The sequence below is a fragment of the Papio anubis genome, chromosome 20, assembly GCF_008728515.1.
Source record: "Papio anubis isolate 15944 chromosome 20, Panubis1.0, whole genome shotgun sequence".
NCBI lineage: Eukaryota > Metazoa > Chordata > Mammalia > Primates > Cercopithecidae > Papio > Papio anubis.
In genome coordinates, this window is record NC_044995.1 from 2,474,763 (window position 1) to 2,532,157 (window position 57,395).

General features: G+C 50.5%; 1 protein-coding gene and 1 long non-coding RNA gene across 3 annotated transcripts; one reads left to right on the top strand and one right to left on the bottom strand.

The window, feature by feature from the left end:
- Positions 1-16,808: 16,808 nt before the first annotated feature.
- On the bottom strand, positions 16,809-31,151 carry LOC103880130. Its single transcript, XR_001897762.3, has 5 exons — positions 31,061-31,151; positions 30,860-30,931; positions 30,131-30,285; positions 20,045-20,171; positions 16,809-17,033 (listed from the first exon to the last, which is right to left on the bottom strand). It is a non-coding gene; the product is annotated as an uncharacterized LOC103880130 (long non-coding RNA).
- On the top strand, positions 17,870-56,904 carry NOVA2 (NOVA alternative splicing regulator 2). Of its 2 annotated transcripts, none has more exons than XM_031659143.1 (4): positions 17,870-18,522; positions 30,846-30,989; positions 38,395-38,561; positions 49,698-56,904. In XM_031659143.1, exons 1-4 carry the CDS (start codon positions 18,450-18,452, stop codon positions 50,778-50,780), a joined length of 1,467 nt encoding a protein of 488 aa, XP_031515003.1. In that variant the 5' UTR covers positions 17,870-18,449; the 3' UTR covers positions 50,781-56,904. The 2 variants fall into 2 exon arrangements, with proteins under 2 accessions (XP_031515003.1, XP_009193043.1); XM_009194779.4 differs by lacking the exon at positions 17,870-18,522 and adding an exon at positions 29,291-29,720.
- Positions 56,905-57,395: the final 491 nt, after the last annotated feature.

A 57,395-nucleotide genomic window follows, 5' to 3' on the forward strand; every position in this document is an offset into this window, starting at 1 on the left:
CACAACTATGTGACGTTTCCTACTTTTTCAGCTGCATGTTTCACAATATCCTTGTCTACAAAAAGAAAAGTAAGTTATCTTTCCTCTAGCGTGGTTGATGGAACTTTTTAAAAATTCATTATAATTTAGAACAAGTTTCAGCTTCACAAATCAGTATTGGTGATGTTATCTAAATCTTTTGCAAATCTAAAAAAACTTTTGACCTGGCGCGGTGGCTCACGCCTGTTATCCCAGCACTTTGGGATTTGCCGCGGCAGGTGAATCACGAGGTCAGGAGTTCAAGACCAGCCTGACCAACATGGTGAAACCCTGTCTCTACTAAAAATACAAAAAAATTAGGTGGGTGCAGTGGCAAACGCCTGTAATCCCAGCTACTCAGGAGACTGAGGCAGGAGAATCGCTTGAACTCGGGAGGCGGAGGTTGCAGTAAGCCAAGATCGTGCCACTGCACGCCAGCCTGGGCAACAGAGTGAGATGCCATCTCAAAAAAAAAAAGAAAAGAAAAGAAAAAGGAAAACTTTCATAAAGTTTCGTTCATATATTAACTATGTTTTGGAAAATGTTTCCACAGACTAACTTCTGCCTCAATCCTTTCAATTTTTTGTTTGTTGGTTTGTTGGTTGGTTTGTTGGTTTGTTTAGACAGGGTCTCACTTCATCGCCAGGCTGGAGAGCTGTGGGATGTTCATGGCTTACTGCAGCCTTGAACTCCTGAGCTGAAGTGATCCTCCTGCCTTACCCTCCCAGGTAGCTGGTACTACAGGCACACGCCATCAAGTCTGGCTAATTTTTTTTTTAATTTGTTTTTAGTAGAAATGGGGTTTCACTATGTTGCCCAGGTTGGTCTCGAACTCTTGAGCTCAAGCAATCCTCCCACCTCAGCCTCCCAAAATGCTGGGATTACAGGTGTGAGCCACCACGCACGCTTCCTTTCAATTCTTGACACTTCTGTTACACAGATGCTTCTGGAATGAGCAGCTAAAAGACACATTTATGCCATTAGTAGGCTGTGGCCTCCCATCTAGTGAGTTAGTACCTTACACAATGGAAGCATTCCGGGAAGCCATTTCTACACCGTGACAACTAATCAGGTGGTTTAAGTACCCAAGAAGTATCTATGACCCACATAAAAATATCCCTCTAAGCCCAATCTTAATGTATTCTCACTTCACCTTCCCCTCAGCTAAATCCCATAAATGCCTGCACTCCAGCCTGAGTGACAGAGCAAGACTCTGTCTCTAAGAAAATAATTAATAAATAAATAACATTTTTTTAAAAAAAAGGAACATGGATTAGAATCTCAAGGCTTTCCCTTACCGGCTGTGAGACCTCCCACAAGTCATGCCTCTTCTGGAAACTTCACTTTCTTCATCTGTAAGTGGAGTTCAATTCATTCCTTAACTTATTTCTTCACTCACTTGTCAGGCCATTTATTGGGCACCTGCTATGTTCCAGGCACTTTTCTGGGTGCTGGAGTAGAAACATCTGGTAACAAACAGGAAAAGATCATACCCTAGTGAAAGGAAGGCAGACAACAGCATATAGTAAAGAAATAGGCTGGGCGCGGTGGCTCACACCTGTAATCCCAACACTTTGGGAGGTCGAGGCAGGCGGATCAGCTGATGTCAGGAGTTCAAGACCAGCCTGGCCAACATGGCAAAACCCCATCTCTACTAAAACTACAAAACTTAGCTGGGCATGGCGGTGCATGCCTGTAATCCCAGCTACTTGGGAGGCTGAGGCAGGAGAATCGCTTGAACCCAGGAGGCAGAGGTTGCAGTGAGCCAAGATCAGGCCACTCCACTCCAGATTGGGCCACAGAGCGAGACTCCATCTCAAAAAAAGAAGAAAGAAAAAAAGGAATGTCCAGGTCTGGGGTGATAAGTGCTACATAGAAAATAAAGCAGAGTGAAGAGGCTGGAACCAGGGGTTGGAGGGGCAGGAAGGTATCTCAGAAAAGCTGACTTAGAGCAGATACCTGACGCAAGTGAATGAGCCACGAATTTTTTTATTCATCTATTTATTTTGGAGACGGAGTCTCACCCTGTCGCCCAGGCTGGAGTGCAGTGGCGCCCTGGCTCCCTGCACCCTCTGCCTCCCAAGGTCAAGCAATTCTCCTGCCTCAGCCTCCCGAGTAGCTGGGATTACAGGTGCCCACCATACAGCCCAGGTAATTTTTTTGTATTTTTAGTAGAGACAGGGTTTCACCATGTTGGCCAGGCTGGTCTTGAACTCCTGACCTCAAGTGGTTTGCCTACCTCGGCCTCCCAAAGTGCTGTGATTACAGGTGGGACCCCCCCAAAAGGGCCTTTTTTTTTTTTTTTTTTTTTTTTTAAATTTTTTGAGATGGAGTCTTGCTCTGCGGCCCAGACTCAAGGTGCAGTGGCGCAATCTCAGCTTACTGCAACCTCCACCTCCTGGGTTCAAGCAATTCTTCTGCCTCGGCCTCCCAAGTAGCTGGGACTACAGGCGCACACCACCATGCCTGGCTAATTTTTGTATTTTCAGTAGAGACGGGGTTTCACCATGTTGGCCAGGCTACTCTCGAACTCCTGAGCTCATGTGATCCACCTGCCTTGGGCTCCCAAAGTGATGGGATTACAGATGTGAGGCACCGCTCCTGGCCAAGCCACCCTTGAGGGTACCAAGATGGCGCGTTCCAAGAAGATGAGACAGTGAGTACAAAGGCCCTGCGGTGGGAGCATGCCTGGTGTTTCTAAGAAACAGCAAGGACGTCAATATTGAGCGCATGGAGTGTGATAGAAGATGATGTCTGGGAGGATGCCTGAGACCAGGTTATATAAGGCCTTGTAGGCCCTTGTGAGGCCTTTTGTTTTACTCTGAGTGAGGTGGGAGCCATTGAAGGTATTAGGCAGAGAGGACATAATTTTACTCATGTCTTTTTTTTTTTTTTTTTTGAGACAGGGTCTCACTTTGTCACCCAGGCTGGAGTGCAGTGGCTCCATATCAGCTCACTGAAGCCTCAGCCTCCCTGGTTCAAGCGATCCTCCTGCCTCAACCCCCCAAGTAGAGCAGGATTACAGGCATGTACCACCACACCTGGCTTACTTTTGTATTGTTAGTAGAGACGAGGTTTCGCCATGTTACCCAGGCTGGTCTGGAATGCCTGAGTTCAAGCAATTCACCCGCCTCTGCCTCCCAAAGTACTAGGATTACAGGGGTGAGCCCCACCGCCTGGCCTACTCATGTCTTAAATGATCATGATGGTGGCTGCATTAAGAATAGGCTGTTAGCTACTCGGGAGATTGAGGCAGGTGGATTGTTTGAGAACAGGAGTTCAACACTGCACTCCAGCCTGGGAAAGTGAGTGAGAATCGATCTCTAAAATTAAAATTTTAAATTAAAAAAACTTAGGCTGTTAAAATAATTTGGACATGGAAAACAGCCAGTTTCTCAGAAAGTTAAACAGAATGAATACATGACCCAGCAATTACACTCCTAGGTATATACCTGAGAATTAAAAACTGGTATTCAAATACTTGTACGTGGATGTTCATAACAGCGTTATTCACAATCGCTAAAAGGTGGAAACAACCCAAATGTCCATAAATTGATGAGCAGATAAGTCCGGGCGCGGTGGCACGCCTGTAATCCCAGCACTTTAGGAGGCCGGGGCGGGCTGATCACCTGAGGTCAGAAGTTCAAGACCAGCATGGCCAACATGGCAAAACCATGTTAGTCTCTACTAAAAATACAAAATTAGCCAGGCGTGGAGGTGCATGCCTGTAATCCCAGCTACTCAGGAGGCTGAGGCAGGAGAATTGCTTGAATCCGGGACGTGGAGGTTGCGGTGAGCCAAGATCGTGCTACTGCACTCCAGCCTGGGTGACAGAGCAAGACTCCATCTCAAAAACAAAAGAAAAAGAGAAAATAAATAAAGTGCTGATAGATGCTACAACATGGATAAAACCTTCAAAACATGATACTAAGTGAAAGAAGCCAAACACAAAAGGTCACATAGTGTATGATTCCATTTATATGAAGTGTCCAGAAGAGGCAAGTCCATAGAGACAGAAAATAGTGTTGTGGTGCCAGGGGCTGGGGGAAGAAGCGAATGGGTAAACACTGCTTAATGGGTGTGAGGTCTCCTTTGGGGGTGATGAAATGTTTTGGAACTAGATGGAGGTGATGATTGCACAACATTATGAATGTACTAAACGCCGCTGAATTGCTCACTTTAAAATGGTTAATTTTCTGTTAATGTGAATTTCACCTCAATAAAAAAAATTTAAGCAACAGATTAAAAAAATCATTAGAATGAGAGGTGATGGTGGCTTCCACGAGGGTGGTGACAGCGGAGGTGGTGAGAAGTGGTTAGAATCTATTCTGAAGGTAGAGCTGACAGAATTTGCTGATGGATTGAGTGTTGGGAGGAAGAGAAAGAGAAGAATCAAAAATGATTCTAAGTTTCCTGGAGTGCAATGGCGCGACCTCGGCTCACTGCAACCTCTGCCTCCCGGGTTCAAGTGATTCTCCTGCCTCAGCCTCCAGAGTAGCTGGGATTACAGGTGTCCGCCACCATGCCTGGCTAATTTTTTGCATTTTTAGTAGAGTCAGGGTTTCACCATGTTGGCCAGGCTTGTCTTGAACTCCTGACCTCAGGTGTTCCACCCACCTCAGCCTCCCAAAGTGCTGGAATTACAGGCGTGAGCCACCACGCCCAGCCAACTCTAAGGTTTTTGATCTGAAAAGATGCCAAGATGAGATTTCCATTTATTGAGATTAGATGAATTGCAGGTACGGGGCGACAGGAGGAGAATGTGAATCAGAAATTTGGTTTGGGACATGTTGAGGTACCCAGTAGACTTCCCAGTGGAAATGTTGAGAGTACGGGTGAACATGAGTCTGAGTTCAGGGATAAGATCCAACCTAGATTGATTAATTTGGGAGTCCATCACCAAAACAGTGAGTGAAGAGAGAAAGGAGAAGAGAATCAAGAACTGAGCCCTATGGCCATCCAATGTTTAAAGACTCCAAGGACGGGGAGGACTGCAGAGGAGGAGCCACTGGGCCAGAAGGGAAGTCTTGAGAGTGGAGTGTCCTGGAAGCTAAGGGAGAAAATAAACCAAGGAGGAAGGCATGACTGTCAATGAGGAGGGAGTTCAAGTAGTATGAGGACAGGCCACTGGACGACGGGACTGAGCCACATAGCGGTCATTGGTAACATCACCGAGAGCTGATTTGGAGCTGGGCATGGTGGTTTGCACCCACCATTCCAGCTATTTGAGAGGCTGAGGAGGGAGGATCACTTGAACCTAGGAGTTCAAGACCAGCCTGGGCAACATAGTGAGACCCTATCTCTACTAAAAATAAAAAATTAAAAAAATTAGCTGGGTGCGGTGGTGTGTGCCTGTAGTCCCAGCTACTCAGGAGGCTGCGGCAAGAGGATGTCTTGAACGGGGGAAACTGAGGCTGCAGTGAGCTATGATTATGCGTGCTGCTGCACTCCAGCCTGGGCAACAGAGCGAGACCTCATCTCGAAAAAAGAAATTTGCAGAGGCAATCAGAAAACATTCCCCAAGCCCTTCTGGATTGCCCTGCCTGAGTATCACAGGTGAGATGATACAGAACATTCGTGAAGCCCTGTGTGTTTTTCCTGCATAGGTTCATGGAGAGGCAGTGAGATGGTTAATTAGCCCCTCTGCCTGGATTTCAATCCTAGCTCTGCTTCTTGCAGTCAACTTCTTCATGTGTCAGTTTTCTCATCTATAAAATGGGGGTGATGGCAGCAGCAGGGACCTCCCAGAGCTTTTAGAGGAAATAAGTGAGTAAATACATACACAGCTTAGCACAGCACACACCGTGTAGTAAACACATAATAAACGGTGGCTATTATCATTCATTGAATCTTCTTAATAGTTTAGAAGGGATGTACTATTATGATTCCTTTTCTACTGTGTCAGCAATTAAAATATGAAAGTGTTTGGCCCAGGCATGGTGACTCAGGCCTGTAATCCCAGCTCTTTGGGTGGCTAAGGCAGGTGCATTGCATGAGCTCAGGAGTTTGAGACCAGCCTGGGCAACATGACAAAACCCCGACTCTACAAAAAATACAAAAATTAGCCGGGTGTGGTGGTGCATGCCTGTGCTCCCACCTACTCAGGAGGCTGAGATGGGAGGATTGCTTGAGACAAGGAGGTTGAAGCTGCTGTGAGCTGATATTGCACCACTGCACTCCAGCCTGGGCAACAGAGCAAGACCCTGTCTCCAAAATACTTATATATATATATATATATATATATATATATATATATATACACACACACACACACACACACACACACACACATATATAATATTGAAGGGTTCATGTTGATAGCCTTATACACACACACACACACACACGTCAGTTTGTGATAACTCTGGGTAGAGATGAAGACTGAGGAAACCCAGAGAAGCTAAGCTGATCTACATAAGAAAGTATTAAGGCTGGGTATGGTGGCTCAGGCTCAGGCCAGCACTTTGGGAGGCCGAGGCGTGTGGATCACTTGAGGTCAGGAGATCGAGATCAGCCTGGCCAACCTGGTGAAACCCCGTCTACTAAAAATACAAAAACATTAGCTGAGTATTGTTATCCCAGCTACTTGGGAGGCTGAGGTAGGGGAATCACTTGAACCCAGGAGGCAAAGGTTGCAGTGAGCTGAGATCGCACCACTGCACTCCAGCCAGAGTGACAGAGCGAGACTCTATCTCAAAAAAAGGAAAAAAAAAAAGTATCAAAGCAATACATTCATTCTCTGACATCCAACAGATTGGCAAAAATTAGACAATCTAAGAACACCAAGTTCTGAAGGAATATATGCAAGAATGGATCATTCACCACGGATGGTAGGAGGCCAAATAGGTGCATCCCTTCTGGTGAACAATCCAGCAATACTTTAAGAAATTAAATGTGAGGATGCCTGATGACCCAATTATCACGCTGTCCAACAGGACTGTAAATGAGGTTTGTATGAGGATGTCCATTGAAATGCAATTTAGGCAGCAAGGAGTTGGAGGGAACTAGATGTCCATCATTAGGGCTGGAGAAGTAGAATATGGAATACACAGTGGAATACTACACAGCAATGTAAAAGAGGGAGAAGCTAACATCAATGTATTGCTCAGTAAATGCCAGATGCTGAGTGCTTTAAGATACCAGTTGGGCCGGGCACAGTGGCTCACACCTGTAATCCCAGCACTTTGGGAGGCCAAGGTGGGCAGATCACAAGGTCAGGAGTTCGAGGCCAGCCTGGTCAATATGGTGAAACCCCATTTCTACTAAAAATTACAAAAATTAGCTGGGCATGGTGGCGCGTGCCTGTAATCCTAGCTACTTGGGATGCTGAGGCAGGAGAATTGCTTGAACCCGGGAAGCAGAGGTTGCAGTGAGCCAAGATCATGCCACTGCACTCCAGCCTGGGCAACAGAGCAAGACTCCATCTCAGAAAAAAAAAAAAAAAAGATATCAGCTTGCACTTTAGCAAGTCAAGTCAGGAGGATCGCTGGAGCCCAGGACCTTCCAGCATAAGGAGGTACCCTCTACTCAGTTCCTTGTTCCCGCCTTTGCAAAACTCACTGTTCTACTGTTTCCCAGTGGGTTTCAAGACCAAGTAAGTACCAGAGTTTGAAGCTGCAGTGAGCTATGATGGCACCACTGCATTCCAACCTGGGTAACAGAGCAAGATTCCATCTCTAAAAAACAACCCAAAAACCATCTTGCAACAATCCTATGAGAAAGTGACCATTATTTAACAACTTTCATCTTACAAATGGAGAAACTGAGACCCAGAGAGGTTAAGTAACTTGCCCAAGGTCGTTCATCCCATAAGCAGTGAGGATGGAACTTGAACCGGGGCAGCCTCTCCAGAGTCTGCAAGACTCACTCATCTCCAGCTAGAAATAAGCATATCCACACAGAGGGCTCTCAAAAAGAACAAAGAAAGAAAGAGAATGAGGTTTGTAGCTTAACGACGACTCTACAAATTTAAAACACACATACACAAAACTAACTGTAAGGATACACAGGGATCTTGATAAAAGAATAGAAGGATGGGAAGGCCAAAAATTAAGTACACAAGAGTGGGCGCCTGTAAGGGGACAGATGAAAGGGAGAAATTACTAAAATTAAATGTAACCGAAAATGATTGCATAGGATCAGCATAAGTCTACGCACTTGCGGTTCTAAACCAGGGAAGCACCAAGATCGCCAGGGAGGGAGAGGACCATGGGGTGGGGAGGTGTTACAGCTGAGGGAGGGGGACACGTGAGAAAGGGAGGCAGCTGGCGAAGCACTTAAAAAGACAGCCCCTGTAGCCAGGCTGCCAGGGTTCAAAGCCCAGCTCTGTTACAGTTCAACTTGGGGTTTTTGTTTGTTTGCTTGTTTGTTTTGTTTTGTTTTGTTTTTTTAAGACGGAGTCTCGCTCTGTCACCTAGGCTGGAGTGCAGTGGCATGATCTTGGCTCACTGCAACCTCCACTTCCTGGCTTCAAGCGATTCTCCTGCCTCAGCCTCCCAGGTAGCTGGGAATACAGGCACGTGCCACCTCGCCCAGTTAATTTTTGTACTTTTTGGTAGAAATGGGGTTTCATCATGTTGGCCAGGCTGGTCTCGAACTCCTGACCTTGTGATCCACCCGCCATAGCCTCCCAAACTGCTGGGATTACAGGTGTGAGCCACCACGGCCGACCCGTTCATACTATTTGTAGTCATAAGAGACACACAGAAAGTGCCTTCTTCTTCTACAACCTAAGCCAAGAAATAGAGCAATGTAAATTGCTCCTCAAGGTTCTTATGGAAATCACCCCCCCACACACACTTTTTTTTGAGACAGGCTCTTGTTTTGTCACCCAGGCTGGAGTGTGAGTGGTACCATTAAGGCTCACTGCAGCCTTGAGTTCCTGGGTTGAAATGATCCTCCCACCTCAGCCTCCCAAGTAGCTGGGACTACAGGTGCAAGATACTGTGCGAGGCTGAATTTTTTTTTTTTTTTTTTTTTTTTTTTTAAGAGATGGGCTTTCACTGTGTTGCCCAGGCTGGTCTTGAACTCCTGACCTCACAAAATCTTCCTGCCTCGGCCTCCCAACGTACTTGGATTACAGGCATGAGCCACTGTGCCTGGCCAGAAACCCCCATTTTATTTCTTTTAGATACAGCACAGTGTGTGATCTGACTCACCTTTGAAAAGGATGACTCTGGACCGGGCACGGTGGCTCATGCATGTAATCCCAGCACTTTGGGAGGCCAAGGCGGGTAGATCATTTGAGGTCAGGAGTTTGAGACCAGCCTGGTCAACATGGTGAAACCCCATCTCTACTAAACATACGAAAATTAGCCAGGTGTGGTGGCACATGCCTGTAATCCCAGCTACTCGGGAGGCTGAGGCAGAAGAATCGTTTGAACCCAGGAGGCTGAGGCTGCGGTGAGCTGAGATTGAGCCACTGCGCTCTGGCCTTGGCGAGAGAGGGAGACTCGGTCTCAAAAAAAAGATAACTGGTTTCTCGTGAAGGGTGGGCCGGTGTGGAAGTGGGTGGCTGAGAGAAGAGGCCCCTGGGAGAATCCAGGTGGGAGCTAATGGACCCCCACTCGGTGGTGCTGCTGGAGGTAGGGAGATGGGGTGAGATTTGGAACTCGAGGTAGAGCAGAAAGGGTTTGCTGATGGAGTGGATGTGGGTGTGAGGAAGAAAGGGGTGTCAAGGGCAACTGCAAGGTTTTGGCCTGAGCAACTGGGAGAGTTTGGAATTTCTCCCAGAGGCAGCAGGGACTCATAGGAAGATGTTGAGGCTGGGGCGGGGGAGGGGGCTCAGTCAGTTGCCAAAATCACCAAGGTGGCAGCCAGGACTGGGAACACAGGCCTGAGAAACAGGAGGCAGGGATAGATCTCTAGCCCTGGCTCAGCCCCCAACTCACTGTGGGCTTCTGGGCAAGCTAACGCTCCTCACTGGACTTCAATACTGCCTACTACAGTGAGGCTGTTAGGAAGAGAAAGCCTTCACTCAGATATCCTCAGGATCAGATAACCACACAATCAACACACAAGATTAAATCTCTTCTCCTTATCCTCCTCCCCAAAGCCCACCTGTGCACCACACTGGGTAGGGTACAGAGGTGCCCTGATCCAGGAACCTCGAGGATAAAATTAGTGACAATGGCAGGCGGCACTTGTGCCAGGGGCTATTCACGCTCAGTGAAATGAAGACCACACAGGAACCCTGTGAGGTGGCAGCTTTATTATCATCCTCATCTGTAAATAGAGAAACAGGTTCTGAAATGACTTGCCCAAAGTCACAGGGGAGAACTGGGATTCCAAGACATCTCCCCACCAGCACTGCTGCCTCACATCCTGGTCCAACCACCAGCACCTCTCACCTGGATCATCCAAGTCACCTCCTATTGGGCTCCTTACTTCTGCCCCTATCCCTGATACCATGTTCTTCATACACAGCCAGAAGGATTCCCCCAATCTTTTTTTTTTTTTTTTTTTTGAGACAGAGTCTTACTCCGCCTTCCAGGTTCAAGTGATTCTCCTGCCTCAGCTTCCCGAGTAGCTGGGATTACAGGCGCCCGCCCCCACACTTGGCTAATATTTGTATTTTTGGTAGAGACAGGGTTTCGCCATGTTGGCCAGACTGGTCTCAAATTCCTGACCTCAGATGATCTGCCCGCCTCAGCCTCCCAAAATGCTGGGATTACAAGCATGACCCACCGGTGCCCGGCCTCCCCCACTTTTTTTTTTTTTTTTGAGATAGGGTCTCACTCTGTCACCCAGACTGGAGTGCAGTGGTGTGATCTCAGCTCACTGCAGCCTCAACCTCCTGGCTTCAAGGCAACCCTCCCACCCTGACCTCCCGAAGTGTTGGGATTACAGGCATGAACCACTGTGTCCAACCCAGAAGGATCCTGTGTGGTCTTCATTTCACTGAGCGTGAATAGCCTGAGTTTAAGTCTGCTCAAGTTCTTCCTCTGTTCAAAACCCTCCCATGGCTCCCACTTAAATCAGAGTCAAATCTAAGTCTTTAAAAAAAAAAAAAATTTATTTAGAGTCATGCTCTTACTGTGTCACCGAGGCTGTCGCAATGGCGTGATCTTGGCTCACTACAGCCCTGGCCTCCTGGGCTCAAGCGATCCTCAGCTTCCAGAGTAGCTGGAAGTATATGCCTCCACATCTGGCTAATTTATTTTAATTTCTTGTAGAGACACAGTCTCACTATGTTGTCCAGGCTGATCTCGAACTCCTGGTCTCAAAGGATCCTCCTGCCTTGGCGTCCCAAAGTGTTGGGATTACAGGCGTGCAAATTAAAGTCTTTACTGTGGTTCTCAAGGCCCCCTGTACAGTTGGCTCCCTGACTAACACTCTAGCCTTATTCCTCCCACTATTTCCTTCCCCTGCTCTCCTCCACCTTCCCTAGGCTCTTTGCTCTTCCTCCAACACACCAGGCATATTCCTGCCTCAGGGCCTTTGCACCTGCTGCTCCCCCTACAGACCCATGCAGCCCACTGCCTCCACCTCCTTCAGGTCTCTGCTCAAATGTCACTCCTCAGCGAGGCCTTCTCTCTCAATGTCAACCCTATTTAAAATTGCAGGCCAGGTGTGGTGGCTCATGCCTATGATTTCAGCACTTTGGGAGGCTGAGGTGGGCAGATTACTTAAGGTCAGGAGTTCGTGACCAGCCTGGCCAACATGGTGAAACCCAATCTCTACTAAAAATACAAAAATTAACTGGGCATGATGACGCGGGCCTGTAATCCCAGCTACTTGGGAGGCTGAGGCAGGAGAATCGCTTGAACCCAGGAGGCAGATGTTGCAGTGAGCTGAGATTGCACCACCACACTCCAGCCTGGGCGACAGAGTGAGACTCCATCTAAAAATAAATAAATAAATAGGCCAGGCGCGGTGGCTCACGCCTGTAATCCCAGCACTTTGGGAGGCCAAAGCGGTCGGATCACGAGGTCAGGAGATCGAGACCATCCTGGCTAACACGGTGAAACCTGTCTCTACTAAAAAATTACAAAAAAGGCCGGGCGCGGTGGCTCACGCCTGTAATCCCAGCACTCTGGGAGGCCGAGGCGGGCGGATCATGGTCAGGAGATTGAGACCATCCTGGCTAGAACAGTGAAACCCCGTCTCTACTAAAAAATACAAAAAATTAGCTGAGCATTGTGGCGGGCACCTGTAGTCCCAGCTACTCGGGAGGCTGAGGCAGCAGAATGACGTCAACCCGGGAGGCGGAGCTTGCAGTGAGCTGAGATTGCGCCACTGTACTCCAGACTGGGCAACAGAGCGAGACACCATCTCAAAAATAAATAAATAAATAAATAAATAAATAAATAAATAAATAAAATTGCAGCCATCTCCCCTGCCCCCATATCCTATGCCTCCTCCTCCCCTGCTGCATTTTCCCCACAGCACTTACCCTCATCTATCACACTCTATGTATTCCTTTTTTACTTGATTATCTGTCTCCCCGGTACGTGAGCTCATGAGGTCAGGAATCTGTATCTGCTTTGTTCACTGCTGTATCCCCAGCGCCTAGAACAGTGCCCAACACATAGTAGGTGCTCAGTAAATATTTGCCGAGCAGATGAGTGTCTGGGGTTCACGCTCCTCCCCACTATACCTTTTTGTGCAAAGCGCTGAGATAGCTGCCTTCTGCTGTTGGTATATGACCACACCTCTCCATCTCACAGCTCACTGCAGCCTTGAATTCCCAGGCTCAAACAATCTCCATGTCCCCTGCTTCTGCCAGGGGGTAAAGGCAAAGAAGCCCTCCTCCATAGAGTCCATTGTGGCTTCATCCCAGCCCCCATCTAGCCCCCTTTCCTTCATTGCCCCTATGATGGCCGTGTCACTTCCCTGCTTAAAATCCTCCAGGGACTCAAGGATTCCACATTCTAATCTCCACACCAGGGTTTTCTGTACTGTCGGTCACAACTGCTTAGCAGGCTGTGGAATCAACCAGTAGTTTTTTCAATAGCATATAATAAATCAGAGTCAGCCAGGCATAGTGGCTCACACCTGTAATCCCAGCACTTTGGGAGGCTAAGGCGGATGGATCACCTCAGGTCAGGAGTTCCAGACCAGCCTGAACAACACGGTGAAACCCCATCTCTACAAAAATTAGCCGGGTATGATGGCAGGTGCCTGTAATCCCAGCTACTTGGGAGGCTGATGCGGGAGGATTGCTTGAACCCACGAGGTGGAGGTTGCAGTGAGCCGAGATCACACCATTGCACTCCAGCCTGGGTAACCGAGCAAGACTCTGTCTCAAAAAAAAAAAAAAAAAAAAAATCAGAGTCTGTGCACATAGTGTCGACATAATGTAGACTAAGGTGGAGATGAAGCGTGGTTTCATGAAACTTTCATTTCAGTTGTATTAGATTGGTGCAAACATAACTGCGGTTTTTGCCGTTGCTTTTGATGACAAAAATCGCAATGAATTTTGTACCAACCTAATATATGCATTGCATCATGAAGTGTGTTTCTCACTGTGAGTCAACAAAGTTTGCAAAAACCCTGCAAAAAAGTTTGCAGTCCTGCCTCTCCTAAATCCTGTGCACTGAGTGGATGGAGGATATTAATAGCAGCTCAGATTTATCTCTTTGCTGAGATCCATGCCAAGTGGTTTTGCCTGCTTTGGCTCATGGACTCCTTGTCATACCCCGAGTATGGTCATGATTCCCATTTGACAGATGGTGAGACTGAGGCTTAGGCTGGAGACAGCCCGTGCCTGAGATCACCAGGCTGGGAAAGCTGAGGTTTGAGCCCCAGTGAGCTTCCCGCCTGAGCCTGCACAGGTAATGCTTGCCCATTTGCCCACTCGCCCAACCTCTCCTGATCTACTCTGCACCTACAAGAGCACTCAGGCGCACCAGCCTGTCCTCAGAGCCCAACAGGTGCATTGATCCTCCTGACACTCCAGCCAGCAGTATCATTTCAACCTCCATTCTGCAGGCTGGAAGACTGAGGCCTTTCATCTCATCCCAGAAAACAAAAGCTAGAAAGCCTTTCCAAGGATGTACCATTCTATCACCCTTCTCCAAACTGCCCTCTTTGAGAGGCAGGAGAGAGAAATGGCTAAAGATGTGTCTTTGACTGCCCAGGCTCAAATCCCATCCTATTCATTCTTCTCCTTCATTGTTGTTTTTTTTTTTTTTGGTTTTTTTTTTTTTTGTTTTTTTTTTTTTTTTTTTTTGAGGCAGAGTGTCTCTCTGTCACCTAGGCTGGAGTGCGGTGACACGATCTCAGCTCACTGCAACCTCTGCCTCCTGGGTTCAAGTGATTCCTGTGCCTCAACCTCCCAAGTAGCTGGAATTACAGGTGTGCACAGCCACTCCTGGCTAATTTTTGAATTTTTTAGTAGATATGGGGTTTCACCATGTTGTCCAGGCTGGTCCTGAACTCCTGGACTCAAGTGATCTTCCCATCTCGCCCTCCCAAAGTGCTGGGATTACAGGTGTGAGCCACTGCGCCCGGCCCAAATCCCATCCTTCTAAACTGTGTAGCTATGTGACACCAGGCAAGCTCTCTGGGTCTCAGTTTCCTTTTCTGCAAGATGGGTATAAGAATAGTAGTCTACCTATAAGACCGTGTTTAAGACTGAAATACGTTAGAATACATGCAAAGTTCTTAGGACAGTTGCCATACCACTTGGCTGGGGAATCTTCCCAGCAGCCCTGTGTAGTTGGACTATTTACCCCCGAGACTTGTCATAGAGAGGAGAAGGCCCTTGCCTGAGTTCACATGGCTAAGAAGTGGGAAAGCCAGAATCTGGATGTAGATCTGCCTGGACTTTTAACCACCAAATCATAACAGTTATTTAAAGGGGATATTGACCAGACACGGTGGCTCACGCCTGTAATCCTGACACTTTGGGAGGCCGAGGCGGGCAGATCACCCGAGATCAAGAGTTCAAGACCCGCCTGGCCAACGTGGTGAAAACTCGTCTCTACTAAAAGTACCAAAAAATAAAAATAAATAAAAAATAAAAATAAAGGGGGTATTAACAGCAGCAGCAACATTTTCCAAATTAAAGAATGCGAGACTCAGAGAGGGTAAGGGCATGGCCAAGTCACACGGCATGTAAGTGGCAGAGCCAGAATGCACACCCAGGCTTGTGCAGGCCAACCTTCACTCCAGCGAGCCTCTCCATATAGCTCTGCCAGGATGGAAGGAACAGGCAGGTTTGGGGATGCCCCTGTCCCAGCTTGGTCTGGCTCTCTGGTATCCCTGACTCTGGCCCCTGCCCAGACTAGGGTGACTGCTCCCCTGAAAGCTCTGGGGTGGGGGCACAGGGGAGGCATGGATGATGGTAAAGGGTGCAGCAGCTCCCTCTGCCAGCCTCTGATTGGGGCCCTGCAGTCCCCCAGGATTTGGTGCTTGGAAAGCTGACGTTGGGTTGCTATGGTGATGGGTTTGGGGCGGTTGCCATGGAAGCAGAACTAGCCTGGGTTTAAAAATATCTAGCAGGAGGTTTGTGTTTGTGTGTGAGTGTGAGTGCGTGACCGACCGTGCTGTTGTGTGTGTCCAAATGGGAGGGCTCGATGCGGGGAGCGCAGGGTTGGGGCTGCAGGCATGACTCGGGGGTGGGGGCTGAGTGGCACACAGCTTTCCATGTGTGTTGTGCGTGTCACTGAGTGACCCGTGAAGTCCAGTTATTGTGTGTGTTAGCCTGTGTGGGCTGTGTATCTAAATGTGTGTGTTTACCCGATGTGTGTGCAAGGAATGACTGAGTCTGTTCGTCAGTCTATACATCACATGTCGCTCATATGTCTTATGTAACATAGGCCATGGATGTCCTGTGGCTTTGATCATGGATTTGTAACTTTTCCGAGTGTGCGGGGCCAAGTGTGGAACTGTCGTGGCTCTGAATATGTGCACCTGGGACATACCTCCATATTAGATATGTGTGTGTCTATTTGTGTATGAGAGCCTGTGTTGTGGCTTTGCGTCTGCATGATTGAATGTGCATTACAGATGAGTGTGTATGTGTGTGTGTGTGTGCCTATCCCCTGTGAGTGTTTCTGTGTGAGACTGTGTTGAAACTGTGCACCTTTGCACCTGCAACAGGGCCAGTGTGACTCTGTGTGTGTCACACAGAGGGGGAAACTTCACAGCTAACTTCATGGATGTTGGGATACGTACCTGTGTGGTGTGAGGCTATTTGACTCAAAGGGTCTAAGGTGTGGAACTCAGCCTGACCCCCGTATCTCTCTGCATCCCTCTTGCCTCTTTCCTGTCTCCATGGCAACCAGCTCCTCAGCTCCCTCCAGGAAGATGGAGGGGGAGGATCCAGACTGCACTGGACCACAGCCCCCTTCCATCCCCCTTGGCTCTGAGGACAATGGGGGTGAGGGGACAGATGGGTAGCCACCCCATCCACCCCAGGCCATCTGCTACCCCCCCATCCTGGGGACCTGAGAGCATGGCAAGGGAGGAGCAGGGGGCATGTTGGAGCCGATCCCCCTGCCGCAGATTCCACAGTAGCCACAATTACCCACATCCAGACCCCCTCTAAGCCTAATCTTGCCCCTGACCAACGCAGGAAGGAAAGATTCCTTGGAGATTAAGAATCCAGGGAGAAGGAAATTCTGGTATCAAGGAACACAGAATAACAGCAATGATCCATTCCAAAGAAAGGCCCCCTAGTTCCAATGATTTTGGGCTCTGAAATTGGACTTGTCCTGCGTTCACATCCCAGTTTCTCTCTGTCAAGCTGTGTGCCCTTGGACAAGCCACCCTCGATGTTCCCAGGCCTCCACTTTGTCATCTGAAAACCAATTTTTCTTAATGACATGAGTAGTAATACTGTACAAGGGCCAAGGCTGTTTTGTTCCCTGTTGTATCTGCAGCATCAAAGACAGTGCCTGGCACTTAGTAGGTAGTCTCTAAGTACTGTTGTTTGAATGGAGTTGTGCCCCAGGGCGGGTGCTCAGGCTGCAACTCCTGCTCAGTGAATTCAATCCCTTGAGGCCTTTCAGCATCACGGTGCTGATTCTTCAAAGGATGGATGAAAGAGTTGAAGGAGAATTTCCCAGCTGAAAGGATTGAAAAAGAGTGAAGTGAAATTTCTTTCTCTTTCTTTTTTCTATTATTATTATTATTATCATCATCATCATTATTATTATTTTGAGACGTCTTGCTCTGTCTCCCAGGCTTCATCATGGCTGACTGCAGCCTCAAACTCCTGTGCTCAAGCGATCCTCCCACCTCAGACTCCAGGATACCTGGGACTACAAGCATGTGCTACCACGCCTGGCTAATAATTAAAAAAAAAAAAAAAAAAATTTTTTTTTTGTAAAGATGGGGCCTCACTATATTGTTGCCCAGCTGGTCTCAAACTCCTGGGCTCAAGTGATTCTTCTGCCCCGGCCTCCCAAAGTACTGGGATGACAGGCATGAACCACCGCGCCCAGCCGAAATTTCTTGTCTTGACCAAGTGAAGTCAAAGTATGCTCCTAAGGCTGTTTCTTCATCTGTAAAATAGGGATAATAAGTGTAACTCACAGAGCTGGTCGCTCTGGGGATTAAATGCGATAACGTCTGTGACGTGCTTGCTTGGAACGGGACCTGGCACACAGTAAGTGCTCAATAAACGTTCATTCAAGGTGAGGAGTGGGGAGGCTTGGAGGAGCCCGGGGTCCTCCCAGCAGCCTGGGGGACTCGGGTCCAGCTCTCTGCCGCCGGGAGGGGCGTGGCCAACCCAGAGGGACGTGGTCCAGGCTTCAGGCTGGACCAATGGGGGCGCCGAAGGGCGTGGCCCTACCCGGCATGGGCGTGACCTCGTGGGGTGGGAGGGGCCAGGCGCTGTGGGAGCCTCCGGGAAGAAGATGCTCGGGCCAGCAGCCACCGCCAGCCCCGTCGCCGCCGCCGCCCGCGCCCGCCGCCCCCTGGGTCCCCACTAGCGGCCGCCTCCGCCTCCCACCTCCGGCCACGCTCCTCCGGCCCCCCGCCCCGAGCAGGGTCTGGGGGGCTCGGCCCTCTTGCCCCAGGGAGCCAAGAGGAGAGGGGGGGTCTTGTCCCCCCAGTGGCGCGTCCAGTCCCCAGCCTCTGTGGTCCCAGGAGAGACCCCACTCCTCAGTTCTTTCCCGGCTCTATCGGAGACCCCCCCTCGGCCCTGCCATTCTACTCACAGCCGCTCTCCAGGCTCTGTCAGCCCCCCGAGAACCGGCTCCCCTTTCGCCTTCTCTCCGCTCCCCCACCCTCTCCACTGTTCTCCTCCCATCGTCCCTCTCCCTCCTCCCTCGTCTCTCGCTCCCCTGCCCCCACTCATGATGATGGTCGCTGGCATGGTGTATCGGTTCTTCATCGGCCTCTCAGGTCCTGCAGCCGTTGCTGTCTCGCGCCGCCGTTGCCGCTGTAACCCCAGTTCTCCCTAGTTGTCGCTGCCACAGTGCCGTTGCCGTTGCTGCAGCTGGCTGCAGCAGCAGCAGCCGCCGCCCCAGGCCCCCCCCATGGAGCCCGAGGCCCCGGATTCCCGCAAGAGGCCCTCTGAGGTGGCCCGCACCAAGCGCAGCAACACGGGAGGTGAGAAAGGGCTGCGGCTCCGGGCGGGGGAGCGGGCAGGGGGCCTCGCCTTTCTCCATCCTTCCCCCCTCCCGTGGCAGGTGCAAGGGCTCTGGGGAGGGGAGAGACCCTCCCCGAGGTGGGGGACAGAGCGGAGAGCTGGAGGAGGCTGGACCCTCCTCCCTGCCGAGGCCCGGGCTGGGAGCCGGTTCAAGCAGAAGAGGGATTGGGGGGGAGGGCGTGATAAGTGTCCTTGGGGGGCGCAGAGGATGGGGGCGTGAGAGCCTCAGGGCAGATGTCTTGTGTGTCCTTGAGGGGTGTGTGATGTGACCCTTTCGGGGCAGGGGTGTTCCCCGGGCTCGCGTGTCCTGGCTGGGGGAGGGGAAGGAGTAGAGGCCTGTGGACCGGGAGCTTCCCAGCCTCCCTCCCTGGGGATGTCCTGAACAAGGGTTGTCCCAGAGGAAGGCTTGTGTGGCCCTGGCGGGATCGTGCGTGGGAACAGGCTGGGTGGGTGTGTGGGGTGAAATGGAGGAAAGGGTGGTGTGTAAAGCTAGGTGGGAGAATGTGAGACTAGGACAGGTATGTATGTGTGTGCTTGTGTGTATGTGTGCCCTCTACGGCCTGGATGTGTGACATTAGGGATCAGGAATATGACAGCATAGAGGGGGTGTATGAGAAAGGGGACAGGGGTCGGGCTCCATATTTGAGACCCTCCAGCGGGTACGTGTGACAAGGAAAGGTGTGTGCTTGTCACCCCCGAGAGGGCTGTGGCAGAGTGTGACACATGAGAGGGTGTGTGTGACAAGCAAGGGGGTGTGTGGGGGACGCTGAATGGGCTGGTCCTGGGCGTGAGCCAGAAGAGGCCGTGTAGATCAGAGGAAAGGGGTCCAGTGTGTGTGACACAGGCGTGGCTGGGGTGGGGTGGGACTCAGAGAAGCTGGTGAGGGGATGTGACAAGGAAAGGGTGTGGGTGTGACTCCAGAGAGGCTGTGGCTGGGTGTGACACATGGAGGTGTGCAACAGTGACATCAGAGGGGGTGTGTGCAACAGGGAAGGTGGGTGTATGACGAGGGAAAGACTGGGGCTTGTGGGTGAAACGCACGAGGGTGTGTAAAAAGGAGAAGGAAGGATGGGTCCCCATGTGACAGGGCACGTGTGCGTATGACACCCAGCTGTGTGTATGGGTGTAACAAGGAGAGGTGTGTGTGTGAAATGGCTGACTGTGTGACACCAGAGATATGGGGATGATTCTGCGTGTGTTTGACAAGGGAGAGTGTGTGTGTGTGTCCTTGTGTATTGGAGATTGCTGAATGTTTGACACCATGGAAGGCGGTGTGAGGGAAGAGAGGGGCTCTCCCTGGGTGTGTGACCCAAGGAGGTGTGCGTACCCGAGAAGAAAAGCCCAGCTGGGAGCTCTAGGTGCATGCCCTGCTGTGGAGGGCTCAGGGAAGAGGTGGGATTTCTTGGGGTCCTCAGAGCCCAGTCCCCTAGCTCCCTGGTAGGAGGGAGACCCCAGAGAGGACAAGCCCCTCCCCGCGGTCACCTTGCCAAAATCTCCACTTCCTCTGGTCTTTTCCTCCGGATGGGAGAGGGATGGCTTCAGGCAGAGTGCACCCTTTCCTCTCCGTCAGGCCTGGCAGTGGGTGGGGTGGGGGCCTCCCACCTCCTCCCTGCAGATGAATACAAGCCAACTTTCTTCCTCCCATCCTAGCCCTCCCCGACCTCCACCCAGGTGGGACAGGAATCAGGGACCCCCTGGATGCCCATGAGGGTGTCCAGCAGAAATTGGAGGAAAGGGAAGTTGGGGGAGGGGATGGGAGGGAGTTTCCTGTCCTTCTTCCTGCTCCCCCACCCCCAGCACACACATGAATATGTCCCTGACTTCCTTCCCTCCTTCCTGCCCCACTGCTGTTCCCAGTCCTGGAGAGATCAGGGACCCAGGAGGTCCCTGAGCCCAGTCAGACTGTCTAGCCCTCCACCCACTAACCTCTAGAGGTTAGGGGGTTCCCACCTTTCTCTTAAAGGGACTGAGATGCTTAGAATCTGATCACTTCGCAGCACAATTTAACACTGATGCCACTGCTGCTAGTAACAGTCACATCTGCCTACGTGGCACCTACTACTCTGAGATATGGGTTAATATCTCAATACAACCCCTGGGAGAGATGATTTGAGCATCTTTTTACAGATGAGGAAAACTGAGGCTCGGCAAAGTGAAACCGCTTGCCCAAGGTCACATGGTGTCTAAGTGATGGAGCTAGAATTTACCCAACCCTGGGCTGCCTAGTTCTGGAGCTCCTGGACAAAACCACTGTGCTATCCTGCCTCCCTCCACAGCGGGGAAATTAGGATGAGCCTTTAGGGACCATCTCCTCCAGACCGTCTCCCACCCCACTTCTGTTTACCCATGGGGAAACTGAGGCCGGGAGATGCAGAGGGACAGGCCTCCATTGACAGAAACACACTCAGGGGCAGGGCTGGGCAAGGGTCCAGGACTTTGACCCCAAAATTGAGGGCTTCTTTCAATAATATACATTCATAGCTGGGGGATGCTGTCTCAACCCATCCCCTTTTCTGAGCCTCAGTGTCCTCATCTGCCATATAGGCACATAAAAATGATCATAAGGAGCTGGGCACAGTAGGTCACGCCTGTAATCCCAGCACTTTGATAGGCTAAGGCAGGTGGATCATTTGAGGTCAGGAGTTCAAGAACAGCTTGGCCAACATGGTGAGACCCTGTCTCTGCTAAAAATACAAAAATTATCGGGGCATGGTGGTGGGCACCTGTAGTCCCAGCTACTAAGGAGGCTGAGGCAGGAGAATTGCTGGGACCCGGGAGGTAGAGGTTTCAGTGAGCCGAGATCACGCCACCACACTCCAGTGTGGGCAACAGAGCGAAACTCCATCTCAAAAAAAAAAAAGTGACCGCAAGGATAATACTAACAATAGCTACCTATATTATTGTTTAATGCCTTACGTGCAATTTCTTGTCATTCTCCCAACATGCTATGATGGAATAATAATAATCAGTTATAATAATGGCTAGACTTATGATACTACAGTATGCCAGGAACTGTCATGGGAAGTGCTTGACATGGATCAATTCCTTAATCCCTACAACAATTCTATGATGTTAACCCATGTTACGGATGAACAACTGAGGCACAGAGAGGTTAAGTCACTTGCCCAACGTCACTCAGCTGATAAGCAGCAGAACCATGATGTGAACTCAGGCGGCTGGCTCCATTGTGTGGGGAGACACTAGAATGGACCTTATTTTTGGATGGGGAAACTGAGGCTCAGAGGAGTGAGGGCTTTTCCTGGATGTCCCAGAAAGCAGTACCCTACTGGACAGATGAGATTCTTGCCCCTCCTGCCCGCCTCTGGGAGCAGATGGGAGAAATGGAGGAGATGGTGGCGGTTCACACTCGCTTCTGGGCACTGCGAGTGGCTGGCAGGTGCTGCTGGGAGGAAAACAAGACACTAAGGGCAGGAAGACTTGGGTGAAGAGGTTGGACGGAAACTCTAGTCAGGGACTCTTTGCAGAAATAAATGACCCCAGTCTGGCAACGGTGGCCCCCCTTGATACAGATCGTAATTCTTAAGCTGCAATAATAATGGACCCCCGTACTCCTGACTATATTCCCACCTCTGTCAACCCCCCAAAAATAAAAACCCATATACAGACACATATACATATCTCACACCCTCAACATAGCTTACACCAGCCAGATCTTGCTCCTAACGTCCCTCTTTTTTTCTTTTCTTTTCTTTTTCTTTTTTTTTCTGAGACGGTCTCACTCTGTCACCCAGGCTTGGAGTGTAGTGGTGCAATCATGGCTCAATGCAACCTTGACCTCTCAGGATCAGGTGATGATCCCATCTCAGCTTCCCCAGTAGCTGGAACTACAGGTGTGCACCACCACACCTGACTAATTCTTTGAATTTTTTTGTAGAGACAGGTCTTGCTATGTTGCCCAAGCTGGTCTCAAATTCTTGATCTCAGGCGATCCACCCGCTTCATCCTCTCAAGGTGCTGGGATTACAGGTGTGAGCCACTATTCCCAGCCATATCCCTCATTCTTTGTTTTTGTTGTTGTTGTTTATTTTGTTTTGTTTTGTTCTGTTTTTGCCCAGGCTGCAGTGCAGTAGCGCCATCTCGGCTTACTGCAACCTTCACCTCCCGAGTTCAAGCAATTCTCGTACCTCAGCCTCCCGAGTGGTTGGGATTACAGGCATGCGCCACCATGCCTGGCTAATTTTTGTATTTTTAGTAGAGATGGGGTTTCATCATGTTGACCAGGCTGATCTCGAACCCCTGACCTCAGGTGATCCACCCACCTCGGCCTCCCAAAGTGCTGGGATTACAAGCATGAGCCAGCATGCCTGGCCACATTCTTTATCATGAAGTCAACATCACCAGGGTTAAGAGCCCCTCCTAGAATGAGATCTTTCAGGATTCATGTCTTGCCACTGTCATGTGCTTGGTGTGGAATCCTCGGGCGAGTTATTTCACTGCTCTGGGCCTCAGCCTGCTTGTCTGAAACATGGAGGCAGGAAGATCTACCTCTCCGGGTTGTGTGCGTTAGATGAGATTACGTATGTGAAGTACGTAGCGTAAGGCTGGTAGATGGTAAGTGCTCAGTAAACAGTCGCTATCATCATCATCATTATTATTATTATATAAGTGCCACTGAGAATGTCATTTTCCCTTTTCACCATCCAATGGTGATTCACTTCAAGAAAACTGTGGCCCATCTGCCTTTCTCTCACTCAGAGACAGTCACAACTCAAGGCAGCATCACACCTTTCAGCATCTCATCCCTACATAAGCACACTGTAGTTGTATTGCATTTCACACCAAATAGGCAACACCGCCATTCACAAAAACACATCACATGTCTGAAGTCCCGCGCCTCCTTGGCGTACTGCTCCCACCCCACACCCTCACCATCCTCTGCCAGCAGCATCCCCACAGGCTCCTGATGATGATACCGATGTCAAACCCCAGCCTCCCTCATAGAACATGCCAGCTCTCCCATCCCCAGCCTCCAAACAAAACCATGAAGTGCTATGAGGGCAACACCTAACATTGATGTTGCATCCAGACTAACACCAAAAACAACACCTCGACAACCCACAGCCCTTCAGCTTTACTTTTGTCATTCATGACCCTCAAGATCAAAGCCACTTTAGAGGGTGAACTCTCTGACACTAAAATAGGCCACTCTTACTACAACACCATAAATCTCTTGGGTAGGCAATGGTTATTTATGGAAGGGGGAAGGGAGTGTTGGCTGATTTTTTTTTTTTTTCTTTTTTGAGATGGAGTCTTGCTGTGTGACCCAGGCTGGAGTGCAGTGGCACAATCTCGGCTCGTTGCAACCTCCGCCTCCCAGGTTCAAGCGATTCTCCTGCCTCAGCCTCCCAAGTAGCTGGGATTACAGATATGCCACCACCATGCCTGGCTAACTTTTGTATTTTTAGTAGACAGGGTTTCACCTTGTCGGCCAGGCTGGTCTCAGACTCCTGACCTCAGGTGATCTGCCCACCTCAGCCTGCCAAAGCACTGGGATTTTTGAAAGCCGTCAGAAGCATCCCTGAGGGGGTGGGTACAGAGGGGCAAGAGCAGAGACTCAGTGACTAGAAGGGGAAAGATGGCACCTTTCCAAGGTGGAAATGTTTGAAATTGCAGCAGGAAATTAATCAGGAGACCTGAACTTGCTATCTTCGGTTCTTCAGACTCTGCCATTGGGTAGAGGGAGCTGCCTGGACCCAAGCGAAGAGTGAAGAGTGGGATGGGAATGGGTGGGTGCGGAGTTCTGGTATGTAGATTCTGCCTCATTAGAAGGGAGAACTTTCTCACAAGCAGTGCCTTGGTTGTTCAAACAGGGTGGGCGTGCGTGATGGCTGAGGGCTCTGAGTTCAGCTGAGGTCACGTGTCTGCCCTTGCTACAAGGAAGGCTGATCAATAGAGACCTGGTTTCTTTCTGGGGAGGTAGGACTCACATGGTAGGAAACTGCCCCAAACAGAAAAGATGTGCAGAAAATTCTGGGAAGGACCGGCACGAACTGATGCTCACAATGGGGGACTCCTGGGAATTCAAGTTCTGAGTCTCTGCAGGGGAGGTCTTAGCCAATCACTGTCCATAGGAGACTCACTTGAAGAGGGGTCTCCAGAAGTCAGATTTGCACTAGTTTAATACAACAAGATTATTTAAGGTGGTCCATGGACAAACTTTTTTTTTAAATTTTTGAACATCGTATGTTTATATTAATGTACGTTAGGGAGAACAAAACATAACCAGCCCTTCAAGCTCCAATTATTAGCAATGATTTTTAAATTTCTTCTTTATTTATTTTTTTTATTTGAGACGGAGTTTCGCACTTGTTGCCCAGGCTGGAGTGCAGTGGCACCATCTCAGCTCACTGCAACCTCTGCCTCCCGGGTTCAAGCAATTCTCTTGCTTCAGCCTCCCAAGTAGCTGGGATTACAGTCATGTGCCACCATATCCAGCTAATTTTTTGTATTTAGTACAGATGGGCTTTCACCATGTTGGTCAGGCTGGTCTCGAACTTCTGACCTCAGGCGATCCATCTGCTTCGGCCTCCCAAAGTGCTAGAATTACAGGTGTGAGCCACCGCACCTGGCCTAATTTCTTCTTTAAATAGATACATTTAGGCCGGGCACGGTGGCTTACGCCTGTAATCCCAAAACTTTGGAAGGCCAAGGTGGGCAGATTCCTTGAGCCCAGGAGTTCAAGACCAGCCTGGGCAACAGGGTGAAACCCCGTCTCTACTAAAAATACAATAAATAAATAAATAAATAAATAAATAAATAAATAAATAAATAAATAAATGCATTTTAAAAGGAATTTAAAGGAAAGGGACCTTGTCTGTTCCCTGCTGCATCCCCAGCACCTGAACCAAGGACTGGAAGGTCATGGGTGCTCAGGAAGGATTTGTTGGAGGAAGGAAAGGAAGGAGAGAAGAAGAGAAGAAAGAATAATTCCAGTACAGAAGGACATAAAAGGGGCAAAATTCTATAAGTTGGCATGAGAAAGACGAATTAGAGAGAGGCTGAGTGCAGAGAATGGAGACAAGGTCTCGCTTATATCAGTGAGAGGACATTCCTCCTCCAAGACGAAGGGAAAAGTTTGGGACAGCCCCCTAGGGAAATGGTTGATTAACAAAGTGGGATTGCCCCTCCTTCTCCTACCTCTCAACCCAACCCACAAATCCCACGTGTAGGGTGCTTGCTCTGTGTCTGATGCTGTGATAAGCACTGAAGTTGTGTTCATGGTGTAGGCAATACTGATAATGATGATATCTAACATTTCTCAAATCCTCCATGTGCCTGGGACCATCCCAAGTACCTTTCCTTACATTTTCTCTTTCATTAATTACAGTAACCCCATGAGGTAGCACTATCACGATTCCCATTTTATAGATGAGGAAAACTGAGGCCCAAAGAGGTGAGGCAACTTGCCCAAGGGCATAGAGCCCATTAGTGGCAAAATTCACTTTTTTTTTTTTTTTTTTTTTGAGACAGAGTCTCACTCTGTCACCCAGGCTGGAGCGCAGTGGCCCGATCTCGGCTCACTGCAACCTCTGCCTCTCAGATTCAAATGACTCTCTTGCCCCAGCCTCCCGAGTAGCTGGGAGTACAGGCGTGTGCCACCAGGCCCGACTAATTTTTGTAGTTTTAGTAGAGACGGGAGTTTCACCATGTTGGCCAGGCTGGTCTCAAACTCCTGAGCTCAAGTGATCCGCCCGCCTTGGCCTCCCAAAGCTCTGGGATTACAGGCATGAGCCACCGTGCCCGACCACAAATGTCACTCTTAGTCTAGAATTGCTTCTGCTGTTTCATACAAAAATTCTCAGGCACAGTTTGAAGAAGTACAAGAGAGAGGGGGCAGAAAATGGGGAAGAGGGTGACCCCAGTTTTCTTCAGAGAAGATGAATACCTTCCACCCTCAGAGGGAAGCGGAGAAGATGCTCTGGCTGGAGAGAAGATGGGGAGTGAAATTGAAGACGCAGAGAGAGGATGGAGTCATAGGGATTAGTGAGAATTCCCTCCCCATCTTTCTGAGCCTTCCAGAGATAAAGTACCCTGTATCTGTGACAAGTTTAGGGTGAGGGTGGGGAAGAGGACATCTCCGTGAGTCCATGGAAGAGAATGAATTCAGTAGGGTTCAGGATGATTGGTAGGAAGGCACCAGAGAGGGGTTAATTACCTAATAGGCTTAATGGTCTGATTAAGCAAGTTTAAGAGGATTGCCTTGGTTTCAGGGAAACTCCTTAATTCTGGACCCTTCCCCATGCCTGCAAAGCCACATCTAGCCCCTCTTCCTACACCTCCATCTTAAACACATAAAGAAACACAGAACTTTCATCTTAAGAGACCAGGCAGAGGCTGGGTGTGGTGGTTCACGCCTGTAATCCCAACACTTTGGGAGGCTGAGGCAGGCGGATCCCTTGAGCTCAGGAGTTCGAGACCAGTCTGAGCAATGTGGCAAAACCCTGTCTCTACAAAAAAATTTAAAATTACCTAGGAGTGGTGGCATACGCCTGTAGTCCCAGCTACTTGGGAGGCTGAGGCAGGAGGATCGTGTGAGCCCAGGAGGTCGAGGCAGCAGTGAGCTGTGATGACACCACTGCACTCCAGCCTGGGCGACAGAGAGAAATCAGGGAGAGTTAGAGCAGTTTCTCTTTTATCTGTTCTATATGTTGAGGTTTTACGTGAGACATTGAAAATAGGCTTCCTGGCTGGGATCTGTGGCTCACCCCTGTAATCTCAGCACTTAGAGAGGCCAAGGTTTGAGACTAGCCTGGCTAACATGGTGAAACCCCATCTCTACTAAAAAAAAAAAAAAATAGCTGGGCGTGGTTGTGAGCACCTGTAATCCCAGCTACTCGGGAGGCTGAGGCAGGAGAATCTCTTGAACCCAGGAGGCAGAGGTTGCAGTGAGCTGAGATAGTGCCATTGCACTGCAGCCTGAGTGACAAGAGCGAGACTGTCTCAAAAAAAAAGAAAGAATGAATGAAAGAAGGAAGGAAGGAAGGAAGGAAGGAAGGAAGGAAGGAAGGAAGGAAGGAAGGAAAAGGAAGGAAGGAAAAGGAAGGAAGGAAAAGGAAGGAAGGAAAAGGAAGGAAGGAAGGAAGGAAGGAAGGAAGGAAGGAAGGAAGGAAGGAAAATAGGCTTCCTTAGCTTAAAAGATAAAGTTGAAAAACCATTGGGGAATGGTTTAAGACCTTAAAATGTGGAAGCAGGATGGCCTGACTCCTCCCTTTCTTTTCCCAGTGCTTATTGCAAACCTACTATGTGCTGTTCAAGTTTTGGGGACACTGTTCAAGTCCCTGGGACACGGGTGACCTCTATGGATGTGGTCCACAGTGGACCTCTGTGATCAGTTACTCTGAAGGCATGAAACGGGGGGATTCATCCCATCTTTGGGGTTCAAGGAAAGCTTCCAAGAAGAAGCAACATTTGAGTGAGGACCTAAAGGACAAAAGATATTGACTGAGGAGGGCCGGGCGCGGTGGCTCACGCCTGTAATCCCAGCACTTTGGAAGGCCGAGGCGGGCAGATCACGAGGCCGGGAGACCAAGACCATCCTGGCCAACATAGTGAAACCCTGTCTCTACTAAAAATACAAAAATTAGCTGGGCATGGTGGCAGGCACCTGTAATCCCAGCTATCCGTGAGACTGAAGCAGGAGAATGGCGTGAACCGGAGAGGCGGAGCTTGCAGTGAGCCGAGATTGCGCCACTGCACTCCAACCTGGGCGACAGAGCGAGACTCCGTCTCAAAAGAAAAAAAAAAAAATTGAGGGGAAGAGAAGCTGCCAGGCACAGAGCATGCGCAAAGGCCCAAAGGTAGGAAGGAGCAGGGCACATTTAAGGAAGAAAAAGTCCACTGAACCTGAGGCCCACGGAGGAAGATGAAGTGAAGCTGGAAAGGTGGGTGGGGCCAAATCACAAAGGGTCGCCAGGCCGGAGTGGAGTGCAGTGGCGCGATCTCGGCTCACTGCAACTTCCCGCTTCCTGGGTTCGAGCGATTCTCCTGCCTCAGCCTCCCGAGTAGCTGGGACTACAGGCACACGCCACCACACCTGGCTAATTTTTGTATTTTTAGTAGAGACAGGATTTCACTATGTTGGTCAGGATGGTGTCGGTCCCTTGACCTCGTGATCTGCCCGCCTCCACCTCCCAAAATGCTGGGATTACAGGCGTGAGCTACCGCGCCCGGCCACAAAGGATCTTCTTACACTGAGAAGGGTCCAGAATTTCCACCCTGAAAGCACTTAGGGGCAACAGGGGCAGGAGAGGCTAGATACTTGCCTTGAGACTGCATTAACAAAATGCTTTTCACATGGTCAAGAAAACTGGTTTATAATAATCAAGGTGCAGTGGCTCACACCTGCAATCCCAGCACTTTGGGAGGCTGAGGCAGGAGCATCACTTGAACCCAGGAGTTCAAGGCCAGCCTGGGCAACATAGGGAGACCTCGTCTCTACTAAAAACATTTTTTAAAATTAGCTGGACATGGCAGCCAGGCACGGTGGCTCACGCCTGTAATCCCAGCACTTTGAGAGACTGAGATGGGCGGATCACTTGAAATCAGGAGTTCGAGACCAGCCTGACCAACATGGCGAAACCCCATCTCTACTAAAAATACAAAAATTAGCCGCGTGTGGTGGCAGGCACCTGTAGTCCCAGCTACTCGGAAGTCTGAGGCAGGGGAACCCCTTACACCCGGGAGGCTGAGGTTGCAGTGATCCGAGACTACACCACTGCACTCCAGCCTGGGCAATAGAGCAAGACCGTGTCTCAGGAAAAGAAAAGGAAAGAAAGAAAGAAAGAAAAGGAAAATTGGCCTATAACAAAGAATGGCCAAAACTCCACAAGCTGCCACTGGCACTGCTTCTAGGTCTTCGAGGCTGTCCTTCATTGTGTTGGTCCCCAGGAGTGGAGGGTGTTAAGCAATGATGGGAGGAGACTGAATCAGAATTGGATTTGAATCTGAGCCCGGTAGCTGTGTTCATGTCCTTGGGCTGGTAGTGACCGTGGGCTGGTGCCTTCACTTCTCTGTGCCCCTCTGTGCCTCAGTTTCCTCTTGTGTAAAAATGGAGCTCATTCCACCCACCTCACCGTGAGGTTGTGAGGAACGGACGAGATCAAGCCCACAAAGCACTCAACACAGCGCCTGGTCAAAAGTGAGTGTTTGGAGTATCCCCAGCATCCAGCCTTCCTCCGCCTCCCCGCTCACCGCTTCCACCTGTCAGACCTCCGTCACCTCCTGCCTGGACCATCGCAGTCGCCACCTCACTGGGCCCCCAGCTCTCCCACCGTTGCTTCTCATGGTCTGCTCCCCTCATGGGCATCAGAGGAATCCTCCTAAAACCTAAGTCAGGCCACGTCCCTCCCGTGGCTCCATCTCACTTGGAGTAAAAGTTAAGGACCTCGCTGTGGCCTGCGAGCCCCATCACCCCTCACCACCAGCACCCCTCTCTGTCCTCATCTCCTCCCACTCTTCCCCTCTCTCATTCAGCCCCAGGCACAGGGGCCTCCTTAGTCCCTCTGGAAGAGCACAGGCACAGTCGCACCCCAGGGCCTTTGCACTCACTCGTCCTTCACATAGCCACGTGGTTCTGTTCCTTCCTCCATAGCCTGCTGATCATAATAGTTCAGAGCACGGACTCTTCAAGTCTCAGCTCTGCCATCTACAAGTGTCCTTGGGTGATTTCTTCACCTTTGTTTCCTCATCTGTATGATGGGTTCCTTCATAGGATAAGTGTGAAAATTCAAAGGACTGGTATTTGGAAAGTACCTAGAACAGTGTAGCACCTATCAGGTGCTGCAGAAGTGTGTGATGATGAATAAAGCATGCCACATTCTTAGGAAGAGCTTCCCTGGCCTCCCTCTCTGACACTGCAGCCTCCCACCCTCCCTGACCCCCTTTTCCTGCCTTTTCTTGTGTCATTAGGAGTCCCACCATCTGACATGAAATATACTATCTGTCTTCCCCACCTAGAAGAATGTAGCTAGCTGTGCGAGCTCTTGGCTGAATCACTAAAACTCTTTCGGCCTTATTTGCCTCATTTGCCCACAAATCGGGGAGCTTTGTCTATTTTCTTCTTGGCCGTTTCCCTAGACCAGTGCCAGGCACATAGCAGGTGCCCAGTAACTATTTGTTGAATGAATGAATGAGTGAATGAAGATCATTATTTGTATTATTCTCCATACTGCTACTGTGACCCCTGGGGTTTCCTCTGCTCACCCCGTCCAAAGGTGAAGACCCCTCCCCCGCTCACCCCCCTCCACCCTGTGTGCCCCCGCAGAGGAAGGCGAATACTTCCTGAAGGTGCTGATCCCCAGCTACGCGGCGGGCTCCATCATTGGCAAGGGCGGGCAGACCATCGTGCAGCTGCAGAAAGAGACGGGAGCCACCATCAAGCTCTCCAAGTCCAAAGACTTCTACCCTGGTGAGCCCCGGCCCAGGTCTCTGCCCTAGGCCTCCCTGCCCTTCCTCCCTTTCTCCTTTTCTCCCTCCCACCTGGGCCCTAGATAGGGGGAAAGTCTGCCCTAGGGACAGTGACAGTGGTGAGGAGGGGGCCTCCCTTCCCCCTAAGGGGACAGAGCTGCCCCCAGCCCGAGGGGCCTGGCCGAGCAGATGGGGGTGGGGGCAGGGCAAGACAATGGGCCTACTGCATATTCATGAGCTCATTTGCATGATGCGCTGGCAGATGTGTCTTTTCCCACACACCTGCCCCCTCTGGTCAGTTGGAGGAGCGAGGGTGGGGAGAGAGGCAGGTGTCAGGGCGTCCCTCGGGGCCTGGGGGCCAGCCAGCCGTGTTCCACAAATGTGCCCCCCAGCTTTGGATTTCTGTCACCCCCTCTTGCCCAGTCTCACTGGTTTTCTCTGTCTCGGTGTCATTCTTTATGTCTCCTTCTCATTCTGTTTCCGATTTCCCATCTCTTGCTCCCCTCCGCCTCCCTCTGTCTCTTGCCCCTCTGTCTGCCTCTGTCTGTCCATCTCTCTGGTTCTGTTTGGATATCCCCCATCTCTTGTCCTGTTCACCTGTCCTCTGCTTTCCCTGTCCCTCCCCTCCTCTTCTCTTTTTGTCTTCCTGTCTCTCTCCCCATCCTTTCCTTCCCTCCACCTCTCATAGCCTCACGTTTTTCCTTTCCTCTTGTCTCTCTGAACTCTGTTCAATCATCCATTCAACCAATATCTACTAGCCCCCTCTCACTGGGGTCCTCCTCTGCTGGCGTCACCCATTTCTTTCTGCCTCTGGTTGTCTGTCTCTCCCTTCCTGTGTCTCTTTTTTTTTTTTTCCCCCTAAGTCTCATCTCCCTCCTGGTTTTTTCTTCCCTTCCTCCAAACCCAGTCCCTTTTCTGCCTCTCCTCCTGCTCCATCTTTCTCCCCCAACCATAAATTTTCCAAGCCCCCTCCACTCTCTATTCCCTCCAAAATCTCTCACCCCTCCCTATCTCCCTCCCAAGACTAATGCCCGACAAGCATCGACATCTAGGATTCCAGGGAAGGCTTCCTGAACTGCATCTTTGGTCCAGTGCTGGTTCTAGTTCATCCTTAATCCCCTTGGATTTTTTAGGTCAAACACCAGAGCTGGAGCCCAGGGTCAGTACACGCTCATTTTCTCTCTCTCTCTCTCTCTGTCTTTCTCTCTCTCTCTCTTTCTCTCTCTCTCTCTCCCCCCTCCATCCTCTCCTCTCTCCTATCTTTCCCTCTCTCCTCCCTCTCTCTCCTCCTCTCTCTCTCTCTGCTCTCTCTCTCTTCTCTCCTCTTCTCTCTCTCTCCACCATCCACCCTGCCCCCAGCCTCCCATCTCACTAAGCAGCTTTGGCAAGAGGTTTAGAGAAAAATCGAGTGAACCAGGCACACCTCCTCCTTTTCTCTTCCACCCTGGCCCAGTTTTCCCCACTCCCCTGTAGCCCACAAGGTATGGATAAGACCTCTGTTCGGAATGTTCCTCCGAGGACACTTGGTTCCTTGCTCCTGGGTCACATTCTGTGCCACGAGACATGTCGTCCCCTCCCAACCCAATGACACACCCCACAGGCCAGGCAGCTGGGAAACCCAGAAGGCAGAACAGACCTTGGTCCTACCAGGTCAAACAGTATTCAGACAAGCAACAGGAGCCAGCGTCTCTCCTCAGCCCCCGGACATGTGGTCAGCCCCCATCCCCACTCCTGGCATGCAACTTCCAGATCATACAGCATGAGCCGGCTGCTGACTCAGAGAAGCAGGACACAGCCCCCTGTGTCCTAGTCCTGTCCCCAGGACTTCCCAGAACCCCACAGGAATGCAGGAAATGGAAAAGCTACTGCAGGAGACAAAAAACATTTCCCTCCACTCCTGGCTTGACACCCTGTCATTCATTCATTCACTCATTCATTCAACACACATTCTCTGAGCACTTCCTCTATGCCAGCCCTGTGCTGGACAGAAATGGGGACAATAGCAGTGGTTGAAATGTCCCAACCTTGCTTCCTTGGTTCTCATATCCCAGCCAGGGAGGCAGACATCACATCGGTGATGACCCAGAGTGGTCAGGGCTGGGACAGGGAAGTCCAAAGGTTGGTGGTTGGAGCCCAGGTGGCACAAAGGACCCAGCCCAGGGAGGTCAGGAAGAGCTTCCTGGAAGAGACGACCAGAGCAGTAGAGAAGAATGAGCGAGGTAAAGTGCAGGCAAGTGTGCCCAGGAAGACAAAATGGCATACTCAGAGGCTACTGAGCAGTTTGGTCAATGTAGCCAAAGCAGAGAGAACATGTGAGAAATGACAGTGGAGAAACTGAAAGGGCACTCTGGGCCTAGTACGTTCGCATGCACAAGCACACACACACTCACACACACTCACACTCTCACAGGCACACTCACACACAGTCTCACACGCTCACACCCTCACACACATGCTTACACTCACACTGACATGCTCACACCCTCACATTCACACTCACACACCCCCACACATGCTTACACAGTCACAATGCTCACACTCACACTCTTTCACACACACACGCTTACACACTCTCCCACTGTCACACATGCTTACACACACTCACATTCTCACACACTCGCACACACCCCACTCTCACACACACGCTTACACAATCACACTCACACACCTCACACACATCCTTACACTCACACTGTCATGCTCACACACTCACAACCCCACACACACGCTTACACACACAGTCACAATGCTCACACTCACATACACACACACGATTACACACACTCCCACTGTCACACATGCTTACACACACTCATTCACACACACTTTGCTCACACACACTTCGCTCACATACACCCCCCACTCACACACACGCTTACACACACAGTCACACATGCTCACACACTCATTCACATTCACACACTCACATACACTCACACACACGCTCTCACTCACACACTCTCACACACACACTCACACACACTGCACTTGCGTTTCTACTACACGAAATAAAAACCTACCCAGCACTTAACCCCAAGGGAAGGGCAGAACACACAAAGAACCTCCCCTCCTTTGTGATGGATCTCAAAGCCCTAGATTCAATCCATCCAGGTCATACATACATGGAGCAACTGAAATGCAAAAAAAGGCAGGTACCTGCCCAAGGGCCACACACACTCCCTTGCGTCAGCCCAGATCCACCCTGGGGATTCCTTTTTTTTTTTTTTTTTTTTTCTTTGAGACAGAGTCTTGCTCTGTCACCAGGCTGGAGTGCAGTGGCACAATCTCGGCTTGCTGCAACCCCCGCCTCCTGGGTCCAAGCAAGTCCCCTGCCTCAGCCTCCCGAGTAGCTGGGACTACAGGCACGCACCACTACGCCCAACTCATTTTTTAAATTTTATTTTAATAGAGACAGGGTTTCACCATGTTGGCCAGGATGATCTTGATCTCCTGACCTCGTGATCCACCCACCTCGGCCTCCCAAAGTGCTGGGATTACAGGCTTGAGCCACCACCACCGGCCACCCTAAGGATTCTAAAATGCTGTCTGATGTTGAAAATCTGCTTGAAACTTTAGACCCTAACTGCTGAAGAAAAGCACAGACACACACACTTTTTATTATTTATTTATTTATATTGAGACAGGGTCTTGCTCTGTTGCCCAGGCTGGAGTGCAGTGGCACGATCGTGGCTCGCTGCAACCTCAGCCTCCTGGGCTCAGGTGATTCTCCCACCTCAGCCTCCTGAGTAACTGGAACTACAGGTGTGCACCACCAGGCCCAGCTACTTTTTTTTTCTTTTTTTGAGACAGAGATTCACTCTTGTTGCCCAGGCTGGAGTGCAATGGTGCGATCTCGGCTCACTGCAACCTCCACCTCCCCAGTTCAAGTGATTCTCCTGCCTCAGCCTCCCAAGTAGCTGGGATCACAGGCGTCCGTTACTATGCCCAGCGAATTTTTTGTATTTTTAGTAGATATGGGGTTTCACCATGTTAGCAGGCTGGTCTCGGACTCCAGACCTCAGGTGATCCACCCACCTCAGCCTCCCAAAATGCTGGGATTACAGGCATGAGCTGCCACACCCGGCCTGCATATTTTTTTTGTAGAGACAGGGTCTCGCTATATTGCCCAGGCTGAACTCCTGAGCTCAAGCCCTCCATCCACCTTGGCCTCCTAAAGTGATGGGATTGCAGGCATGAGCCACTGTGCCTCACCACACACACTTTAAAAAACATGTTTATGGTTTTATAACACACTTCCATCAAAGCGCAAAGTCTTGAACGACTACTTAATATATTCATCTTCTTTTAATATCAAAAATACAAAAACAAAACTGTCATCATTTTATGCCTCCCTCCAAGACACACACATAGAGCTGATCACTCCATACACACCAAATTTAGCAGAATGCAGAGACTCTGAAGCCAGACACCTGGGTTCAAAACTCCGAACATCCACTACCACCGTCTAAGAGAACTTGAACAAATCTTGAGCCTTCTGTATGCCTCAGTGTCCTTAGCAGGGAATTAGGGACAATCAATAATGATATTGCCTACTTCATATATTAAGTGAACACGTATGTATAAAGTACTTTGGTCAAGCATGATGGCTCACATCTGTAATCCCAACACTTTGGGAGACCGAGGCGGGTGGATCACTTGAGGCCGGCCTGGCCAACATGACGAAATCCCATCTCTACAAAAAATGCAAAACTTAGACAGGCGTGGTGGCACATGCCTGTAATCCCAGCTACTCAGGAGGCTCAGTCATGAGAATCACTTGAACTGGGAGGCAGAGGTTGCGGTGATCCGAGATCGCACCACTGCACTCCAGCCTGGGTGACAGAGCAAGACTCTTGTCTCAGAAAAAACAAAACAAAACAAAACAGTGCTTAGAATGGTGCCTGACACTTGGGTTGTATAAGGGTCAGCTGTTATTATTAGACACTCTTTGGGGGCTTAACCAACCCCCCAAAAAGCCCCTGTGGGCCACCTTGTAAGAACTACAAGGGGATGGGAGGTCAAGGACTTCCTGAGTTTGAAGGAAGCTTCACAGAGATGCAAACCCTCGGCCTGCTCTTCCTGGGGCATCCACCTCCCCCTACCCCGCCCCCTAGTTCCCACCCCAACCCACACCCTTTCCTATTTACACCAGACGGAGGCAGACTGCAGGCTGACTCACCCTTGGCTCAGACCAAGCCATTGTTCTGGGGCTGGGGGGGGTAGTAAGAGTGAGGAACATGGCCCAAAGCGGGTGGGGGATGTCAGCTATACAAGTGACCCACAGACAGTGGCGCCCAGACACATGGCGAGGCTAGCCTGCCAGACTGGGAAGTAGCAATCGAGGAGTCAGGGTCATGGCACCAGCGTGCTGCACTGAAGTGCTTGCTGGACACTGACGCACACCCCAGGTATCCCAGACACACAGGTACACAGCCACACGGCGCCTGGCACACACTCAAGACCTCTTTTTTTTTTTTTTTTCTTTTGAGACACAGTCTCGCCCTTTCGCCAGGCTGGAGTGCAGCAGTGTGATCTCTGCTCACTGCAACCTCCGCCTCCCAGCTTCAAGCGATTCTCCTGCCTCATCCTCCCATGTAGCTGGGACTACAGGCGTGTGCCACCACGCCCATCTAATTTTTGTATTTTTAGTAGAGACGGGGTTTCACCATGTTTCCCAGGATGGTCTCGATCTCTTGACCTCATGATCCGCCCACCTCAGCCTCCCAAAGTGCTGGGATTACAAGCGTAAGCGACTGTGCCCAGCCACACTCAAGACCTTTTACATTCTCAGAGGCAGAACTCCCTTCAAGGAGAGAGAGAGACACACTCACACTCCACACATCACACACATCCCGGCTCACCCAGGCACGCAGATTCTCACACTGACCAGTCAAGTTTTCTTTGTCTCACTGTAATTCACATGCTGAGACACACACACATACACAAACACACCAGTCATCCAAAAAGTCCCACAAACTGACACCTGAGTCTGTCTGTCTTGCTGTCTCCTTCTCAGGTTCACACATGCCAGTCATAGGGTCTTTCCTGTCTCCAATACATATATTTATACACACACTGGTCATCCAAATAGTCTTAGAAACATCCAGAAGTGTGTGTCTCTTTCACTTTCACAAACACACATACACACACAGATGCAGACACACACTGCCATCCAGTCTCAAAGTGGTATATATTCATTGTACAGCCTCGATCCCACTTTGTGAGATTCTTTTGTTTCTTTCTCTCGAACTCTCACACACACTCAGCTCTGTCTCACAAAGAGTCTACGTAACCTTGATCATCAAAGCGACACCAAAGTCTGGCCCACACACGAGGGCACACACGAACATCTTCACCAGAATCACTGTGTCACATAGTCTGTTCATAAGGCAGTCTCTGCACTTTGTCTTCTACAAACACAGATTAGGATCATCTAGTCAGTCCTGCTCAAGTACACACACACACACACACACACACACACCCCACTCACCAAACAGCCTCGCAGACACACACGCTGGTCACAGTGTCACCCAGAGTCTCTTTCACGCATATATCCCAACACCCCCCAAGTTTCTCTCTTCCCCGTGCCCCCACTCCCCAACACTCTCATGCAGAAATGAGAAGGATGCCCAGGACAGAGCCACAGCCAGTATCTGGAGAATCTCTAGGAAAGACACCCATCCACCTCCCTCCCCAATTCCTTGGTCCCCACTCCTCCACAAGTAGCCTTTGACCCACCCTGCTCTCCCCTGTCCACACCCCTGCCCTCCCCCACCCCTCAGCCCTCCATCTGGTGGGTTCAGACAGGCCCTCAGGCCTCTCCTCTGCCTCCCCCATCCCCCAGCTCTTCCCCCATCCTCTCCAAAAAGCCCAGAGGCCGACGCTGCAGGCTTTCAGGGGTTGCCATGACAACAGGGCCTCGTCCCTCGTCCCCCTGGGGGTGGGCTGAGGACCCGGCCAGCCAGACCGATAAGGGGGTTCCAGTTACTGTGGCAACCGTTGCAGGCCTGAGCTCTCTGCTTCCAGAAGGGGAGGAGGGTGGAGTGAGTGAATGGTTGCCAAAGCAACCAGGGAACCGCAAGAACTGAGAAGAGGCAGCTGAGCCCTGTCTCCCCTGCCCAGGGCTGCTGTGGGCATCGCAAAACACTTAAGCATCATTCTTCCATCCCTAGAGGTTGTTTTAGGGGAGGGAGATGAAGTGCAGATTATAAAGCAGGATTCCACTCATTCTCCCAGCTACCTGTCATGGCCTAGGGGCCCATGCCTGCTCCCCCAGGCTCACTGTGTGATCAGTCAAATCCACTCTCTGGACCTCAGCTTTCCTCTTCCATTAAATGGGGCCTGTCTCTCAGGAATGTCCCTATTCCTGTCTCATGAGTGTGCCCTCTCTCTCCCTTGCTCAACAGGAACCACAGAGCGGGTATGCCTAGTACAGGGCACAGCAGAGGCCTTGAATGCTGTGCACAGCTTTATTGCCGAGAAAGTCCGAGAAATCCCACAAGCGATGACCAAGCCTGAGGTGGTCAACATCCTTCAACCCCAAACCACGATGAACCCCGACAGAGCCAAGCAGGTCAGCTGGGGCAGAGACTGGGTTGCTGTAAAGCTGGTGACATTCACGAAGAAACATTCCTCCCACATCACTACATTACTGTGAGGTTCAATGGGACAAAGCTGATAAAAATCTCATCAGGCAAAGACCACATGGTAGTGGTTAGTATTATTCTTAGGGAGTCAGCTCTAATAGTATAGAAAGGACTCCAGACCATTTGGAGCGGGCTTGATTCCAGAGAGGGAGTGAACGTCTGGGAGAATGTGGCACGATTCCCTACTGTTCAATCCTTCCTAGGATTCTCTAGTTCCTCTTCTCCCTTCCACCTCATCCCATTGTCTCTCCGAACGACCTGCCTCCCACTTCCTGTTATCGCCGGAAGTGACCTCAGTGACGGTTCAGTCACATCCAGAAGAGTTTACAAATAGTCTCTCATCCTCCTTCCCTCCATAATTAACGTATGGAGGTAGGGGTGGTGTTTCATTAGCGAGAGCAGATGTGGGTCCCTCTCCTACACAGCCCTCTCCAGGAAGGAATGGAAAGGGGCGGGCAGCGCTCCTCTGTTGCCTCAGTTAGGGGAAGCTGTGGCATAGGGGCGTGGCAGGGAGTGGCCAATCGCTTCCCGGGCCTCTCCGGTTGCCATGACGACGGTGCGCACCGGGCAGGTGAGCTCCCCTCGAAGCTGCGGGCCGCGCGGCCCGGACCCGGAAGTGGGTAAGGGAACGGGAACGCAGAGCTGGCTCCCGTTTTCTCTCCCGTCCCCACTCCCCTATGCATGCGTACTCCGTGCAATGGGGCGAGAACCCCTGGGCTGGGAGGGCCCCTTGCGAGGGATAGTCAATGTCTACCTAAAGGCAAAGACAGGAGAGAGGGCGTCGGTAAAAGAAATCTGAAATTCTTGGGTCCTGTCGTTGCCCTCAGGTGGGGCAGAGCACAGGCCTGAGTTCCCCTAAGCTCCTGTGGAAACGGTGGGCGGAGAAGCCTGGAGGAGCGCTGCAGGGTGGAGCGCTCCCAAAAAAGACAGCGGGGCTTGGGGTGTGGAGCGCGGCCGCTGTCCTTGGTGCTGAAGCGACTCCGCTCCTCGCTCCCCGCCAGGTTTCTCCCGAATCCCTTCCCACCAGCAGGGCACAGGTTATTCACAGTTTACAGGGAGGCGAGCGCATTGCCTCTTCCCTCCGCCTTGGTCGTGGCCACAAGGGACTCAGGGTTCATCAAGAGTTTGTGAATGTTGCAAGGAAAATGGGGTCAGCACCATCTGTGCCTGAGCCTTCTACCGCCTCCCCCTAATCCACAGGAGCTCTGAGACAGTGGAGTCGAAAGGTTATAGAACCAGGATTTATTCTCTGCCGTATTACTCGTGTGTTCCAAAGACTGAGAGAGATCATAGCTGAAGACTCAGGCTCTGGGCTCTGTTGTTGAGTTGAATCCTTCTCCGTACAGTACTTACATCCTATGTGACCTTGAGCAAGTGACTTTGATTTATCCAAGCCTCATTTTTCTCACCTGTAAAATGACATTCATTATGATGCTTCCTTAAGGGTGATGGTTAGTGTTCGTTGATGTTTGAAAAGCACGTAGCTTGTGTGTATAACGCATAGAAAATTAGCCCCCAAAATGTTCTCTGTTGTTATTGTGGGATTTTTGAGTCAGGAAACAGGTCTACTTCTTTTCTGCCTTGAACTTGCCGTGTTACTCAGAGCCCCTTTCCTTGTGTAGGCCTCAGTTTCTCTTTTATTACAGTACAGCAGCTGGGCCAAACCAGGGATTATAAATTAAATAACTAAAGTATTGAAAAGGGGAACAAAAGACTTGAGGGTTGCTGCTCTCTGGAGAGGGTATGCCATCTTTGGAGGGAGAAGCTGCCACTCAACTCCACCGAATTCTTGCACTTTGGGAACATGGACCTAGTGCTACCACATCTTCCAAATTTTTCAAAAGAAGCCATAAATTTTTTAGATCAACTGACTTAAAAATGTTGACTCTGGTTTTTTTATTATTATTATTTAATATATATTTGTCTGAGACAGAGTCACACTCTGTCACCCAGGCTGGAGTGCAGTGGTATGATCTAGGCTCACTGGAGCCTCGACCTCCCAGGCTCAAGCCATCCTCCTACCTCAGCCCACTGAATAGCTGGGACTACTGGTGAACATGAGCACACCTGGCTAATTTTTTTTTTAATTTTTTTAATTTTTCTGAGACAGAGTTTTGCTCTTGTTGCCCAGGATGGAGTGCAATGGCATGGTCTCAGCTCACTGCAACCTCCACCTCCTGGGTTCTAGTGATTCTCCTGTCTTGGCCTCCCAAGTAGCTGGGATTACAGGCGCCCGTTACCGCGCCTGGCTAATTTTTTGTATTTTTAGTAGAGGTGGGGTTTCACCATATTGGCCAGGCCAGTCTCGAATTCCTGACCTCAGGTGATCTGCCTTCCTCGGCCTCTCAAAGTGCTGGGATTACAGGCATGAGCCACCGTGCCCGGCCCCTGGCTAATTTTTGTATTTTTTGTAGAGACAGGGTTTCACCATGTTGCCTAGGCTGGTCTCAAACTCCTGAACTCAAGCAATCCACCAGCCTCAGCCTCCCAAAGTGCTGGGATTATAGGCCTGAGCCATTGCGCCAGGCCAACTCTGTTTTTAAAACACTATGAAGGTCAAAAAAATATATATGGCTGTAGACTGACTGGGGCCTGAGGATCACCAGATTGCCACCTCTGGGTTATACCAGTGGCTCTCACCCCTAGCTGATATCTGAATCATCTGGGTAGCTTAAAATGCAGATTCATGGGTCCTAGGAACCGCTGAATCAATATTTCTGGTAAGGCTTAGGAATCTGAGCATAAACTCTGGCCTTGGATCAGATCCTGACTCTACTGCTCATTACCCGTGAAAGAACTTGTGCAAGTTCTTTCTTTGTGCCTCCATTTCCCAATCTAGAAAATGGGGTAATAATAACATCTATCTTAGGGTTGTGGTGGAACCTAGATAAGTTACGATATTAAACTGTTAGCTGTTGATGCTGCTTTTGTTGTTCTTGTTGTTGGTGGTGGTAGTAGTAGTAATAGTAGTAGCAGTAGCAGTAGTAGTATTTGCAAATTTCCATGGGCTTGCAAATCACTGGAGCAGATGGTCTCTGGTCCTTCTGGTTCTAAAACTTCAGCAGTTCTATGGCTCTGTGATTCCAAGATTCTAAGCATGTATTATCTGAGATTCTACTGTTCTAATGTCCTGGGATTCCAAGATTCTATGAGTCTGCATCTGCAGATCTTTCTAAGATGCTGTGGTTCTACAATTCAGGGTCTATGATGAAGGCAGCTGCCATTGTCTTAGCGCTTCCCATGTGCCAGGCACTGGGCATCACTTTAGTCATTGAATGTTTCCAATAACAGGCCGGGAGCAGTGGCTCACGCCTGTAATTCCAACACTTTGAAAGGCCGAGACGGGCCGGGCGCGGTGGCTCAAGCCTGTAATCCCAGCACTTTGGGAGGCCGAGGTGGGCGGATCACGAGGTCAGGAGATCGAGACCATCCTGGCTAACACAGTGAAACCCCGTCTCTACTAAAAATACAAAAAATTAGCCGGGCGAGGTGGCAGGCGCCTGTAGTCCCAGCTACTCGGGAGGCTGAGGCAGGAGAATGGCGTGAACCCGGGAGGCGGAGCTTGCAGTGAGCTGAGATCCGGCCACTGCACTCCAGCCTGGGTGACAGAGCGAGACTCCGTCTCAAAAAAAAAAAAGAAAGGCCGAGACGGTGGATCACCTGAGGTCAGGAGCTCGAGACCAGCATGGCCAACATGGCAAAACCCCATCTCTACTAAAAATACAAAAAATTAGCCAGGCATGGTGGTGTACGCCTGTAGTCTCAGCTATTCTGGAGGCTGAGGCAGGAGAATCGCTTGAACTCAGGAGGTGGAGGTTGCAGTGAGCCAAGATCATGCCACTGCACTCCAACCTGGGTGACAGAGCAAGACTCTGTCAAAATAAAAAAAAAAAAGGGCTGGGCACGGTGGCTCAAGCCTGTAATTCCAGCACTTTGGGAGGCCGAGACAGGCGGATCACGCTGTCAGGAGATCGAGACCATCCTGGCTAACACGGTGAAACCCCGTCTCTACTTAAAAAAAATACAAAAAAACTAGCCTGGCGTGGTGGCGGGCACCTGTAGTCCCAGCTACTCGGGAGGCTGAGGCAGGAGAATGGCATAAACTCGGGAGATGGAGCTTGCAGTGAGCTGAGATCCAGCCACTGCACTCCAGCCTGGGCGACAGAGCGAGACTCTGTCTCAAAGAAAAAAAAAAAAAGAAGAAGAAGATTTCCAATAATAATATAAGGTAGGTGTGGTTATGCTAATACTGAAGATGAGGAAGATAAGGCACAGAGAGGTGAAGGCATGTGCCTAAGCTCAGACAGTTACTAAATAATAAACTAGGAGGCTGGACGTAGTAGCTTATGCCTGTAATCCCAGCACCTTGGGAGGCTGACGTGGGCGGATTACTTGAGGCCAGGAGTTCAAGATCAGCCTGGCCAAAATAGTGAAACCCCATCTCTACTAAAAATACAAAAATTAGCCAGGCACAGTGGCAGGCACCTGTAATCCTGGCTACTGCAGAGGCTGAGGCAGGAGAATCGCTTGAACCTGAGAGGCAGAGATTGCAGTGAGCCAAGATCACACCACTGCACTCCAGCCTGGCTGACAGAGCAAGACTTTGTCTCAAAAACACAAAAACAACCTAGGATTTGGATCTTGCCATGTTGTAAAAACAGCAACCTTGTTGACTGGGTGACTACCAGAGAGCACGCTGCCAGTGTCTCACTGAATATTTGCACAGATCGTATGGATCAGGAATAGTATGCCCATTTTACAGATGTGGAAAAGGAGGCTCTGAGAAGTAAAGGGACTTTCATAGGCCACCAGCTAGGAGGTGGAAGAAGTAGGAATTAAAACCTAACTTTATTTTTCTCACATGATTAACCTCTGGTCCTCAAACCTTTTCTCGGCCAATCTATCCTTCCTTCACTGCTCTAAAATACTGCATCACAGACTAAATACCACTCCTGGTTCTGGTTGTGAACATGCTATTCCATCTTCTTGATTTGTCAGGCTGTTTGTTTTTCCTGGTGATTTTTTTTTGTTTTTGAAGTAACAGCTCTGTTGAGCTATAATTCACATACTATAAACTTCACTGTTTAGAAGTGTACAGTTTAGTAGTTTTGTTGTATGTTCACAGAGTTGTACATCAACTGCCATCTAATTCCAGAACATTTTCATCATGCCAAAAAGAAACCCTGTGCCCATGAACAGTCACTCACCATTCCCCCAGACCCCAGTCTCAACCTCTTCCAGCCACTAATCTACTTTTGGTCTGTGGACTTGCCTATTCTGGATCTTTTATATAAACAGAATCGTATAACATATGGTCTTTTGTGTCTGACTTTTTTCACTTAACGTAATACTTTCGAGGTTTATCTATATTGTAGCATGTGTCAAAACTTTACTCCTTTTTATAGCCAAATAATGTTTCATTGTATGGGTAGACCACATTTTGCTTGTCTGTTCATCGGTTGATAGACATTTGGGTTGTTTCTCCTTTTTAGCTATGATGAATAAGTCTTTTTGTAGATATGTATTTCCAGCTCTCTTGGGTAGATGCCTAGGGTGGAATTGTTGGGATATGATAAATCTATGTTCAACTTTTTGAAGAATTGCCAGACTATTTTCCATAATAGCTGTACCACAGATGTGGGATTTAAATCCAACTCCATCCATAGGGATAACAATGACAATAATCATTTCTTTCTTTCCTTCTTTCTTTCTTTTTTTTTTTTTTTTTTTTTTTTTTTTTTTTTGAGATGAAGTCTTGCTCTGTCGCCCAGACTGGAGTGCAGTGGCGCGATCTCGGCTCACTGCAAGCTCCACCTCCCGGGTTCACGCCATTCTGCTGCCTCAGCCTCCCGAGTAGCTGGGACTACAGGCACCTGCCACCACACCCAGCTCATGTTTTTGTTTTTGTTTTTTTTTTGAGGCGGACTCTGGCTCTCTTGCCCAGGCTGGAGTGCAGTGGCAGGATCTCAGCTCACTGCAAGCTCCGCCTCCTGGGTTCACGCCATTCTCCTGCCTCAGCCTCCCGAGTAGCTGGAACTACAGGCGCCCGCCACCTCGCCCGGCTAGTTTTTTGTATTTTTTAGTAGAGACGGGGTTTCACTGTGTTAGCCAGGATGGTCTCAATCTCCTGACCTCATGATCCGCCCATCTCGGCCTCCCAAAGTGCTGGGATTACAGGCTTGAGCCACCGTGCCCGGCCGTTTTTGTATTTTTAGTAGAGACGGTGTTTCACCGTGTTAGCCAGGATGGTCTTGATCTCCTAACCTCATGATCCATCCGCCTCGGGCTCCCAAAGTGCTGGGATTACAGGCGTGAGCCACTGCGCCTGGCCAACAATAATCATTTCTCGAGTGCTTCTATGGACTTATATTAATTGCACATTACTTACATGATGCCCTATGCTTGGCACATAGTAGGTGCTCAGCACATGTTACTTATTTGAATGAATAGATGATGACTTCGCCCACAGGGCCAAGCAGAAACATGAGGACTGAGGTGTAATCTGCCAATAGTAGCAGTTGTGAGTCACCTGAAGGGCACTCACACTCAGTTCCAGCTACTTGTGGTCATGCTTGGATTTCAAGCTCACCATTGCACGCATAAGCTCAACTAAGCCTCATAATAGTCCTATGGAGGAGGTCTGAATATCCCTGTTTTACAGATGAGAAAACTGAGTCTCAAAGAGGTTAGGCCCCTTGCCCAGCATCAGACAGGGAGCCAAGATTTAAACCCGAGCAGGTGACTCTGGAGTCCAAGGCAGCTTTTCAGGGATTTATATGCACAGACTACAGATGGGTACCCTGGCTAGTACATTGCATTGTTTCTTCTGCACAGTGGTTCTTAGACATTTTGAAGAGGTTGCCAACATTTAAAAACTAGGATGCTGGCCGGGGAGCGGTGGCTCAGGCCTGTAATCCTAGTACTTTGGGAGGCTGAGACAGTCAGATCACGAGGTCAGGGGTTCGAGACCAGCCTGGCCAGCATATTCTGGACATTTATGTAAATGAACTCAGCTGTGGTCTTTTGTAACTGGCTTCTTTCACTTAGCATATTTTTTTCTAGATTCATCCACGCTGTAGCATGTATCAGTACTTTGTTCATTCAATTTATTGCCAAATAATATTCCATTGTATGGATATACCATGTTTTGTTTTATCCCATGAGACTTTTTAAAATAAAGAAGGCATAAAAGGAAAGTGATTTGTTATAAAATAAGGTGAAGTTTATTTTATTTTTTGTTTCTTTGTTGTTGTTGTTGTTGTTTGCTTTGTCTTGTTTTGTTTTTGAGACAGGGTCTGCTCTGTTGCCCAGGCTGGAGTACAGTGGCACAGTCACAGCTCACTGCAGCCTCAACCTCCTGGGCTCAAGTGATTCTCCCACCTCAGCCTCCCAAGTAGCTGAGACCACAGGCAGATGCCACCACACGTGGCTAATTTTTGTATTTTTACTAGAGACAGGGTTTCATCATGATGTCCAGGCTGGTCTTGAACTCCTGGGCTCAAGTGATTCACCCTGCCTCAGCCTCCCAAAGTGCTGGGATTACAGGTGTGAGTCACTGCACCCAGCCAAGGTGAATTTTAATATGTAAATAAATACTCAATCAGGACCACAATGGAAGGAATAATGAATTAGGCAGCTGCTCACACCTAAGCATAGCTAAGTGAGACAACTACAAATGTAAAGTGATCCAGAGTGTAATATTGGAGACTTAAATAATACAAATGCCGTTGCTACTGATGCCAGGTTTTCAAAAAATGATGAAAACTCTTGTGCAGAGTAAAACAAAGCACAATCCACTCTTGATTTACTGGTAGTTGCATTCCTGGAAATTTCAGTAGCTCTTAAAACCGTGCAAACAATACTTGTACTTACGTGTATCATGGGGTTGGGCTCTGAGGTCAGAGATTTTTTTTCTGTTTTGTTTTGTTATTTATTTTAATTATTTATTTATTTTTGAGATAGGGTCTCACTGTGTCAGTTGGGTTCTGGGCTCAGAGACTTTTTTTATTTATTTATTTATTTATTTTTGGCATCAGGGTCTCACTATATTGCCCATGTTGAAGTACAGTGGCACAATTACGGCTCACTGCAGCCTATACCTCCCAGGCTCAAGTGATCCTCCCACCTCAGCCTCCTGGGTAGCTGGGACTATAGGCATGTGCCACCAGGCCAGCTAATGTTTTTAATTTTTTTTTGTAGAGATGGGGTCATGCCATGCTGCCCAGGCAGGTCTACAACCCCTGGGCTCAAGTGATCCTCCCACCTTGGCCTCCCGAGCTGCTGGGATTACAGGCATGAGCCACCATGCCCAGACATGGGCTCAGAGATTTAAAAACAGGCTCTTCATCCGCATGAATGTCCAACAGAACCTTCAAAAGTAGTCATATAGTGGCTGGCTGTGGTGGCTCATGCCTGTAATCCCAGCACTTTGGGAGGCTGAGGCGGCTGGATCACTTGAGGCCAGGAGTTCGAGACTGGCCTGGCCAGCATGGTGAAACCCTGTCTCTACTAAAAATACAAAAAATTTAGCTGGGTATGGTGGTGGGTGCCTGTAATCCCAGCTACTAGGTAGGCTGAGACAGCAGAATCGCTTGAACCCAGGAGTTGGAGATTGCAGTGTGCCAAGATCGCGCCACGGCATATACCAGCCTGGATGACACAATGAGACTCAGACTCAAAAAAAAAAAAAAAAAAGTAGACATATAGGGCCTGGGACAGCTCTTCCTTGTGAGGGACTGACTCTCCATTGTGGGGTACAGACACCTATGGTCCTCCCCACTGACAGTCCACATCTCCCCCCAGTCCTTGCAACAACCAAAACTGCCACCTCCACAGATTTCTCAGACACCCCCAGGGCTTAAGGGGACATGGGAAGGATTTTTGAGAGGGAGGAATTTCTGTGTAGAAATGCTCTCGGAGGTGCAAAAGGAGATGACTGGTTTTGAAATATCTCCGCAGGAATTAAGATTGATCAGACTTGCAGATGCTTGGACAGATGGGTGGTTGAAGGATGGGCTGCTCTGCAACTGAGAAAGGAGAGGTCACCATATTCAAATGACCAACGTCTTCATTCTGGAGTGTTCCCCTCCCAGGAGTTAGAAGGAGATTGAAATCTAGGTTCTTGGGTTCCTGATCCATTGTGTGACATCCAAGACATCCACTTACGTCTGCCTTCTTAGACAAAAGCCTTCGTGTTATCTTCATTTTACAGATATGACAACTAGATTAGTCTGTTAGGGCTGCCATAACAAAGTGACAGAGACTGGGTGGTCTAAACAACAGGTGTTTATATCTCATGACTCTGGAGGCCAGAAGCCCAAGATCAAGCTGGCAGCAGGACTGGTTTCTTCTGAGGCCTCTCTCCTTGACCTTCTTCTCCCTGTGTCTTCACACATTGTTCCCTCTGTGTGCATCTGTGTCCTAATCTCTGCTTATAAGGACACCGGTCAGTAAATAAGGGCCTGCCCTAATAACCCCCTTTTACCTTAATTACCTCTTTAAAGACCCTTTCTCCAAATATAGTCAAATTCTAAAGTACTGGGAGTTATGCCTTCAACATATGAATTTGAAGGGGACACAATTTCAGCCCATAACAGCAGAGAGTTAAACGAGAAGACCATGTCTAGGGGAGCGCAATAGATCAGGAACCCAAGAGCCTAGATTTCAGCTCCATCACTAACTGGGGGGCCTTAGGACAAGTCCTTTCACCTCTTGGGCCTCAAGAGGCTCATCTGTAAAGTAAGGGCTTAATGAAGGCTTTTCGAGGGCTGGAAGTCAGAGTACTTAACGCTAAAAGGCATGGGTGGGCCACAGTGCAAGCTTGGAGTGAGCTCCTGGAAAGCCCCATTGGATCAGCCATTAAGCTTTTAGATGCTGGACACAGAGGAGGCACCAAGAGTCCCAGGTACATGGGACAGGGTGGTTGAGGGGCTATTCATTAACCAACTGTTGTGGATATATTTCAGTTTTTTTTAAAAAAATTAATGTTAGAGGCAAGGTCTTGCTATGTTGCCCAGGCTGGTCTCAAACTCCTGGGCTCAAGTGATCCTCCCACCTCAGCCTGTCAAAGTGCTGGGATTACAGGCCTGAGCTGTTGCACCTGACCTGAAATATTTCAATATGTTTAACAACCAGTTGGACCATACTGGTGCATGTCAAAAGGCCATGCTGGGCCTGATTTTGGATGCTGGAGAGGAGAGGTGGGGAATGACCTGAGACTTCGCAGTCTCCAGCCACTGTAAAGACCCTCCCTTCGCCAGCTTGGTGGCTCAGATCTGTAATCCCAACACTTTAGGAGGCTAAGGCAGGAGGATCACTTGCGGTCAGGAGTTCAAGACCAGCCTGGGCAACATAGCAAGGCCCCGTCTCTACATATGTATTTTTTATATATATATAATTTTATTTCATTTTGTTTTGAGACAGGGTCTCCCTCTGTCACCCAGGCTGGAGTGCAATGGCCCGAGCTCAGCTCACTGCATCCTCCACCTCCTGGGTTCAAGCAATTCTCCTACCTCAGCCTCCTGAGTAGCTGGGATTACAGGCATGTGCTAACATACAGCTGACTAACTTTTGGATTTTTATAGAGATGGCGTTTCACCGTGTTAGCCAGTCTAGTTTGCAACTCCTGACCTCAAGTGATCTGCCTGCCTCAGCCCGGCAAAGTGCTGGGATTACAGGCAAGAGCCACCGTGCCCAGCCTAATTTAATTTAATTTAATTTTTTTTTGTTTTTTTCTAAGACGAAGTCTTGCTCTGTCACCCAGGCTGGAGTGCAGTGGTGTGATCTCAGCTCACTGCAACCTCTGCTTCCCGGGTTCACGCCATTCTCAGGCCTTAGCCTCCCCAGTAGCTGGGACTACAGGCGCCCGCCATCATGCCCAGTTAATTTTTTGTATTTTTAGTAGAGACAGGGTTTCACCGTGGTCTCAATCTCCTGACCTCGTGATCTGCCCGCCTCGGCCTCCCAAAGTGCTGGGATTACAGGCGTGAGCCACCGCGCCCGGCCTAATTTAATTTAATTTTAAAAAATAAAATTAAAGACCCTCTCTTTTGCTCCCCACGCAGGCCAAGCTGATCGTCCCCAACAGCACGGCGGGCCTGATCATCGGCAAGGGGGGCGCCACGGTGAAAGCCGTGATGGAACAGTCAGGAGCGTGGGTGCAGCTGTCCCAGAAGCCAGAGGGCATCAACCTGCAGGAGCGCGTGGTGACGGTCAGCGGCGAACCCGAGCAGGTGCACAAGGCTGTGAGCGCCATCGTGCAGAAGGTACAAGAAGACCCCCAGAGCAGCAGCTGCCTCAACATCAGCTACGCCAATGTGGCAGGCCCCGTGGCCAACTCCAATCCCACCGGCTCTCCGTACGCCAGCCCCGCGGATGTGCTGCCAGCCGCGGCCGCAGCGTCGGCCGCCGCTGCCTCCGGCCTGTTGGGCCCCGCCGGGCTGGCTGGCGTGGGAGCCTTTCCCGCCGCGCTGCCCGCCTTCTCAGGCACCGACCTGCTGGCCATCAGCACGGCGCTTAACACGCTGGCCAGTTACGGCTACAACACCAACTCCCTGGGCCTGGGCCTCAACTCGGCCGCAGCCTCCGGCGTCCTGGCTGCCGTGGCCGCCGGGGCCAACCCCGCAGCCGCTGCCGCCGCCAACCTCCTGGCATCCTACGCGGGCGAGGCCGGGGCCGGGCCAGCTGGAGGGGCCGCCCCGCCACCGCCCCCGCCTCCCGGAGCCCTGGGGTCCTTTGCGTTGGCCGCAGCCGCCAACGGCTACCTCGGGGCCGGGGCGGGCGGCGGGGCGGGCGGAGGGGGCGGTCCGCTGGTGGCCGCTGCAGCCGCGGCCGGTGCGGCCGGGGGCTTCCTGACAGCGGAGAAGCTGGCGGCTGAGAGTGCCAAGGAGCTGGTGGAGATTGCGGTGCCTGAGAACCTGGTGGGAGCCATCCTGGGGAAGGGGGGCAAGACGTTGGTGGAGTACCAGGAGCTGACGGGCGCTCGCATCCAGATCTCCAAGAAGGGCGAGTTCCTGCCAGGCACGCGGAACCGGCGGGTCACCATCACGGGCAGCCCCGCGGCCACGCAAGCCGCTCAATACCTCATCAGTCAGCGGGTCACCTACGAGCAGGGAGTGAGGGCCTCAAACCCCCAGAAAGTGGGATGAGGCCTGTGGTGTGTGCTCCCACCCTTCTCTCTCCTCCCATCTCCTCCTCCTCCCTCTCCTCCTCCCCCCAACTCCTGACCTCAGCTTGGTGTAGTCCTGCTCCTCTTGGGATGGGGCTGGGGTAGGCCCGACTGCACCCTCCCCTTCTGGTAGTCATAGGCAGGATTGAGTGACGGTTGGGAAGGGGGCTCAGAAGCCCCCTCCCCAGCCCGGAACTGACCCCTCCTTCCTCCCTCCCTGTGCTTGGCTGGGCCTGACCCTTCCTGTCCCAGGGCCCAGGTCTGTGTGATATCTGTATATATTGCATTTTGTTGATTTTAATAGAAAACAAAGCGTTATTTTCTCTTTCTTTCCCTCCTTTTTTTTTTTTCTTTTTTTTTGGTAAGGATTTTTCCCCCTTTATAAGTTTTTGTTTCCATATGGGAGGAGGGGAGGGAGCCTCTGGGTCATCCAGAATGAGGGGCTTCCCCAAAACACAATACCCCACCTCTCTGCTTTCAGTTCTAGATCTGAGGGAAGCCATGGGAGTAGAGGTAGCAGAGGCGTCTGAGCTGAAATGGGGCATTTGGAGCAGGGACCCCAGAGTTCCCAGATCTTCTCAGCTACTCTCCTCCCACTGGAGCTGTCCCTCTAGGTGGGAATGTTCACTCTTTTGTTGTCAGGTTGTATGGGGGGCAGGGACGGTGCTGCTGGGAAGGATGCCAGCTCTGGGATTGGGCCAGTCCTGTGGGCAAGACTCGCAAGAGGCTGGATCAACTTGGTGTGGTATCTCTGATGGTTTAGAGTAATGGCAATGAGGGCCTCTGTTGTGATGTCACTGAGTACTTTCTGGGGTGCTTCTAGGCGCTTCTTATGATGTCACAGGAAGCAGTTCCCCAGAGGTTACTTCCTGTGAACGTAAGAGAGCAGGTACTTCCTGTGATGTCTCAATGAGTTCTTCCTTGAAGGTCACTTTGGTGATATCATGGGAAGATGTACTTCTGGTGGTGCCTAGAGGTCACTTCCTGTGATGTCATTAGACTGAAGCATGTACTTCCTGTATTGGACAGTGACCAGTCTCTGACCTGCCTTCTCCCTCCACACCCTTCTTTGGTGGGTGTTGGCCTGGGGGTCTTCCTAGGAAGAGAATAAGGCACGGGACTTGGATCCAATCTGGAGAACTCTAAGGGAAAAAAACCCAATATTGTCAGGGTCATCTCCATTCAAACACGTCAAGTCTGCGAACTCGCCCTGGAGGGAGGGGTGGGAGATGGACCTAGTGCAAACTACTGTTAAAGACCTCCCTTCCCACCCCTGCCTTTTGTGTGCATGCCTGTGTCTGCGTGGCTTTGTTTCGTTGAATTGGGTGAGCCAAATGTGTGGTGGCTCTGTCAGGCCAGTGTGGCCCGGTGTAGAGTTCAGTGAGCCATGGAAGGGTCCCTTGGACCAGAATGCTTTGTGTGGTCTGATAGGTTAGATTGGTTTGGTGGCTTCCAGCAAGCTGGCATGCTTTAGTGATGTCTGATGGATCAGAATGTTTTGGTGTGCTCACCAGGGGCTCTGGAGAACTAGAAGGTTCTGATGGAGTCTGACAAGCCAGGCGGCCTTGAGAGTTGGTTTGGGAGTGGCTCCCTGAGTGCTGTGGCTGTGGTCAGCTCTAAGGACCTGTTGGCAGACTGAGATTTCAGGGCCTGACAACCCTATAGACTAGGATAGCTAAGACCTCCCTCTACCCCCACCCATCTCCCCCTCCTCCTTGGAGACCACCTCCACTTTCTCCAACCCAAAGCAGGGCGCCCAGTGCCCTGGTTCCATCATCAGCATCTCTGGGGGAGGGGCGCCCCATGCCCACCCTCTCCCCCATTTGTCCCCCTCCTAGGTCTTCCAGACCCTTCTCCTCTCTATGACTTTGGGGGAAATCCAGCCTCCTTGTCTCTCTCCTAAAAAAGGAGGGAAGAAAAGCCACAGAGACAATTCTTGCCCCTAAAGCCTAGGAGATCCCTCTCCCTTGCTAGAGAGCCACCCCCAAATCAAAATGTGAAAATCCCTAGAAAGCAATAGCCTTCGAGGTACCTTGCACTGAATTTCCCACCCCGGCCCTTCCACCCAATGGGAGGCTGTAACTTGGGCACTGGGGTGACTTTTTCCATGCCCTTGTCATCTCCAGGGTGAGGGGCAGGCCCCACTTCCCCCTCCCCATCCCCCACTTCCCATTGTTGTTGCCCCACCCCTAATCTCCAGACTGAACCCAGATGGAGATCTGAGTGCCAAAACAATTCTTGATGTAACTTTGTACATATCTTCTACTACCGTTGGGGGCTCTTGGGGTTAGAGGTGGGGGCAGCATTGCTCCCCTCCACCTCTCAAAAGACCTTACAGTATTTCACAGTATCTCTACCTGCACGCGAGTATTACAGTATCTAGCTGGAATATCCCTCTACAGCCCCCCAGGCCCCTATGAGGAGGGGAAGGAGCCAGGGAGAGGTGAAGTAAGGTCTGGGAGTGGGGAGGTGGGATCTGAATGGGCTCATTTGCATATCATTTGCATCCTTTGCTTGGCAGCCACTTTCTACAAACCCATTCGCTGGAGTCTGGGTCCCAATCAGCCGGGTCCAGGACTCCTCTCACACAGACACATCTCTGGAGGCTGGGCCTCCTGCAAAGTGTTTGCTTGGAATGTCTGTGTAACAACCCCTCCCTATTCATATTTCTTGAGGACCCCCTACCCAGCCAGCCAGGGCGATCTGAAAGGTATAGTTTGCTAGCTCAGTGAGCTAGTTTGCTCACCATGTTGGTGAGTGGAGAGCCACACACCTTTCCCCATCTTACCCTGGGAAACTCACTCTACCATCTTTGCCATCTCTTGAAAGTCTCTTCTGCAATCTGACCTCAATCTTTTGTGCTGCAGTTTGTCCAGAGGGGACACAGATGTGGGGCCAGGGATGGGGATTATTGAAAAACCCATCACCTCTTTTTTTTTCCCTGTCTCCCTATTAGCCAATCCGATCTCAGAGTCTCTGAGTGGCCTCCTTGCACCCTTCTCTTCAGCACCAAGTAGGTGCTTAATAAGTGTTTGCTGCATTGAATTGTCTCCCGATTCCTTCTCATTTGCCCTCTAGCTTCCCATACCTTCTCCAAGCGTCTTCCCCCCTTTCTTTGTCTGGCTCCCTATGACTTTCTTTTTTTTTCTTCTGTGTGGTTCCCATTGTTTTCTGTCCTGTCTCTATCTTAGTCTCTGTCTGTCTTCCTCCTCTCCTCAAATGTCTCAACTCTCTCTCCCCAGTTTCCCCATTTAAAAAAAAAAAAAAAAAAAAGTGCCAAACTTCCTTGGAACTGAGCCGCTCTGTGGGGAGAGGACCTTGGATAGAGGGGAGGAAATTGGACCATTTCTCTTTGAGGAGGTCCCTAAGAGGCATTGAAAAAGTATGGACATGGGGCTAAATTGGGTCCCCCTTCCAAAGCCCCCCCATCCTGAGTTTTTCTTAGAATCTTTGTAAGAAAAAAAAAAAGACAGAAAAAAGCTCTCCTTTTCAGCTTACCCCTATCCTTTTGGATCCCCCCAAATTCCACCAGCCAAGGAGAATCCCACTTGCCAACTTCCTGGCAAATCTATGGAAACCGGGGAGAAGGAGACAAGCTCAACTCCCCCTCTACTAGCCCAAGGGGCGGTACCAACTGGATTCAAGAGAAGGACCTCAAAGCACCTATGAGAAGAGGGGGTTCAGTGTGCCAAATTAACCTCCGTCATCCCCCATCTCAGGGGGCTCTGAGCCAACCTGCCCAGCCAACTTCTTCCGCCCTGTCCCAGCCATCTCTACATGGGCAAGGAGGCTTCACTGCAATAATTATTAGGGGTGGTGATCAGAAGGCAATGGCTTTGCCATTTTCATCAGCCCTAACACCTACCCTGGACTTGTAGGTGGGAATTATGGGTATCCCAAGTGGATCTTGATAAAAGCCAACCTACAGAGGGTTGGGGACCTCTACTTGGAAAAGTAGGGTGCAGCTTATCTCCAAGGTGTATTTCCTCTCTCCTCTGGACCACCAAATCCTTCAGTATTCCCTCGTTCTGTTTCTCCTCCCTGTTCCTCCATCCCACATCCTCCTCCTTACTTGGTTTTGATTGGTGGCCAATTGTTTGGAAAATGAGAGGAGTCCCCTTGAATGGATGATTGCTGTTTCAGGACCGGGATTAGAGGCTGTGATAGGCTGTGCAGTGGCAAAAGTATTAACAAGAGTGGCTATGAGGATGGCAGTTGGGGCGTCCAGGCTGCTGACTGAGTGCACGCCTGTCGGGACAGCCAGCCAGGCCTTCGAAGGCACCTGCCCCCGCCGTCTGGAACTCGGGCTGGCTGTCTTGAAAGCCTGGACTGGATGTCACGATGGGGAGAACAGGATCGCGATACCCAAGTTGGGGCACAGGTGGGCCAGGGACGCTGGTTTGCTGGGGTGACAGCACCCAGCCCTGCTATCGTGATCCCTTTGCACTGTGGTCAGCTGTCTCCACGCTGTGGTTGGAGAGGGTTTCTCTCTGGGCGCTGCTGCTCGTGTGTATGGTCCGTCTTAGTGTCCCCTTCAAGTTGCATTGGAGATTGCTGGGTGGCAGGGAGGGAAATGGGAAAAGAATCTGCGGGCTTATGGTGGTGAAGGCTGCTGGTTTTTAATCCCTTCTCAACCAGTCCAGGACACTTGTCTCCCAGAGATAACTGGGGGGGACTGCCTAACCCCCCCTCCCCCACCCCTTTCCCTACCCCACCTTTCCCCCCAAAACCACCAACCTCTCATCTTCTAAGTGACTCCATCACCACCGGCCACCGGGACCTGCGGCCTCATTGCTCCAGCCCGCCCCACTCGACCGTCAGACTCGCTCATCGAACTCTTTTTGATTAACCCTTTCTGTGTTCATCCCACGGAAAACTGTGTGTCCGGCAGCGGGGAGGGGGGAGGCTAGGGGCAGTTGCTACCTTTCCTCCATTTCCTCCCACCACCCATGCCTCCCCACCCGCACCCCATCCCATGCCCCACCCCCATCCCTCACCCCTAGGGTCTGCCCCACCCTGGGGATTGAGATCCTCTATAATATCTCTGCTGTTTGGCTTTGTCCCTTTAAAAGGCGGGTCCAGGGGCGTGGCCTCCCTCAAATGGAGTGCTCACTCTGACCCCCTCCTTCCTGTGCCCCCCACACACTCCCCACGCCTTCATTGTAAATAGTCACTTTTGTACTGGGTTTGAGCCAGGGGACGTGGGGAGTCATTTTTTTTTCTTTATGTTGGCATCTCAGGCCACTGGAGGCATGGCCCACATCCCGGGTCCATTTGGGAGAATCTTAAGGTGTGTCCTCTCACCTGCCCCCATCGCTAAGGATTTCAAGCTATCAGTATTACTCTAGAGGGATGGGGTGCATAAATTTCCCAGCAGGGAGGTGGGAGAGGTGTGGAAAGGTGTAGTCTGGCAGGATGCCTCCGTTTTCCCCTTCTGTGAAATGGATTCATCCTCCAATTTTCCTGAGGAGCCTCCGTGAGATAACGGTGGAGTCAGAGGAGCTAGAACCTCTCTTCCCCCTTCTCTGTTGGAGACAGGGTAGGAGAAGAATGCGGGGCAGGGGAAGCTGTAGGGCCATCTTTGGAGAACCGATTGCTAAATCCTTCTTAGGACCTTAAGGTAGCCTCCTCTCCAGGCTTGTTCTCCCTCTTGAAAGATGGGGAGGACTGGAGGACCTCTAAGGTCCCCTTGGTTCTCCCCAGTCCTTAGATTAAAAGGCCCAGGCCCCAGGCTGCCCCCTGCCTGCTGTCCCACTCCTTCATTCCGTTTCTTGGAATGTGGCCATGCCTCCAGTGCCTCCATTCAACCCCCTCTAACTGATTCCTTCCATCCTCTGCGACCAGAGACGCCGCCCGCCTCCTCCCCACCACCTCCAGAAGCTCCTGGCTGGGGCGCACTGCCGTCTCCTCCCACTCCCCACATTGCCATGCCTGGGCCACGCCCTCCCCACCCACTCACCCACCCCCAGTGTCCGTTGTGTGACCTAGTGCACCATGTATTAGCTTCCATGGCCCCCACCCCAGATCCCACCACACCCCCTTTCCCCACCCCTTCCCCCTCGGCGACTTCACCTTTTTTTGCCGCGATAAACGCCATCTCAGCATCTGTGTCTAATGTTGTCTTTTTTGCTTGACATCACACACTCCTTCTTAACCCATCCCCTTCCCTCTCCCTCCTCCCTGCACCTCCACCCTCATCCTAAATTCTTTCCCCCTTTCCCCCAGGGCTCTGGGCATTTAGGGGAAGAGGGTGGGGGGACCCCTGAGGATGCTCCCAGATGGGGGAGCTGGGGAGGGAGGACTATTGTCTCTGGACAGTGTGAGCATCCGGAGCAGCTGTGCTTGAGAGAAGCAGGTGCTCAAGTTTAGCTTCCAGGGGCCAGGCGCGGTGGCTCACGCCTGTAATCCCAGCACTTTGGGAGGCCGAGGTGGGCAGATCACCAGAGCTCAGGAGTTCGAGACCAGCCTGGCCAACATGGTGAAACCCAGTCTCTACTAAAATACAAAAAAATTAGCTAGGCATGGTGGCACATGCCTGTAGTCCCAGCTACTTGGGAGGCCGAGGCAGGAGAATTGCTTGAACCTGGGAGGCAGA

Excerpts from the sequence above, each read along its gene's own strand:
- NOVA2 (XM_031659143.1), top strand. The coding sequence starts at position 18,450 with ATGGAGCCCGAGGCCCCGGATTCCCGCAAGAGGCCCTCTGAGGTGGCC. Across the intron at positions 30,990-38,394 it reads GTCCAAAGACTTCTACCCTG|GAACCACAGAGCGGGTATGC; the intron begins GTGAGCCCCGGC and ends CTTGCTCAACAG. Across the intron at positions 38,562-49,697 it reads ACCCCGACAGAGCCAAGCAG|GCCAAGCTGATCGTCCCCAA; the intron begins GTCAGCTGGGGC and ends CTCCCCACGCAG.